This window comes from Dipteris shenzhenensis, chromosome 6, assembly GCF_047967505.1.
Source record: "Dipteris shenzhenensis isolate YYH24624 ecotype China chromosome 6, Dip_SZ_1.0, whole genome shotgun sequence".
Lineage (NCBI taxonomy): Eukaryota > Viridiplantae > Streptophyta > Polypodiopsida > Gleicheniales > Dipteridaceae > Dipteris > Dipteris shenzhenensis.
Genome location: NC_141601.1, coordinates 55,405,187 through 55,477,275, shown reverse-complemented (window position 1 = coordinate 55,477,275; position 72,089 = coordinate 55,405,187). Strand labels below are relative to the sequence as shown.

General features: G+C 42.4%; 1 protein-coding gene and 1 pseudogene across 7 annotated transcripts; both read right to left on the bottom strand.

Annotated features, from left to right (window-relative positions):
• Nucleotides 1-15,324: 15,324 nt before the first annotated feature.
• Nucleotides 15,325-48,317, bottom strand: LOC147901373 (TAF RNA polymerase I subunit A). Of its 7 annotated transcripts, none has more exons than XM_087376318.1 (12): nt 47,755-47,883; nt 41,915-42,088; nt 41,579-41,747; nt 41,082-41,237; nt 34,583-34,699; nt 34,336-34,421; nt 30,962-31,395; nt 30,586-30,761; nt 30,372-30,457; nt 29,539-29,672; nt 16,010-16,327; nt 15,325-15,854 (listed from the first exon to the last, which is right to left on the bottom strand). In XM_087376318.1, exons 5-12 carry the CDS (start codon nt 34,691-34,693, stop codon nt 15,652-15,654), a joined length of 1,548 nt encoding a protein of 515 aa, XP_087232444.1. In that variant the 5' UTR covers nt 34,694-34,699; nt 41,082-41,237; nt 41,579-41,747; nt 41,915-42,088; nt 47,755-47,883; the 3' UTR covers nt 15,325-15,651. The 7 variants fall into 7 exon arrangements, with proteins under 7 accessions (XP_087232444.1, XP_087232445.1, XP_087232442.1 ...); XM_087376319.1 differs by having other exon boundaries at nt 41,600-41,747; XM_087376316.1 differs by lacking the exon at nt 41,082-41,237 and having other exon boundaries at nt 41,600-41,747; nt 41,884-42,088.
• Nucleotides 42,930-45,488, bottom strand: LOC147901374 (uncharacterized; annotated as a pseudogene).
• Nucleotides 48,318-72,089: the final 23,772 nt, after the last annotated feature.

The window sequence follows — 72,089 nt, the reverse complement described above, 5'->3', positions numbered from 1 at the left end:
CACCCATAAAATGTCTACAGGTCACACTCCTTTTGAGTTGGTGTATGGTATTGAGGTAGTTTTACCACTAGAGATAGAGATTCCGGCCTTGAGATTAGCACGAGAACAGAGGATGACAGAAGATGAACATGTAGAGGCCAAGGTCGTACAACTTGAGAAGCTAGATGAAACCCGATGCCTTGCACTCCATCAAACAGAGATCCAAAGGTACCGACAAAAGTCCCACATGGATGCTAAGATTCGCAAGGGATGGGAAAGACACTTTGCTGATGAGGATGTTGTGCTATGCTTTGATAATAGATTGGACCACCAGATGGATAAAAAGTTTCTTCCACTGTGGACCGGTCCATACACAGTCATCAAGGAACGTAGCAATGGGTCTGTACAAGTTCAGGACGTGCATGAGCCATATGGCAAGAAGGTGATCAACAAGCGTTATCTGAAGCCCTTCTTTGTGTGTGATGGTCCCAGGCATGGAAATGCTGTGCATTCCCTACCTTGGGGGGGGAACTGTTATGGATAAATTTGACCAAAGTAAAAGGCATAAATATGTGTGTGTGCTTGTATGTGTGGCAATAGTATAATAAAATATGGTGTGCATAGGGCCCAGGGTTGAGGTGGCAGGGCATGACCATAAGCCACCCTTCCACGTAAGAGGACCCATAAGGTGTGTTGTACATAATCCATGGTAGTTATATTATAAAATGTTAAGGTGGCATGGTTTCTCCATGTGCCACCCCTCCACCTAGGCGGTCCCACGCCTGCATTTAGTGAGATATCGCCCAAGGACCATGGGAGAAGTAATATAAAATAGGTCGAGATGGATATTATATTGGATTATTCCCTCCATGTAGGATAGGCCCATGTGGGGGGGTATAGAAAGTCCAAGAATGCAAGTTAAATAATGGGAAAGTAGGATGAGGTGGCAAGATTCCTTGTGCCAACCCTCCACTTGTTCTCCTAGATGTTTGAACGTATTATAAAATTGGGAAGAGACCAAGGGAGTATCTTAGACTTGGGATATGGGGGTTGATTTATGTGGAAAAATGAGGCAAAGGGTTGTCGCATACAATTGAGAGTGTGTAACCGCCTAGCCCACATGGGAGACTCTTCCACACACACCATGCATGTGGGAAAATGCATTTATTGGGAGAGACCTCCTCTCTTGGATAAAAGGAGGGGGCTATTCCTTGATGGAACACGCTCATTCTTGTAAAGCCACCTAGCTAGTACTTTGATTTCCCCCCCCCCCCCCCGCATCCTTCCTTTCAAATAAAGCATGACTCTCTTTCCTTGATGTCTCCATCTCTACATTCCACCTCCCATCATGTACATGCTCCTCTTCCCCCTCTCCCTTCCCCCTTGTGGCATAGTCCCTCTCTTCATTCCCACCCCTCTTAATTCTTTTTCCCCACCTATGTTAATGCTTCTTCCCTCATGTTCCCTTTTCCTCTATGGCCCTCGAGCATCGCCATGCCTCGCGTCTAGCATCATGCCTCAAATTCTTTTTTAGTTAATAGTACTCAAGGACATTAAAATCAAAACCTTTGGTCTCACATATCGGGTCTGCCTTGTTGTAATGGATTTTCAAAACAACCCTGGATATGAGGCTATTCTAGGGAGACCTTTCTTGTGTATGGCAGGATTGATCCATGATTGGTGCTCTAACAACATTAATCTAAGGATAGATCAGCATGTCGTGAGGGTTGATCTCCAAACATGGAAGGCTCACACTATGTCCAAAAATCTATTTGCAGCTGAATCAGATACCACTTATAGGTATGTGCCGGTAAAGCTGGTTTAAAAATATGAGAAAGAAGCTAGTGAGAAGAGTCTTGATGAACCTTGGTGTGCTCCTTTACCAGAACTAGAAGACTCACTTGATTGGATGCATACACTGGCCACAATAGATCTGCCAAGTATGAAAGGAACTCATTGTATGCACCTTGGCAATGATAAACCTACCACCTTTTTACACCCTAAGAGTGGTACTATCTAATCAAATTGAATTAGGAATTGACAGTTCCCTTGATCCTAACGAGATAGAGATGATTCCATCTAAACTTTTTACACCTTTTTACACCATAAGAGCGGTACTACCTAATCAGATTGAATTACGAATTGACAATTCCCTTGATCCTAACGAGATAGATATGACTCCATCTCAACTTTGGGTAGAGCTGACATCAACAGGTGCAACATGCCAAATACAAGCCATGGTAGATGGGCGAGCAGGCCACGACCTCATCTCCTAGGAGACATTAAAGCATCCGGGCCAGGTACGCCTTCAAGTATGTGATTCTAAAATTCAATCCATAGAGGGTACCTATATTAAGGTTATTGTTTCTTTTATATTGAAAGTTTCCTTGGACAATTACATTGTGCCTTGCAAGTTTTTTGTAGCTCCTATAGGTACCTTAACGAAAGCCACCATCCTTGGTAAAAGCTGGATCCAAGACACTTACAAAGGGTTATTTGGTGATGAATCATCCCATCAAGATGCACCAATTGCTAGCAAATAATACATCAGCAACTACTTCCACCTCCCCACCTCGACAAGGACGCCACCAAGGAAGAAGACAAAGACAAAAGGCAACCAAGCAAATTTGGGTCCGAAAGGATCTACTGAAGGCTCAAGGATACTTTGAGGGTGAATCATATTTTTGGATTCCAAAGAAACCTCAACATATAAAGCCACCTCCTCCTCTAAACATCAAGCCTCGCCCTCGCCAGTCACCCCCTCATGTAAACAACAAACCTCAAAATTAAAGAAGAAGAAGATGAGATCCAACAGGGAAGGTTCATTACCAATGGCTTCCCACAAGACTACTTGAGGCCCAAGGATATTACCTTGGCAACTCTTATATATGGGTACCCAAGCCTCGCCAGAGCAATCAACAACCCATCCATGCTTTCCCTAAGCCTAAATGTACACCATCTCCATCGCAAAAGTAGGAACAAGGCCCCAAATCTATCAATACAAAAGCATCAACTAGTGCAGAAGCACCAATAGTAGTCACACAAGAACCTACTCTGCAACCATGTCAAGAACAACGAGAACCTACTTGCAAGGACAAGGGAAAAGCACCATGGAAGTCCCATAAAAACCTTTTAATGTGAACAATGAATTATCTTCATCCCTAACAACATTCTCAGCTGAAACTTGGGCTCAACAAAAGAAAAAGATCTTTGAGACATTGCAATCCTACTCACATTTGATACATAGAACATATATCACTTTATTACGATGAGTATCTTAGAAGTGGTACATGTGGGAGATTGCAATGTGCAATGGTGCAACACCGACAACAAGAAACATGCCAATAGTAGATCCACAAGAACCTTCTCCTAAAAATGGAGTAGCTCCACAAGAACCTAGTGCTGCAATCAAGGATCTCAAAGAACTTCAAGCAACGTTGCTGCCAAACAGGATGACAACTACTCGCCAACAAAGATCTCCAGTGATGTCTTAGTGACTCTCCTTGGAAGTGATTATCAGACTTACATGAGGTCCTGAATAGCTTTACAATTCATATTCCTCTGATGGTCTTCAAAAAGATGTTCTTGCTAGGTTTGGATCACAATTGGTCAATATATCACTACAGTCACCTTCTGATATACTCATAGATTCTAAGGCCATTTAGGTGAATAGGAACTCAGTTCCAAGTGCTAGGTCTAGGTGTGTCCATAAGAAGCAATAAAGTTATAACATGTGGAAGTCTGACCTCTCTTCTCACATGTGGAAGTCCTATGTGAAAATAGGTGGACGTTCCTCTTCAGGTCCTCAACATGGCACTCTCAAAAAATCACAACTACATCATCCCAAGGGCTCCTTGGTCGGTAATATAAGCTGCAAACACTATGGAAAGTCAATACACCAACCAGCATTAACAACACATCCCTTCAGCAAAGCCAAAACAGAATAGGGCACTGACTTATGCCTATGTCATCAGGGTCTTGAATTTGAGTTCACACATGGAATGACAAGTGGTTCTACACAAGCAGCTCTCGAGGATGCATTCAACTCCAAGGTGAAGGTGATACACCAATATGGGTTTGGATGAGTTTCTTGTGACCCTCAAAGCTTTTTTCACATTTCTTCACTAGCATCACCATCAACTAACTTCTACTCATCCTCTTTTCTTTATTTTTCTTTTCTTTAGTTGTAGCTTAGCAGCCTTTCCTAGAATCCCCCTTCTATAAACCTCTTCATCCATAGTCCTCATTTTAGGAGTTTGTATGGTGTATTATCAGACTCCTCTCAATTTGATGACTCAAACAAATAAATCTCCAGATGGTGCCACAACCTTATTAGCTCAAATACTTCCAAGCAAAGCCCTCAATGAAATGTAATTTATAAAATGGACTTTAAAGGAACTTCAATGCAGAGAAGCAAGAAAAAATGTCATGCACAACTCTGAACATTCAAACATGGCATGACAAAGACATAGTCTAATGAGAATGCATTAGAAGTCCCACCCAAACCAAATATGGGACCTAAGAGGAGCATGAGAATGCACTTTACTTACTCTGCTAACACTAACACCACTAGGATCTTACATCAATCCCTACTAACACTTTGTTCCTAATAACTTACCAATTAGATTTTTCTTTTTCTTTTTCCTATTCCTTCTTTGAATGGTCACAAGTCCTCAACTCGTCTCACTCAAACCCTGAAGTGCTAGTTCCAGATGAATCACTCATTCATACTTCCAGGAAGCATTCCATAACAAGGAGCTACTACATCCCTATGCTGCAATGGACCAAAAGACGATTCAGCCTAGTGCACACGAAAGACTACTTTGCATTATCTTCATTGACAACACTCCAACAACCACGAACGTTGCACGATCCAGAGGACTGGACTGAGATCAAGGAAGGGGGACATGTTAACAGATTGGTTAACAATATGCCACCGCTAGTTAAGTTATGTGATTTGATGGACAATGGCAAGTCCATAGAGCTAGGATTGTGTCTTGGAGCTAGATGGGCCCAAGAGGATGGTAAAAGAATGAGAAGAGAGAGTGATATAAAGAGATTAGGGTTGGCCCTCCCTTCAAAAGGTGACTTGTATAAAAGGCCAAATGGTTGACTTTGGTCTTCATTGTTGTTTGCACAAGTTTGAATACAAGCTCCCTCTTCTCTTTCAAGAGTGTTTTGGGTGTTCCCTTGTTTCCATTGAAGTGCCCTTGTGTTTGCCACTCCATCCCCCTTCACTCTCCTCTTCCCTTCTCCTTCTCCCTTCCTTCTTCCCTCTCCCCTCTCTCCTCTTTCTCTCGTGGAAACACATTGCAATAATCCGAAGGCCGCTTGAGTGACACATGCGGATGGCTCGTGCCTTGCATTGCTCTCACAAGAAGTAGCTTTGAGTGGAGGCTCCATCAGCATCTCTTCAACATCCCCACGACACGTGAGTCACCATCGAGACCACACAGGAGACAACCCTGCCCCCGCCAAGGGCGTAAACATGGAAGAGTTAGCTCTAACTTGCTAAATCATCTATGCCAACAACTCAAAGGAGGATTGGCAAAATAATGCCCTAGCAATCCTCACCTATTTCCAAGGAATGACAATCTATGGTGTGGCATATGCACAAGGAATCATCCCATCAATGAGTGCGCTCACCCTAAGGCTAGAATAGCACTCTAGTGTGCCCACTGTGCATGATGAGAAAGAAATGATACCTTGCAATGCTGCTATCCTAAGGTCATTCCCCATTTGATGTACCAACTAGTAAAATTTTAGTGCATGCTATATATCAAATCTTTTTGCACCATCTAGTAAAATTTTATGCACCAAAATATGCATTTGTAATCAATTTGTTGCACTGGTTGGATTAGTGGGATGTAAGAGTGAATTATTGAGGAGGGATCCAAAGATCATTCCCCATTTGATGTGCCAGCTATTAAAATTTTATTACCAGATCGTTAGTAAAATCATGCTATATATTTTACTAGATGTACTAAATCATGCCTTGTCCTTTGATTTGATATATTTGGACTTGTAAATCAAAAGATAAAGGGATGTGAAAATGGGCCAAAACAAGGAGTACATTAGCATGCTCCTTGTTTTGGCCCAAAAGGTGACATCTTCACATCACTTTATCGTTGCAAGTTGCCAAAATTTGGTTGTTTTGGCCCAACAGATGGGTTTTTGACATCCCTGCATCTTTTGATTGTCAAATCCAAATGGCATAATGTTACATATCAAATCAAATGACAAGGCATGATTTAGATGAATATCATGCCTTTTTGCACCATCTAAAACAATTGTGTGCATCATTATATGAATTTTATGAATTTTTTGTCGATTTGTTGCACCAAATTTAAAGCAAGGTTTCCCATAATAGGGAGCGAGAAAACACTGTCTATTTTGGCAAAAAAATTAGCCAAATTTTAACATCCCCTACCTTTTAATTACATCAGAGGGTCACTCTTTATAAGCCCATAAAGCATGTGCAAGCAAACATGTGTTTAAAAATACTCCTATTCTTGCATTTTTACATTTTCTCATGTAATTGGTTAAACCCTTGTACGTGTTTACATTTTCAATCTTAAAACTGTGACACCCCTTCATAAATCTACATATATGAATTACATTAAGTTGCGAGTTTATAAATTCCCTCATGCACAAAAATGGCATGTAAGTCCCCTCATTAAAAAAATACCCCTCAATGCACTAAACTACTATGTTGCATGTTTAGAGTGGCCCCGCCCCGGGTCAATTGCCAAGCTCAAATGGGGTCACATTAAAATAGTCCTTAACTTTGGACTACTTACTTTTGAGAAATGTGACACACTCATGACACATAACCCCCCTTTTGAATACTTTCTACTTCAAGCAATTATTTTATGGGACACTTAGATTATTTCTTTTCTTGCTTGATTTTCCTACCGCTTCAACAAATTCTCACTCACTTTTTTGGGCTCACTCGCTTTTCCCCGCTCACTGTATTAATTGTCTCCCTGTAAGCCTTTCTATCTACTTCATCCTCTTCTAGTCATACTCTCTCAGTTGAGACCTAGCTAGTCAACTACTTGAAGAAGGAAGGAAGGTAGCACTGGAGGAGAGCTGAGTAATAGAAAACCTCCAATCCCCAAAGGTAAGGGTGAATACCCAAACCCAATTATTGAGAAATAACGCGCTCTCCAAGGCACAACAAGTGGTGCATGATTATGAAGAAAGAAAGAGTGAAAGAAAGTTTATTAAAGTCTTTGGAAGACCGTTGTTGGGTCTATGAGTCTATGAGAAACCTAATACAAGCAAGTTGAAAGGGTGCGCTACTAATCAATCATCAACAACCATGCAAAGGGGTGAATACCTAGACCCAGTTATTGAGAATACCCAAACCTAGTTATTGAGAAAGAACAATCTCTCCAAGGCACAACAAGTGGTGCATGATTACCAAGAAAAAAAGAAAGAAAGAAAGAAAGTTTATTTAAGTCTTCGGAAGACCCATATGTCTATGAGACTATGAGAAACTTGATACAAGCAAGTTGGAAGGGTAGCACTACTAATCAAGTATCAACAACCATGCAAAAGCAAAAAGATAAATGTTACATAGTCATATCAAAATAATCATCTACATCATCAATATCATCCTCATCACTAGATCATCTGTCATCTGAATATAAAGTGAAATATGCTTTAGTGTCACAACTATGGTCCCATCTATCTCCCCTTGTCAAGGGTGAGGAAGTGCAAACATGAAATTAGAGATAGAATGGTACTACGCCAGTGGTTGCCTGTGGGTGTAGTCCTACATTGTCTCTTGGTCATGGCTCTACGTTTAACAAGGGTGACAGTGACCTTCTCAGTCACCTTCCAAGTCTAAACAAGGAGGGAATGTCCCCAAGTGTAATATGTGTGCCAACCCTCTGCCTGAACTGTTGCGTCACTGGCTCTCGGTCCCGATCGTGTCAAGGCCTCTAGGATGGGAGTCTGTACGGTCCAGTTGGAAAAACTCAATAATCATGCTCTAAAAAGAGTCTACAAGTGTACGTTGCTCCTGTATCTATGATCGAAGTAGCTGCTCACGATGTTTGACTACCTAATGAATGAACCTGCCAAGCATCACTGATTTAGAAAAGAGAGGAAGTGGGCTAACAACCCAAAGCTATCTCTGAATAGGCAATAGAAGCACCCATGTATCTCATATTACATTGGACATCTAAAAATGAAATGCTCCTCAGACTCAACCTCTTGTAGGTCACATAATTGCATAGTGTCTCTCCTTGGGTAAACCCTCTACTTGGCTACTCTCACTATGGAGTCTATGTGAAGAGACCCAAAACTGCCCAATAGAGATCCTCAATGAATGGGGTGGATAAATCCCATATATATCCTGGTTGGTCAATAAAACCGTCATCTAAAATGTGTAGGCAATGATCTCTATGGAAACTGAGCTTCACTAGCTCATTCAATTCCAACTAGATCTAGAATGTGTGTAGCTATAAAATATCCTCACTTATGACCTGGTTGACCTCATGATATCAGAGTGGGGAGAATGGCACGTCAATGTTGTACTAGAAGGGAGGGAGTCTATCGATGTGGAGCCCCACTCTCTCCAACTAGCTCTATGTGTACAAACCAACATCTCTGGTCCCCTGCAGCTGATAGTGCCATAGAAGAGGACAATGCTAGCCACTGTAATCTATTGTGTCTACAAGTGCAATCCTTGTATCCCCTGACTTGATATAGGTACGTGATGACCTTAAATGCTACATCAAGGTGCAATGGAGATGACTCAAGCTCAGCCTAGATGATCTAGTGAGGAATTTATGGGTTACAATGAATCATTCGTGATAACATGAGGACCTATAGGTGCTCCACATGAGCCCACTCTGTATTTGGCAAATGCGGCCCCTAGCAAGGGATGTCATATATACTCGCTGGGCAGACCAAGGAGTCAAAAAGTAAGCGCTTGTTCCAAGGTTCCTGAAATTGTGAGAGGGAGCACTATCTCTCTAGTCTAGCCAATGAGGCGTACCCTCTACTTAAGTGAGCCTACATCGCCGGTCTTATAGTGAAAATAGTGAAAATAGGTCTAGAAAAGAGAACTCCCAAGTATGTGTATGATGAGACAACCTCGATCGGTGACCCATCAAAAGTGAACTACTCCCGATGCATAGCAACCCAAGATGTATTGAAGATCATAACCTTGGTTTTACCAAGGTAGACCTTCAAATCATGTGACTCATTGAAAGACTATAGTGAATCTAACTACCTCTAGAGGCTCTCTACCGAGGAAGATAGGAGTACCACATCATTTTCATATAGCAAGAGCTGAAACAGAGTACTAGCAAGAGAGAAAGCAGCCCCTCCAACCTCTTCATAACTGTCTCAAGCTCATTGATCTAGAGGCCAAACAGGGTTGATGATAGAGGACACCCTTGTTTGACCCCAATAGTACTCAAAATCTCATATGTCCATCTAGACCCCATCCGAACTCTACTTGAGACTCTCTCATAAAGTGCCATCATAGCCCAAATGATCTCCTAATCACAATCCAAATCGTGCAAGCATCTCATAAGGTGGGCTCTCAAAACTGTATCAAAGGCTTTGTGAAAATCCACAAAGTAACAATAAACCCTCAGCATGGTGGTCTCTCCTAGCCAACCTTAAATTTTCATGACCTCCACGGGTACGCTTTCCAACAAAACGTGGCAAAGGTGCGGCAAAAGGTTGCGCGATGATAGGTTGTGAGGCCAAAGACTGCACTACACGAAGCAGTGCAAAGATGCACGATGTAGTGTAGCATTATTGTGTGTCGAGCTCTACGATGTTCAAAATAAATAGATTACATCTCATTATTACATCAATGCAGCATCATGACGTCGGGAAAATTTTCGACAAGAGCGCGGGTTCGTGCAAAATTTAAAATCTCACCAACACGTTGTGTCATCCTGGCCTCAAAACTAGTTTTGCAATTGGCTACACCCAAGCAAACATTGACCTATTTGCACTCTCATTGAGAGTGGAGAGGGCCATGGGGCTTTTTAATAGCTCCTCAATCCGAGCTAAGCAAAAGTTATGAGCCCTTCTTTGTAGAATCTCCAAAGATATTCCACCGGCAGAATAGGATTGAGGCAAGCTCTTCAAACCATATTCCTATCGAATAATACACTTAGAGGGCCTATTGAAAAGGTATTATATATTTTTCTTAGTTCATCCTGAGAAACTTTAAAGAGAATATTTGCTCAAAATTTCATTATCCAACCAATGGTGAAAGGAAAAGAAAGGATATTTGAAAGTCATAAAATAAGTCACCACTTGAAAATTATATATGTATATTATATAAAGGTATATTTATATATCTCTCTATTCATCAATATTTTAAAATAGTGATAATGATAGAATTAAGTTACAAAAGAAATGCAGCAACCAGCCCACTGACTTCATGTCGCCATTTAATATGAACCATTGTGATTCCACAACTCGACTTCATCATGAATACTTAGCAATCATTAGAAAACTACATCTCTGAATGCATCAACCCTTGGACCATCAACCAGAAACAACGGCCTTTGATCATCTTCCACCGCAACTAACGCTGACCCGCATCAATTGTGCCTTGTAACCATTGCAAATCCGCAGTGTTTTATCGTAGATCACTAGCAATATACAGCCTCGCCCACTACGTATCAAGGTCAAAAAATAGCACCAACCATAACATACCTTATTCTCCGAGCATCCCGCACAGTAGTTTCCTTGTCGTGTAGATCTCCACCAACAACGTGTGGCAACAACATCCCTTCACAAGAAGAGTCCGCTCTACACGAGTGTGCGTGTTTCATTTGCATCTTGGTCTTCATCTGTTGTTGCTCCCATCGATGGCCACATCTACACTATTCTGAACCATGTCCTTCTTCACGAAAGTTGCGAAAGTGCAACAACACCTCAAAGCACGAAGGCTATTGTGCTGCAGCAATCTTGACACCAAAAAACTCTTATCCGCATCACAAACATGAAGGCTACGTCCCAAGATGATGCCACCCTCTTGTTGCACAACTGCAGTATCACCGTCTAATCATTTTGATCATAGGCAGGAGAGACGTTTCAACAAAACACATCACAGCTCTCTTCGTCCCTGCCATGAATTCCTGCTTACATTTGCTAACGTCTTTGTGAAACGGCCGTCCACGGTTTGCTAGATCTTCTACATGTTGCCCACTGCAAAAGCATTGTCCAATGCCTTTACAATGCCCCACACAAGCTGCTCTTCCCGCATGACTCGTTGGAAGCCGGTTACAGGTGCACGTGCTATCTGCAATGGACTCAAACCCGCCTGCATTCAATGCCTTCCGCAATAACACCACAATTCAATCGCAATCCGCCAACCTGCTCGCTCTACAAAAACTCTGCATCCATTTCTTGATGCATGTCGTCCGCAGCAAGACCCTGCAACTCTTTGTCTACGCATCAATTTTGTGATCAAGTCCATAGCCGCACAACATCCGCATCTACAACCTCGTAATGCCGCAACACCATATCGCAACGCACTCCACAACAACTTCCACATAGACATCGCTAGTCCTGGTCAATTGTTGTAGTTTGCATGGGTTGTGGCCATCTCTCCAACAATTTGATGAGCAATGTCTTCCGCCTACTGATCCTAGGTTCATCCCCCGTCATCCATGCAATTGCCAACCTCTTGAAGATGTAGATGGCCTCTCAAAGACTCTAGGATGAAGGATCTCTAGATAGAGAGTTGTTGTTGACCGTCGTTGGGTGCTGCTTCCGCTACCATTGCTAAAAATCTTTGTGCACGTTAGGCCACAAATTGTCAGCTCTCCTTCCTTTGTGTGATCTAGGCCTTGAACGCTACGCACGTAACATGGAAGAAAGCTTTCATGGAATCTGCACTTTTGCACACGACGAATGCGCAAACACTCGTCTCCTCTGCACCATGAGTTCACCAGAGGCACAACACTCGTCTCGAGTCGTGATCGCCATGTGTTGGGGCCAAAGGCCCCAACGGGGAAAAAACACAGAAGACTCTCAAAGGTGCAATCAAGAGCAACAAGAAGAAAAAGATGAATATAATCGATTGCTTGTTTTCATTGCATAAATCACATGTATATCAAGACACATACCCCTTTGTGAGAGGCTCATACCCTTTGGCATCACATGCATACACACCCTTTGGCACCACCACTTAAGGCTAAACCCATGTGTTTATGCCTTAACATGTGCACTTGCGTGCGTGCATGCGTGCGTGCATAGACATGTACACACGCGCATGTGTGTGCACGAGCACATGTGGGTGTGTGCGCGCACACGTGTGTGTGTGTACTATCATTCAATATTTAGGATAGTTGCCAATTAGACAAGGGGCATTAGGAGAGACTTAGGATCTTGTTATGGCAAAGCTCAAATATGTTGAACAATCTGAAATGTGACATAAAGGCCCAACAAGCATGTACAAGGTTTAAGACTTTACACAAGATTCGTAGCCATTGTTATCCTTAGTTTCTAGCTACACAAAGAGTCTTAAGATAGCTTTAGGGTCTTATTAACAAAGTTCAAACTGAAAGGAAAGCATGGAGTGAACACAAACTGAGAATTCTTGCTTATGGAATGAAGAAAGGTGAGGTCCTTAAGTAGGCACCTCTTACATGATCACTGACATCACTGATGACCTCTGAGCTCCACAATCATCTCCTCAATCTGCTCCTAGATTCTCTCAATCATCCTATGTGGCTTCTACCACCACCTAACAGTGCTTATGGACACCTAACTGTGCCTCTAGCACACACACATAGAAACCAAGGTGTGCCTGGGGCATACACCTTGAGATATCCCATCATACCCCCCCTCAAGGGAATGCCTCAAGCTATGTCAAGGATACATCTAGTCTCATAGTTTCTCATGCCATCTCATGGTGGTCAAGGATAAATTTATGGCTAGGTTCTCATGCTAGCAAGGGGTTCCCAAGGGAGTGAAGTAAACAAAAGGGATACAAAAGACCTTCCAATGGTTATCTCCCCTGCATGTACATGCACACAATGTCTGCAGGAGGTACCATGGAGCAAAAACACATACACATGGCCTATATCATATGGTGACCAGAGGTGTTTACAAAACACACAATAGTTTATTTCATTCATTTTGAAGGACTATCCAGGCTGAGTATCTTGACTCAACAAAAAGAGAGATCTGGAGCATACATGGAGATATTCAAAAAGCATAATCTTCATAGGATGCCTCATCTTGTACAGGCACATCAACTGAAAGTAGATTGGCAGTTTCTGACTTTGAAGTTGCTTCCTTTTTTGCTCTACAAAACTTTTCATGATTGTTTTTGCCACAGTGTTTGCATGGATTGATCTTGAAGCAGTCTCTTGAGAGGTGATTAGTCTTCCCACAATGATTGCAAGGTGAAAACTTGCCCTTCTGGATTTTTATGACATAGGTTGTGTCATTGCCTTTCCGAAGTTTCATGTGCCTTTCTTCTTCTTGAAGAGCAGAGATAAGACCTTCAAGATTAGGATTAGGGAGATTTTTCAAAGTGGTAACAATATGATCATAATCTTCATGCATACTCTTGAGCAACACTGCCATTGCATCATCTGTAGTGATGAGAGAGTTGATAGAAGCAAGTTGAGTCATGAGACTCCTCATGTAATTGACATGGGTAGCCAAAGGAGTGCCACTAACCATCTTCAATTCAAAGAAGCAATCTTAAGTGACAATTTTGAGATGTGAGAGCTAGCACAAAAAATAATGTCAAGCTTCTGCCAAGCTTCTGAAAGAGACTCTAAGTCAGAGATGTGATGAATATAGTCATCTCCTAAGGCAAGAGCAATGATGCCATATGCTTTCTCCTCTCTAGCAGGATCTCTTGTCGGGTGTGTCGGAGCTGAGGATTCTCCAGCATTGGAAGCTGTTGAAGAAGTTGAAGCCGATTTGACAAGCCCCCAGAGGTTTTCCCTCATCCATGCAAATTTGACCTTCCTCTGCCATGTGTGAAAGCCCTTACCATTGAACTTATCCATATTCAAGATGATAGCCATGAGAGGGTCTAACCCAAGAATTGGACAGTGTCTTCTCTCTTATAAGGCTAGAAAAACAACTGAAAAGCTTCAAAGTATAAGCATTTAATGTAGCAAAGACTTGTGACCAAATTTCATACTACAAATCAATGATGCTTTCACTTACATGCTTCACAGAGGTGGCTAAATGAAAGCTTTCCAAGCAAATCCAGGTATAGCAACTTAAAAGAAAGTTGTAGCCACAGTTGTACTGATGCTTTTCAAAACTTTAAAACCTCAAAAATGCTAAAGTAGCATCTAATGTAGCATCACACTCACAACCTTGTCAAAACTGTCCAAAACAGAGGCCTGAACTTGGAGGGCTTGTATCTCATTCTTCAAAGCAAAGAAAAGAGGGCTTTCTGAAGCAAAAGAAAGCTCATATACCAAGAAGATCCAGCACAGAGGTTGGGCGAAATGGCGCGCTGTTTTGCCCGAGGGAGTTGCTGCAGGCTGAACCTGTGTTTTGATGTTTTCTCCTTCGTTATTGAACCAAATGGGCTGCAAAGTGACTCAAAATGTTCGTCTTGAGGTCGCCCATCTACTCCTAAGAGGGCTCGAGCAATGGTGCAACAGGCAGGGAGTATTTTGCAACACAAGAATGACGAAAAAATGTGCTGTTTGAAGAATGGCAGCCAGCAGAGACGTTTTTTTTTCAATTGCTTGCAAGTGGAAGTTCGCCCAAACGAGGGATATCTCCAGCAGAAAGGACTTGGAGAATGACGGAGAACTGAGGGAGAACAAGCTTTAGCAAGATTTGGGAAGAAAGGGAAGAAATGGTGAAGATAAAGAAGAAGAAGATGGAGAAGAAGAAGATGATGTGGCACAAATGGGCTCAAGGAGGATCAAAGGGCTCTGATACCATGTTGGTAAACTGAAAGGAAAGCATGGAGTGAACACAAACTGAGAATTCTTGCTTTTGGAATGAAGAAAGGTGAGGTCCTTAAGTAGGCACCTCTTACATGATGACTGACATCACTGATGACCTCTGAGCTCCACAATCATCTCCTCAATCTACTCCTAGATTCTCTCAATCATCCTATGTGGCTTCTACCACCACCTAACGGTGCTTATGGGCACCTAACTGTGCCTCTAGCACACACACATAGAAACTAAGGTGTGCCTGGGGCATACACCTTGAGATATCCCATCACAAATTTGTTGAACAATGTTAAATGTCACATAAAAAGGCCCAGCAAGCATGTGCAAGGTCTAAGACTTTGCCAGAAGCGCATAAGACAAGTTTTTCATTAACCTCCAAAAGGGCAAGCACCTATATTGAAGTGTGCCTACCTACATCATTATGTGGGATTAACCCACTGGCAATGCAGACCTGTGTGATGTGTCCTTACAGCCCCACTCCAGAACCGTATCCGGCACATTTTGGGCTTACTTGGATATGTTTCATGATACATTTAGGTTCTTATGGCCCTATCTTCAAGGCCTCTCAAGGGTAATGTAATTATTTCAATAAAGACACCCACCTCTTTCAAAAGGACAACATAAACAAAACTCATCTTAGGTGAGGTTTCTAGCATCGTTCAGTCAGTTCAGGAAAGCGCGTGGTGAAAGATCATGAATTCCTTGGATAATTATTTGCATTCACCAAATGTTTGAGTCATCCTTCATGTGTCAGATCCATACAGCTCCTTAGACGAGTGAGTAAATTAAAGGAATTTGCTGTATGCTTATGCAGCTTTGCTAGGTACTGGTATCCACCCAATGCTTTCAGATATTTTTGCACTTCTAAAACATAAAATATAGAAGGACTAAATATATGTGCAGCACAAGCTGCTTTGTACACAATTTGCTTACACCCACCTGCCAAATATACAAGATACATCACGTTTTAATGCAGCTTATAGGACCCTTAGACAGTCAACACATGCAACAGAAAACAAGTAAATACCAAACAATGGAACGTGGAAGAATGGGACAGAAGATGAAAGCAGATGTGATGATAGCATCAAACAGACCTTTTAGCTGGAGTTCTTGATGAATGCTTTCACTACTGAAATGTTTCAAAGGCCACCATTTCGCACGACTGTCCCATGCTCTCTGTGCATGATCTGCTAGAAGAAACTCGAGTGGTTTATAGAGGGCATCCTTCAGATTGGTCTCTTCCGTGATATCTCCATGAACATGGTCTTGGACTTTGACTTTGCTGCACTCCTCTTCAGCTTCCTTTAGTTCCTCAAAACAAGATACCATCTTCCTCCAAGCAACAAAGGAGCCAGACGATCCATCCAAATAGCAAGCAATATATTCAAACAAAGCTGCTGTCCTGTACGCACCTGAGAATGAACAAAAGAGAAATGTGTTAGAACAATCTACCCTATAAATAAAAGCATGACAAATTATCCAAATAAAAACATGACAAATTATCCAAGTCTATTCCTTAAAATAATTATTGTTGCATTATAAGTTTCTTAATCTATTCAATTTTTCTCCCTCTTTCACCTTACTAGGACTTTGACTACTTCCAATTTTCCAATTGAGGAAATAAGGTGAATCAGGATGCCATATATTTTTCCAATTGAGGAAACAACACTTTTCCACTAACAATCTGGTGAATCATGATGCCATAGATTTTTCAGTTTAATATGCCTGAATATTCTGGGAGGACATCAGTCCTCACCATTTCAAGGTTACCTGTGCGAGAAGGAAACGAAACTTTCAGTAACCTATGTTAGGCCATGGATGCTGTCAAGACCTCTACAAGCAAAAGTATTTCATTAAACCATCAGACTCATATAAGCCCACAATTGGCACTTGTCAAGCAGAAAAAGAAAGGAATCTCCCTCAAACAAACCTGAATTCAAGTCAAACCCAAATTGTAAATGTACTTCACAGTCTCTGAGTTTGAAATAAACAGTCTTCTTCCCACACTATACTAGTTACATGCATAGCGCTTAAGGCTAGCTGTAAAATCTAGATATATATAACATCAGAAATTAATCAGAGTTCCCTTTCTGTAATATATGTCCTTTTTATACATACAAGTAAATTTTCCCCGCTGACCAAGCAAAGTTTGAAGGTTATCTTGTTCTGTATAATGACCCATGGGTGCTGGAGATCAATGCTACACCCACAAAGAGGAGGAAGCCAGGACACAATTGTGGAAAAGGAGGTTTTGGCGAGGTTTATCCTTCAACCAGGGTTCACAATTCGAAACATGGTTGGAACCGTCCGAAGGGTAAACAAGGAGCACCTACAGGGCCAGCCAAGGGTCACCTAGGGCTTACAAGTCGACGTCCACCAGGCAAACCATTTTGGTTGTTCAGCTACCAATCAAGGAGCCACTCAAATTTAAATTAGCAGCTGCCAGAGGCAGTCAGCCACTTGGGCAAGCCACACAAGTCAGATCAACCCCCAATACTCCTGCCTCAAAGAAGGGCACTAAGATCAGGGATTAATCTATAATTTTTGTATTCACAAATGTGGTAGGCTGCCTTCTATAGACCAATTTTGAATTTCATAAATCTATTGCTTGCTATTTGGATGGTTGTGTTGCTTGGACGAAAATGGTGTCTTCTTTCGAGGAACTAAAGTAAGCTAAAGAAGATGTAGCAAAGTCCAAGACCATATCCATGGAGATGTCAAAAAAGAGACCACGCTAAAGGATGCCCTTAATAAACCACTTAATTTCCTTCTAGGAGATACATAACTTCCACCTCCCAACTTTTTGTCCACATTTTGACATAATGTGGCTAATCTTACGGAGGTCAGATTAACCTCAGGTCATGTACCCCCACCTTGGGACAGTTCGGGCATGACGTACCTTCGATGCAATTAGGATATTGTTCGGGTTGAGACACCTAGAAAACCCTATGCCTATATAAGTGTGAGTCTCAGCTCATTTGGGGCCTTCCTGAGACTACCTTCTAGGATGGAGCCCATCTAGGGCCTATATCTCCTCATTCCGCACTTGCAAAGAATACATAGCTACGATGCTTTCCCCCACACAGCGACCAGACTCCACACAGCTCAGCTGGCTCTAATACCAAATGAAACATCCCCAAACCAGGTCTAGTAAATATCACACCCTCGTAGGGTACAACTTCAAGCTAGAGTCCAAACAAACCACAGGCAGGACACACCCATAAACAACTCCAAAGGGTTTGAGCTAGCACCTCACCTCCCAGCCATAGGCTCAGTACGTTGAGCCATCCCTTAGTCTAGGGTCTAGACCACCAAAGAGAGCCATCCATTCTCAAAGTCCATACATACGTTCCATAGCACATGCCCTTTCCACTAGCTGCCGCTCCCAGGCCAGCAAGTCTGCATCCTAAGGAGCGCACTCCTCAGATCCCTCATAATGACCCCTTGATCTATACTTATAGGCCAAGCCCCGGCTACCTTTAGCTATGAGCCTTAACTTAGCATGCATGCCCACATGACTTTAATTTGTGGCCACGCTTTGCCAAGTCTAGCTCATCGCTGCCACGCCTTTAGCAAGCCAACTCTATTCTATAGGATCTAAAACTCATCCATGCTAGCTTTGGTCACAAGCCTAGGTTATTCCTAACCTCGAGTTAGACCGTGCTCTAAGCTTATATCTAATCCTAGATCCCAGGTTAGCCTGGCCTTGGCTTTGGTGAAGCCTAGGCCCTCGTTAGTCCTAACAATTTATATATTAATAATAAATTATATTATATACAATAATTTACATGTTTGGAGACAAAATCCCAAGCAAAATCTCAAAATGTTTTGAAACCTGTGAAACACGTTTCTAGAAACATTTCTAGTAACACTGTGTGGATGTGGACCACGATACTCTGAAGTATTTTTGTAAACAGCCCAACTTGAGTGGCCACCAAGCTAGATGGATAGAGCTCATGCAAGAGTTTAATATGAAGATTCACTACCAACGAGGGAAGGAAAATAAGGTCGCTGATGTGTTGTCACGCATTATGCATAACATGAGTTTCACGGTATTAGAAAGTGCTCTACTAACAGAGATAAAGGAGACTCAGTTAGTGGACTAGTTTATCTAAAGGCTTTGGCCTAAGGATATTGAGATTAAACCCAAGGTAATGGATGACCTCACATCTAGAAAAGGCCAAACTTATGCAAGATATACCATAGATGATGGTATGCTAAAATATAATGGCAAGGTAGTTGTACCTAGTCATATTCATATCAGGTAAGGGTGTTCATTCGACAATGCCACGATAGCCCATGTGCAGGATATCCAAGTGTCAAGAAGACATATGATCTCATGAAACGGGATTTCATTTAGCCAAAGATGAAAATGCAATTACATCCGAGTCTTTTCTGATGACATGGGGTGCTGCCCTTTGGGAGAGAGGATTTGGAGCCTTTGCTCTCTTTGAGTCAGAGCCAGGAGACCACGGTTTCTTCATGCAGCGTCGCCAGAGACAGGGTCCCACAGATGTCAGCATCATGGAGCCGCAGGATTTACTTTTGGTACCTATACCTGCTCAGGATTTCATGCCTACTTCACCTGCAGGGTCAGCCTGGGACGTGATTTCCAGCATTACTCTATGGCGGATATCGTGTTCGCGATGTTCTTTTGTCCTTGGAGGCCATTTATGACACTCTCGCTTCCATTTGGGCGGAGATTATCTTCACTCTCAGGAGTCAGTGGGAGCGGTGTACAGGCACCTCTTTGGCAGCTCGTGGGAGACTTCTATCCTTCATGAGGACATGAGACTACTGATTATTTTTTCATTTGACCCCTTTTGGGATGTCGTGGCATTTTAGACCACCACCATGGCTTTTTTGCCACATTCTTGAGGCTCGGGATAGAGTACTTTCTCTCCCACCTGTTGTATGATTCGTTTTGAATGGAATATATCACTTTTCTCTTTAAAAGATGAAAATGCATATTCCATGGACTTTACAGTTCTACCTACGGCACAAGGTGGACATGATTCTATCCTGGCAGTAGTTGACAGTCTTACCAAGATGGCTCACTTCATTCCAACAAAGGAGTCTGCTAGTGCCTGCAAGTAGCGGATTTGTTTATTAATCATATATTTCATTTGCACAAAGTACCCAGATCCATGATGTCAAAGAGGGATACTAGATTTAGTAGTCATTTTTGGACTGCAGTAGTTTGATGTGCTAAGGATTGAGTTGGAAATGAGTAGTTGGGATCATCCAGAGATGATGACGAGAGTCAACCACACTTTAGCGTGTATGTATCATTGAGACATCATACTTGGAACAAGTGATTACCATTATTGGAGTTTGCCTACAATGATAGAAAACATTCCTCTATAAAATTGATTCTGTTCGAGTTGGAAGTATGGTTATAGACCAACAAATCCAACTATGGTTGGAATACCTTAGAGAGTGCCTAGTATCGTGACCTATATAGAATGTGCTAGCACTTGCAAGAGCTAATAACCACCAAGCTATGGAAAGGGCTACCAAATACGCAAATGAAAACCAATCTATGAAAGAGTTTAAGGAGGGAGTGAGTTTTTCTCAAATTTCCTTCGAAGTCTTTGATTGTAGGAGTGTGCGCTAACTTATCAGGTCGTGGTTAATTCTAAAAAGAATAGGCGAGTTAGCCTATAGATTGGAATTATCACAGAGTTGTAAGGGTCATCCAATGTTTCATGTTTCTCGTTTAAAATAGTTCTTGCACCCAAGTGACTCATTAATCGAGGATATTGTTTTGTTTCGCGAGAGAGAGAGAGAATAATGCAAGGCGCAAACCAACAAGAGTCCTAGAGTGAGGAACAATGCAAGTACGCAATCGAAAGATACCCATGGTGCTAGTTGCATGGCATGGCTTACCTTTATCAAAATCGACATGTGAATCCATGTTCCAATGGCAAAGAGCCTTCCAGACTTCATCCTCGAGGACACTAATGCCTGAAGAGAGAAGAAATGGTATCCTCCAGTCGCGATAGCATGACCTCGTATGGGTCATCCGGCATTATCCTTTGGAGGACCGATATTTGTGTTGCCCTTTATGTATATGGTCAAAAGGCTTTAATGCCAAGGTTGTCGATGATGGTGATTGGCACTCACTAGATAGATCTAGATCTAAGGCGCCTTGGTGCACCATATTGTGAAAATGAGCCTAGGGACAAGTGTACTAAAGAGTATCCCACAAGAAGGGGTAAAAGGGGCATCAAAGGATAACCTTTTAAAAGTGACATGTATTAACTACCTTCTCTGATTTCCTACTGCAGATCACGGGAGTAGCACCGATAATGTTCCACCCAGCCTTTCTTGCTTTAACGTGAGAGCTAACAGAGAATTCGAATTCCAAGCATACGTGAAAGCTCATTCTCACCTCTCACTAGCTTCAACAAGCCCCATCTCCCTAGATGGATCTAGATGCCACATGTCATCATTATAGGGCCTTACTAATGCAACATTTCACCCCTCTCTTGGGATGCTTTAGTTTCCTTTGCCCCTAGGCACATTTCTTACATTAGACCCTTAGCCTTAGATCCACCTAGTCTGGTGCTATCAACCCTCACCTAGGACCTTGACATTAATTCCCTCCCGATCATTTACATGAAGCGCATACAAATATATTACAAATATAGATCCTTTAAGGAAAATGTCGACTGATTCTTCCGAGGTCATGCTACCTCGGCTAGAGCGTAACATTCCTTCCCTCTTCAGACATCAGCGTCCTCCATGATAAAGTCTGGGAACACTCTCCACAACTGGTATACGGATTCCTAGGTAGCTTCGGATAGAGGCTGACCATGCCATGCAACCAACACCATGGGTATCTTTCGATTTCGTATTTGCATTGTTCCTCGGTCCACGATTCTTGTTGGTTTGCGCCTAGCATTATCCTCTATCTCCTCAAACAAAACCACACCTTCGATTAGTGAGTCACCTGTATGTAAAAATTTCTTTAAGCACGAAACATGAAAAACCGGGTGCACCTTATATCCCTGTGGCAATTCTAATTTATAGGCTACCTTGCCTATTCTCTTTAGAATTAACCACGGCCCACAGTATCGAGGTGATAACTTAGCACACTCTCCTGAAGTTAACGACTTCAAGTGCGAAGGAACTCTGAGAAAAACTTTTTCTCCTTCCTTAAATACTCTTATAGACCGGTTTTCATCCGCATACACCTTGGCTCTATCCATAGCCTGGCAGATATTAGCTCTCGCAAGCGCTAGCATCTCCCGCATCTGAACCACAAAGTTTGCGGCACTAGGCACTTTCTGAGATACTCCAACTATAGTTGGATTTGCCGGTCTATAACCATAGTTCAGCTCAAACGGACTGAACCCCGTAGAGGAATGTTTTCTATCATTGTAGGCAAACTCTAACAATGGCAACCATTTGTCCTGTGTATGTTGCCTCAATGACACATATGCCCTCAGCATATCCTCTAAAGTCTGGTTGACTCTCTCCGTCTGACCATCCGTCTCAGGATGATCCTTACTACTCATTCCCAACTCAGTCCTTAGTGTCTCAAATACCGCGGTCCAAAAATGACCGGTAAATCTGACATCTCTGTCTAACACTATGAATCTAGGCAATCCATGCAGACGAAATATATGTCTAATAAACAAATCCGCTACATGCGGGGCACTAACAGACTCTCTAGTCGGAATGAAGTGAGCCATCTTGGTTAGACGATCAACCACCACAAGGATAGAATCATACCCTCCTTGTGTCGTAGGCAGCCCTACAATGAAGTCCATGGAAATGCTCTCCCACTTACCTAATGGTACTTCCAAGGGCTGTAAAAGTCCGAGTGGCTTCACCCGCTCGGCCTTACTTACCTGACACAAAAAACACCGTGTCACATATTCATGAATATGCTTTTTCATCTTTGGCCAAAAGAAATCTCGCTTTACGAGATCATATGTCTTCTCGACTCCTGGGTGTCCCGCACATGGGTTATCATGGCACTGTCGAATGACTCTCTGCCTGAGATCATTCTAACTAGGTACTACAACCTTGCCATTTCTTTTCAGCATACCATCTCTTATGGTATATCTTGCATATGTTTGGCCTTTTCTGGATGCCAGGTCATCCTTTTCGTTTGCCCCGGGTTTTAACACATGAGCCTTAGGCCATAGACTCTGGACAAACTCGTCCACCTTTTGAGTTTCTCTAATCTCGGTCATTAGAGCACTCTCTAATACCGTGAAACTCATATTGTGCATAATGCGAGACAACGCATCAGCAACTTTATTATCTTTTCCTTTTCGGTACCGAATCGTCAAATTAAACTCCTACATGAGCTCTGCCCACCTAGCTTGGCGGCCCCTCAAGTCAGGTTGTTTACAAAAATGTTTCAGAGTATCATGATCCACATCCACATAAAACTCTGAACCATATAAATAATGCCTCCATGTTTTCAAAGCATGGATAACAGCATACAACTCTAATTCATGAGTTGGCCAATTCCTTTGAGAGAGAGAAAGCTTCTTGCTTTCAAAGGCTATTGGCCTTCCCTCTTGAAGGAGAACTGCTCCTACCGCAATGCCACTTGCATCGGTTTCAAGGAACAACGGTTTCTGGGAATCAACTATTTTTAACACCGGTCCTGTGACCACAACTTGTTTTATGGTGTTAAAACTTTCTTATTGATTCTGTCCCCATATAAAAGGTACTTTATCTGAGGTGAGATCAGTCAATGGCAATACTATTTCGGAATATCCTTTAATATGCCTTCTATAAAACTGAACAAATCCCAAGAATGATCGCAACGCGGTCAGACTCTGAGGGATTGGCCAAGTCAATATCGCAGCCACTTTCTGTGGATCCATTTCTATCCCCTCTGGAGTAATTATGAATCCTAAATATTCAAGTCTAACCATACACAGTATAGTTTTCTTTTTATTTACAGACAGACTGGCTTTCCTCAAAGTACTGAACACTATTCTTAAGTGTTCACGATGCTCAGTAATACTTTTACTGAACACTAAAATATCGTCAATAAAATGTACTACAAACTTTCCGATATACGAACGTAGTAAATCGTTCATAAGCATGACAAATGTAGCCGGGCATTGGTAAGTCCAAAGGGCATCACCAAAAACTCATAATGACCAAACCTGCTTCTGAAAGCGGTTTTATGCACATCCTCGGCTCTAATCCGGATCTGATGGTAGCCACACTTAAGATCTATCTTGCTGAAAATCACAGCTCCATGTAATGCATCTAGCAAATCATCAATCCGAGCCATCGGATACCTGTGCTTAACAGTGATATTATTCAATGCTCTGTAATCTATACAGAGGCGAAACGTATCATCCTTTTTCTTCTTTAATATCACTGGCGAAGCAAAAGGTGAGAAACTTGGTTGAATCTGTCCCAACTTGAGATATTCTTCCAGTTGTCTACGCACCTCCGCCTCTTCAGTAAAACTCATTCTATAGGGAGGTCTATTTACAGGTTCTGCCCCCGGGATCAGTTCAATCTTATGCTAAACATTCCGCTCTGAAGGTAAACCATAAGGTAGTTCATCCCTAAAACATTCAGAGAACTCCTCTATTATAAGATTAGCCAGCTTGGCCATCTCACCACTTTGCGCAACATCAGTGCTAGCCGAAGAATCATCAACCGGCTCTACCGATGCCGTACAAAGGAATAAAAACTCTTCTTGAGCTTTTCGGATTTCCATCACGGAAACCAATGGTCCCTGAGGTACATCTTTTTCACCTCGCAAGACATAAAGCACATCATTCATCTTGAATTGATATACGTGCTTTTTCCAATCAATGGCTGGATTCTTCCTAGAATGCCACGCCATACCCAGGGCTATATCTGCATGAGCAAGCTTAGTTATTTCAAAATCAAGCTTCTCAGCATAGTCCTGAATACGAAGCTCCAACTGGGTAACCCTTTGGTCCCATACTTCAGTTGGACTTCCATCTGCCATCCTGACTGTATACGCATATCCAGATGGGTTAGTCTTTAATTTCAGCCTCTTCACGAGCTTGGAGTTAATCACATTGTGCGTTGACGCCGAGTCAAACAACACAATGACATCATCATTGGCCACTTGCCCTTTCATTTTAATTAACTCCGTATCATTAAAGGCTGTATACCCCGTTGCTACGGGCTTAGATAGGATGTTATCAGGTGCACTCGTTACTAGCTTAGCAACAGACACACATAACAAACAAGGTACTGACCTCTGAGAAGATCCCACTAGCTGAATCTGCATCTCTTCCACTCTCGGACTTCCCTCCATTTCCACGTCGCATTCTGAGACTACCATCTCAACCATCCGACGATCCTTATTACGTGGACAATCCTTCCACTGATGAGGCTGAAGGCAATCAAAACATAAGCCTTCTCTCCTCGCTTTTTCTCTTTGTTCTGGGTTTAAGGGAGACTTAGACTAAGCCCGGGCTGCCATTGGGGTTACTTTCCTTTTCACTCCAATGGTGGTACTTGATTTAGGAGTTTCAGCTGGTTTCGCCTGCTTGGCTTGACCACTAGGCTGAGAACCACTCCCTTTACTAATCCATTTCTTCTTAAACCCAGATTTCTTTTGGTACCCATACTGGGTTCCGACCTGTGCAAACCCACTTGGCCTGCTGCCCTTAGCATCCTCATAGTTCAGGGCTATGGCTATTGCATCATCTAACGTGTTCGTGTACTTAGCCCGAACTTCCATTTTTATCCGATCATTCAATCCAAATATGAAATCTTTCACTTGGATTGATTGAGGTAGGGGTTCACCGACCTTCATTACGCTCTCTCGAAACTTATCAGTGTATTCTGCCACTGACAAATTTCTCTTACGAAGGTTCCTATATTGATCCCAAGCTTGGGATGCTTCGTCAGGAGGTAAGAAGTGTTTCCTGAATTCCCTTTTAAACCCCTCCCAGGTAGTGGATGCTATACTATCTTTTTGTTGCTTAATCCACCACCGATCCGCTGCCTCACTAAACATGTGGGTGGCCTCGCGGATCTTCTTGATGTGTAACCAGGTCTCAATGACATCAGACCCTCTCTTGGGATGCTTTAGTTTCCTTTGCCCCTAGGCACATTTCTTGCATTAGACCCTTAGCCTTAGATCCACCTAGTCTGGTGCTATCAACCCTCACCTAGGACCTTGACATTAATTCCCTCCCAATCATTTACATGAAGTGCAAACAAATATATTACAAATATAGATCCTTTAAGGGAAATGTCGACTGATTCTTCCGTGGTCATGCTACCTCGGCTAGAGCGTAACATGTGGCATCTAGATCTCTCTGGGGAAAGGGGGCTATAGCCTAAAAGAGAAAGAGATCGATAACGTACACGATTGAGCTTTGGTTGTAGAGAGTGGCTAGGAGGTCAATCAACGTGCCATCACCCGGTATTTTGTTTGATGGATTTCATAGGATTCGTTGGAACGTTTCAAGAGGTCAGGCAAACCCCGGACCAATTATCTTCAAGGTAAGACTACATGTCCCATACTACACAGCCCCCTCTATGCAATGACATCATTAAGGAATCATAGGCCAGGACAGTCTCCATCCTAGCTGGGTATTCTCAAGAGACCTGTAAGGACACTGGCAAGAGAAGAGAACCACTAACCACCATATAGGTACTCCACGCTAATCTCAGCCACCACACATTAATCTAGGTGGTCTATCCATATATAGCTAACCTCCTGTGCATCCGCGTGTGTGGTACCATGTGACCTAAAGCATATACGAGCAAGCCTAACTACCATGGTGACTCTGCGGACCCCCAACTACTAATGGACACACCTTCACTACCAAAGGCTCTACGTTTGAAGATCCCATGTCCATTATCGGTCTTGCTCTCACTGCATTCTCAGAATTATCGTTGTTGTAACAAGGCCCCACTCCCAAGAATGCCCCTAATCAGCTGAGGCTCACACTTTATATAGGCATAGGGTGTCGTAGCTATCTCAAGAGTCAACCTAAGGCTAACTAACTGCACCAAGGGTATTCATATCCTGATTGTCCCAAAGTTACGTTATATGACCCTAGGTTAACCTCACTCCATAATACTTGGACATAACAATAGGTGCCTTCATAAAACATTCACAAATACTATTAGTCAAGTAGCTCATATCCAACATTCTCCATCCAGCTTGCTGCTCCTGAGAATCCATACTATTGTCCAATGATTTCCATTCCACTGTTACCATCACCAAACCAGAACGTTCAAGTTGTAAACAAGAGCTTCACATTCTCTCTTTCTGACTGACTTCACAGTGACAAGGTGCATCAGAACATCGCACAAATTGTTTGGAAAGAATAACCAAATAAAGGCTTATTTTTACAAATAAAATCAGTTTAAATATGTTGAAATTACAGTAGAATACCAAGTGGCAAGTGTTGGAAAAGAGCAAGCTGAGCAAAATGGAGACAAGAAGATGGACACAAATGAAGAACTGTCTCGTAGAATGAAGAGAAATGAGGGCCATATGTAGGCTACCTCTACATCCACACTGACATCATAGATGACCTCATACCAAAGGCCACCAAGCTCCTAGAATCTCTCCCCTATCCTCTAGAAGCATCTAGCTCCACCTAACACACCTAACTGCCCCTCTAGCACAAACATAGGATCACAAGTGTGCCTATGGAGAGGCAGGACATTGACAAACCCCAACAAAACCCCCCTCAAGGGACTACCTCAAGCTATGTCAAGGATACAGCTAGCACAAGGTGTCACATGCCATCTCATGGTGGTCATGGATCTATCAATGGCTAGGATCTCAAGCTAGCAAGGGTTCCCATGGGTGTAAGGTATACAGAGTGGGGAACACAACCCCCCCCAATGGTTATCTCCCTTGCATGTACAAACAAAATGTCTGCAAGACGTACCATGAGGGCAAAACCCCCCCTAATGGTTATCTTCCCTACATGTACAAACACAAGTCTGCAGGAGGTACCAAGAGGACAACACATACTCACATGGTCTACATCATAGGTGACTAGAGGTGAGGACAAAGAACTCACAGTTTATTACAATCATTTTGGAGGACTATCCACGCAGAGTACCTTGACAACTAGGGGAGATACAAGTGGAGCTCAAAAAACATACTTATCATCTCTTGGATGATGTGGGCTCGACAAGAAGCCTCTTCTTGTAGCAAAGCAAAATATCCATGTCAAGGCAAGGTCTTACCACATGGGCAGTGTCTAGTGCCTTATAAGATGGTACCATGATAAAAGAAGTAAAACAAGTGGATCTGAAAATCATATCCTTCGAGAGAACAATTATCTTGTCATCTCCATAGTTGTGTAGAGAAGCATATCTTAGGTATCTGACCTTCATCTTTTTCTTGTACTTGGAGTCAAATGAAGGTGCCATGAGAGGGTAGATCTCTATCAAACTAATCTGATACAGTCTAGCAATAATAAATGCAGCTTTGACAATCAAATCTTTGAAGAAATGCTGACCTTTGACCACAATTTTTTTATGCATATGCTTGTAAAACTGTCAAACTGCAGGAAGGTGCTCCAAAGATGCAACTCACATGTGCTCTAGATCACATCCAATGATCAAACATCCTAAAGAAAAAAGATAACTGATATAATTCCAGAACTTTCTATCATGAAACCTCTGGAAATAGTTGCAAGCGGAAAGAGAGATCACAGTTATCCCCAAATCGAGCAGTTCGAGGCTGGAGGCCGAAATTGGAGCAATAGAGTGAAGCACTCAAGGGGCTTTCTGGAGCAAAAGAAAGCTCTCACTAAGGAGAAGATCCAGCACAGAGGTTGGGCGAAATGGTGCACTGTTTTGCCCAGGGGAGCTGCTGCAGGCTGAGTCTGTATTTTGACGTTTTCTCCCTCGTTACTGAACCAAATGGGCTGCAAAGTGACTCAAAATGATCGTCTTGAGGTCGCCCATCTTCTCCTAAGAGGGCTCGAGCAATGGTGCAACAGGCAAGGAGTATTCTGCAACAGAGAGATGGCGAAAAACTGCGCTATTCGGGCTGCATTGGGACAATGTCGAGAAATCCTCTGGGGGGTATGGTCGCCTATGTCTGGGGGTTCTCCAACTCCAAGGGCTCGGGCAATAGTCGACTGTAGGTGTAGAATTCGAAGCTCCAAGAGCTGGGCTGAAAGGGGGAAGAATGGTGAAGAGGGTGGAGGTGGAGAAGAAGATGATGAGGTGGCGGGATCAGGCTCAAGGAGGCTGGTACTGCTCTGATACCATGTTGGAAAAGAGCAAGCTGAGCAAAATGGAGACAAGAAGATGGACACAAATGAAGAACTGTCTCGTAGAATGAAGAGAAATGAGGGCCATATGTAGGCTACCTCTACATCCACACTGACATCATAGATGACCTCATACCAAAGGCCACCAAGCTCCTAGAATCTCTCCCCTATCCTCTAGAAGCATCTAGCTCCACCTAGCACACCTAACTGCCCCTCTAGCACACACATAGGATCACAAGTGTGCCTATGGAGAGGCAGGACATTGACAAACCCCAACAGCAAGTTCTAGCAAAATTAAGCTTGTTGGGATCTTATAAACACCATCTTCAAGGCTCATGCATGCTCCAGACCTCAAGAAGGTTAAACAGAATCTCAAAAAATGTAAGACTTATTACCATTTTCATGCAGACCAATGAGCGCTTTGATTGACTGCTCTGATGTAGGATCTCTCTGCAAAATGTCTTCATAGCACTGTGTAAGCATCTCTGTATTTTTTGGTGTTAATGACTCCAGCAGCATGCTTTTTATCCTACAAGAGTACACATTAACATCAATAGCAGTCCTGTACAAAGAATGCTAACTCATCAAGCAAGAAATAAAAAACTTCTCTATCGCTACAATCATAGCCACAGCTACTTGAACAATATTTCAAAAATCTCCTGTGCTCGCTAGGGTCCTATGTGAACACTTTAAAATGCCAAGGATAGTGAAAAACTAATTACATGTTAAAAAATGCAGAGGCGTAATGTCCCCGGGTTAGCCTCCAGTAAGCCAGGACCTAACTGTAATCATGATAATTCAATATACTTATGCTCTTAACCCAACAAGTTACATGTGAACATCAGAACCTAACGTTTTGGGACAAGAAATACCAATGGGTCGCTTGTGGATACACCAGATCCTAGAATACTCTAGTTGTTCACGTAACATAGGCCTCCTTCGCTTGTTTAGATTGCTTGCTGACTTTAAGGGTGGACCCAATGTGACTACAGCTAACAACTTGAAGCTATCCTTAGCTTATTACTATTTTCTTGACAAGCTTACCTTTTTTATCTTTATCAATGTTGAACTTGAAATGTAGTTGAAGCATGAGAGATTCCATTTTGACAGGTGTGACCTGGGACTCCCTTCTTTTGTTTAAGGGACAGCAACAGTTTCAATAAATTGATACACAACTATACACATGAAAAACTGTTTGATAAATGTGCCTCTGAAACGATCAACGAACCTGAAGGGAATGCACTGATCTGATCCCTGGCAACACTTCTCAATCTCCTCATAGGCACCTCCTATATCAGCTCCGCCAAGCATTAGCTGTAAAGAAAGCGATATAAAAAGGTTAAAAAGGTTCCATTTACCAAACAATTAAAGAAGGCGTCACAGCCTTGGGGCGGGGATGCAGGGTTGGGGGCAAAGGGGTAGGGGATGGGTTTGACAGTCACCTGAACAAGAGGAAGTAAGGCCATAGTCAGGCGTTTATCTAGAGAGAGTGTCTTCCGTAGATGCTTGATTGCATTGCTATGCAACCCCTTCACTTTTGTTGTCACCATAGGGACAGCATAATGTGCTCCCTGATGCATTCTTGGCAAGATAAAGGGAAAAAGCTTTATATTCATGTCTGCATGTGACAGAAATCCATACCCATTCAGAAAATTACTATCAAAATCCTTGGAAATATGGTGACCTCAGTAGAATCATTTCAATTTTTAAATTCTAGTTGATTTGAGGTACCCCCTCGAAACAGTTGTCTTCCACAGCTTATTACACTCAAGGAATAACAGAAAGATAACTTTCTTGAAACGAATTGAGTAAGCATACCAGACGTGCAGATAATTGCTGATTTCTTTATCCAACTTGTTTCCCTTTCTTCATCGGAGTCATCATAGAAACTTTGTATAGTTCCTTTTCTTTCATCAAGTAAGGTGCTTTCATGAAGTCTTCTCCTCGAAGATGTAAGGACATTTTCTTCACTAAGTGGCACAGAGGCTTCTGAAGTTAGATCATCATCTGGCCTAGGCACAAACTTTTGTGTGGTGGGGACTGATTCATGCGCACAATTATGGCCAATTACTTCCTCATTCTCCCCAACCCCTTCTGAAAGCTCCATCTTCTCACTCTTAAAAGGTAGATTCCCCCTTCTTTCAGAACCTTGCAGTTCTTGCATGACCGAATCATGCCACTGATGATACAATATCAGACCATGTATCATATTTGCCACAGCATGATCTCGATATGGAGGAGTATCCATTAAGCTGTAAGTAACAAGGGCCAATTTCAGGATGATAGCAAAGTTTTTTCATGGGACCAGATGCTGACAAAGTCAAATGTAAAATGTCTAGCTGAATCCAACCTTCTGCAAAACAATGAGCTTGGAAAGACATGCTTTTTCTATGAAGGCATAAATACTTGTATAATAGGCAGTCAAATGCACTCATATTTCCTGAAAAGGTGCCATCAAAATTGTGGGAATACTAGGCATTGGTTTTCATTAGTACTAGCAAGGAGCTAAATCAAAAGCAATAATTCAATATTCAGTAGTCCTCTATAAGACTAGAATACATCCACTCTTACAAAAAATTTATAAAACAAGCGAATGTGTTGGAATTTGTGAGGTGGTGTTGAAAATTTGTGAGCTATAGAAGATACCATCAAAATCACCCCATTATTGAAATTTTTTTCTAATGATAAAATGGAGGATCTTGTTATGAAAATATATATTGTGATACAATCTCTTAGGATACTAAAGGTGTCCTCAAAATCCCTCTTCTGTGGTTGTTTTTTTTTTCATTGTTAAATTGGTTATTTTTCTGTTATGGCTGAAATTCTTAAAGACTAAATGACCCTATCAAACCAGCTCTCTTTTTATGCAATGGTTCATCTAGTATTATTTATGTGATAAGACTGATATATTACTCTTGTATTTCAAGATACAACATTCAAAAGTACACTAGTTCTTGTTATCTTTTAAATAGGTAATTCAATCAAATCTTTAGCAACCTCATAATTTCCATACATGAAGAGCTATATGCATGTATTATGGTAACTTTAATAGTACATACATTGAAACTACCTTCATATTTACCCTTGTAATCAACCATTGAACTTACACAGATTTGTGGTAGGTCTAGGATCTGCAATAACAACCCAAAGAACCACATGAAACTATATGTAAACTTAATAGCTTATGTGGCTCTGCATCAAGATATCTTTGTCAAATTTCAAGTGCTGAAGTATGCAGTGGATAACAAAGACAACTCTCTCCATTTCACAACAGCAAATCTGAACCCACAAACTGTAAATGAAAATAGAGACATAGAGCAGCAAAAGGTACTTCCAAATACTCAGTTTAGGTCACCATAAGAGTGGCTGAACTGCTTTAGGATGAAGCCACAAGCATCCAGCAAAGTGCCGGGCAAAATACAGTCAAGGAAGAATGAAGAAAACTGCCTTCTTCTTTCGACAGTCTCTGGCAAAGTGCCCTAGGTTCTCACAGTAGAAGCATTTCTTCTGTCTTTGAATCGCCTAACCTATCTTCTTTGGAGTCTCCATCAGACTGTGGCTTACCCTTGATGGGCTTACCCTTGGCTTTTCCTTCATGAGAAAATCTTTGTTGTTGGATCCATCGAACTTCCTCTCCTGAGCTCCATGCTGCACGAGAATGGGCACTAGTTCTTCAAAAGTAACTAGTGTCGACAGTTGTCATGCAATCATGGTCGTCACAAAACCCTTGTAGCTCTTGAGGAGCAGCCAAGAAAAAGTCTAACAATCCGAGCAGAATCCAGTTGTTGACCAACTGCAGAGAGTCGATCCCTCACCACCTTCATCTTGGTGATGTAATTATGTACTAAATCACCCCATCCACGTGTATGTTGTAGAGCTCTGCCTCGAGGTCAAGGATTCTTGTAACATTGTTGACCTCGTACATGTCCTTTAGGATGGTCCATGATTGAAATGCTGTGTCCGCAAGCTGAATATGCAAGCAGATGCAATCTCTGCAATCGTGCCAATGAACTGTTGTGTTCGCAAGCAGAACATGCGGGAGGATGGAATCTGTAGTCGTGCCTCTGCATCACGCAGTACACAATCTCTAATTGCATCAGGATTTGCTAGTGTCACCACTGCCCCGGCAGAATTCTTGATGTCCTCGGACCTTAGCTCCTCTCACCTCATGGCTCCAGATCTTCATCTTCTAGAAAGGACAAACTTGTTCCATCAAGCTTTCTCAAGTCCCCAAAGCATGTGATGGGAAGTCTACTAGCCATGACGAGGATGTGAAAGGCTTAGGAGGGAGAGTGTGACTTTTCTGAAACTGAAAACTGAGATCTGCTCCTGAAAACAGGGCCGTCTCTTTTCTCATGAAGAGCTACTTCCTTCAGGGTTCAGGGGGTATCACGAGTTGCTGACGAGGCTCTGATACCATGTCAGAATTTCAAGTGCTGAAGTATATGCCTGTGCACAACAAATAATGAAGAAACCTTTCTCTAATACACAGCAACAAATCTGAATTGACAAACTCTAAATGAAACAGAAAATAGAGCAGCAAAGGAAATTTTAAAACATACTCTGTTTAGGTCACCACAAGAGTGGCTGAATTGCTTCAGGATGAAGCCGCAAGCATCCAGCAAAGTGCTGGACAAAATACTGTCAAGGAAGACTGAACAAAACTAAGGTATAGATGCGGAGGGAAGGCTCTTACATGCCTTTAAAAGGGCTTCAGTGGGATGCACATTGCAGGCAATGGGGCAAGGCCCTCAATTATATAGGGCTGAAATACCCTAGAACTGGCCAACGGAACCCAGCAACTGCGTCTATCTAACCACCCAAAACTGCAGACCACACCATGTCGACCAAGTCTGGTGCTTGACCCAACCTACAGGTCGATTGACTGCCATGTCTCCAACAAAGAGTCCCCAAAACCTGCCCATTTGGCAGTCCTTCTTGGCACCTACAAGGCAACCTATTTTTTGCCCTGATCTTCTATTGATAGAAGTTGCAGATAGCAACCCTAACACCTGAGAACTGTTCTGATGCAACTCATCCTACCCTTCCCAAGCCTATAGATTAATTATCCTGATGTCCTCATATGGGGGCTCACAAGTGGGTCTGATCTTTTCTAACAATCCCTACATCAAAAGCTAAACATACTCCTGCTTTCATCATGTCATGTATCCAAGGGGGAAACAAAGACGTACGGTCTGGAAGCTAACTGAGCATCCTCATACTGTTTTTGGCCCATAAGGTATAGTGCTTGCTCCAATCGTACAGCTCCAGCCTGTACCTGTGATGCACAAACACTATACACCTATATTAAAAAACACTTTGCCTAGTCATCCAAGTCAAATGAAACTTTTCATAAAAAGTGTCAGGCAAGACAATGAAACCAGAGACCTCCAATAAGTTAGATTGAGAAACGAACTGCAGAAGGCAGAGCAAACAAACCCTATCACGCTGGTGCAGATACTTTGGTTTCTTGTTGTACAAAATCTGGTACATTTTTCTGAACTCACTATCATTTCCTTGAAGACCCTCCAGCTGCCTTGTTACTTCCATGGCTGCCTACAAAAATGTCAACCCCTAAGCACAAAGTTAGTATGGCTTTGAGTTTGTCAAATCATTTGTCTATTTTAGAATTGCTTCTTTTCAGAGACAAAAATACCTTCCACAGATAAACAGAAAAGTTGTCATGATTGTGATTCTTGCTTAAAACGAATTGAAATAATAGTATCTAGAACTTCTTTTATTCATTACAAGCATTCCACAAACAACAGGATTTCGCTCTTCAAAGTTCATCTATGCAACGTAGAACCTCTTCGAAAGACATGCCTATTCATAGGTTCTCCTTGGTTACAGGCTGTGCGCCAATCAAGAACACTGACACTTGGCATCTCGGAACACCAATCAATAACATTACAACTCTTGGCATCTCAGCCATCTAGCAGTTGAATACATGATACATCACATCTTCCAATTCATGACTTCCGGAAACCAAGGTAGTTCGTCATTACTGCTATGAAGGTAAAGGCAGATCTCACACGTCCTGTAATGTAGGACAGTAATGGATAATAGCCTTGGCATATGAAGAATACCCTCCTTTCTACAAGATGAAGAGCAAGGGATATCATATGCATGGGTATTTCCCCCATTGCATGACAAGCTTTCCTGACCATATCGTAGTTGATAAAGAGGTTAGACCTACCTGTACTATGGCCCAGCTCCAAAACAGTGACAGGACGGCTTGCACACTCCCCTTGTCGTCGGATTGCTCAAGGAGGCGGCCACCTCTGCCCCTCCCCATCGCTGATTATACCGAGAGGCAACCGACATGTTCCCACCTGATGAAAGTGGTGAAGCAATGAACAGGATGAAGAAATGGCTGTTGAAGAACGTTACGATGCGGAATTGGAATCAATAGGAATGCAGATCTGAAGTTGGCATGGTAAAGGTCAAGACTTTCTAGTGACCTTGGCTGTCGCCATTCCTACCCAACCCATGTCAAGATCATGCCAAATTTGCTCCCCCTCTTCCAAATGGATGCACAATGGCCTACCAAGACACCCCTCCAATTTGTGTAGCCTCCCCTTGTGGCCGCCTCTTCCAAAAAGGGTGCATAGTATACAATTCGATGACCACTAAATCTTGAACCGCTTCTTCCAAATGGAGCGCACGTTGGGCACTACCCCTTCCCATGCCTTCCCCATTCCTTGGGGCAGCACAGCCACCACCCTAAATCACCCTTAGCTCTCTTCTAATAGATGTCTTTGTCAACCGCTTTCTACACCTATCGTGTGCCTTTTCAGACCTTTGTGAGAGTGCCATTTGGTAATTACCATAAGCCCCGCCATGGACCCTTATCTTGAGGCTCTCCAATTACGCTTTCAGGTTCCACTATACACAATATTGGGGGCTCTAGGATCTCCTCTATCTCTATGTTAATCTACAAGCCATAGTACAAACACAGGGACACATATGGTGTAGGCTAGTGTGTCACAACCCAACTGTAGATCCCTCAAGATCACCCAGGAGCTGAGGCAAGGCAACCTCCGATCATAGTCCATCCCAAGTAAGACTATGCATCCCATACCACGCAACGCTCAGACACAGTCCTGGATGGGCTCTCGGCCTAGCAGGCTCCCAAGAATGACCCGAGTGAGTAATGGCTCTCATATAGATGCCATGTACATCTATAGAAGCCTATGGCCACCCTTAGGTATCTCAAGCTTAAGGGTGTTCTTTTTGTGCCTCAATCCTAAGACCACCGTTAGTGTACCAAAGATACTAAGTGCCTTAATTGTCCCAAGGTTAGAACACAAGACCATACATAGACCTGACCTTCATAACACTAGCCACATTATGTCCATACGTGAACATAACATTCTCCTCCGCTTATTTAGAGAAGGACTGCGACATAAATTCAGGAATTTGCGTCGAAAAGAATCAACATTTTCCCAAGTGCAATCCTCTTCTAAGCGATCTTTTGACTTAACCTTCAGCTCTGGAATAACCTCCTATAACCCAAAAGGCATTCTGGTTCATGGGACACATCAGTGGTTGAATCCTCCAATTGTAAGAGTTCACCCTCAGGTTATCTCAAATATCCAATATCTCTTTCAACCTACTGACGTCAAAGATTGGATGTACCCATACTATATCAAGTAATTATAGCTTGTGAGCCACATCATTGATCTTTTTAAGATCAAGAACAGACCACAATAGCAATGAGATATCTTGTAGACCTTGCCAATGCGCTTTACCTAAGAATCTTTTGGGATTCTCAAAAAATCGATGACATCTAAGAAACCTTGAGGTGAAATTGTGCTCTATCCAGAGCACTTTTTATGCTTTTTTTTAAAAAAATAAAAGTGATATATTCCATTCAAAACGAATCATACAACAGATGGGAGAGAAAGTACTCTATTCCTAGCCTCAACAATGTGGCAAAAAAGCCATGGTGGTGGTCTAAAATGCCACGACATCCCAAAAGGGGTCAAATGAAAAAATAATGAGCAGTCCCATGTCCTCATGAAGGATAAAAGTCTCCCACAAGCTGCCAAAGAGGTGCCTGTACACCGCTCCCACTAACTCCTGAGAGTGAAGATAATCTCCGCCCAAATGGAAGCAAGAATGTCAGCCTCCGTGCATAAATGACCCCCAAGGACAAAAGAACATCGCGAACACCATATCCGCCATAGGGTAATGCTAGAAATCACCTCCCAGGCTGAACCTGCAGGTGAAGTAGGCCTGGAATCCTGAGCTGGTACTGATACCAAAAGTAAGTCCTGCAGCTCCATGATGCTAACATCTGTGGGACCCCATATCACGAGTGGAGATCGATATCTCAACACTCCCCCTCGAGCTCAATCTCAATTCCTGCACACCAAGCAGGTCTCTGAACTTGTGCAGCTTCTCTGCACCCAATGCCTTCATGAATATGTTAGCTACCTGATCCTCTGTGTTGACATAAATTAGATTAATGAAACCTACTAGAACCTTCTCCTGCACATAGTGATAATGCACCTCAATGTTCTTTGTTCTAGCATGATAAAATGGGTTATTTGCCAAGTGTATATTGCTCATGTTGTCACAATAAATGACAACTGGCCCATCTGTAGACTGATGCATATCATAAAGTAGCTTATGCAACCAAGCTACCTCACATGCAGCCATTGCTGCACCCCTCTACTCAGCCTCTGTTCTCGACAAGGCAACTGTAGGCTGTTTCTTGCAGCTCCAAGTGACTGCAGCACTCCCAAAAGAGAACATATATCCACTTGTAGATCGCCTATCAGAAATACTACTAGCCCAATCAGCATCCAGTGTATCCATGCAACTATATCTGAACCCCAGTCTCATAAAATAGTCCATACTACAATGTGAACTTCACATACCTCAGTATGCGTCTAGCCGCATCCAAATGTGATTTCCTTGGAGCCTACATAAACCGACTTACCAACCCAACATCATAGCTCAAATCTGGCCTGGTACTAAACATATAAATCAAACTTCCTACTATGCGTCTGTACATAGTAGGGTCTTCCAGAAGCTCACCTGCATCTGCACCCAACTTCACATTCTGCTCCAAAGGAACTGAAATAGGTTTACAGCTTGTCATCTCATATTTGGACAGCATGTCCAATCCATACTGCCTCTGCAAGAGCCATATTCCACTTGTGGATCTAATCACCTCAATGCCTAAGAAGTAACACAGCTCTCCCAAATCCTTCATCTCAAACTTCTGCTTCAATAGCATTTTCACATGAAGGATATCTTCATCACTATCACCTGTGATGATCAAATCATCAACATAAATGACAAGCAGCATAATGCCTTTCTCTGTTTTTCTCACATAAAGTGAGAAATCTGCCTTGGAAATCTGAAAGCCAATAGTGACAAGATACTGTCCTATCTTGTCAGACCATGCTCTGGGTGCTTGCTTCAAGCCATACAAGGCTTTCTTCAACCTGCAAACAAACAGCATGAACATAACCTGGTGGCTGCTCCATATAGACCTCTTCTTGCAAACCACCATGCAAAAAAGCCTTTACATCCATCTGATGTAAAGACCATCCCTTTAATGCAGCCATAGCAATGACTACTCTTATGGTTGCCATCCTTGCAACCAGACTGAATGTTTCTTCATGATCAATGCCATATGTCTGTGCATACCCCTTGACAACTAATCTTGCCTTGTATCTATTCACAAAACCATCTGCATTGTGCTTCACCTTATAAACCCACTTGCAGCCAATTGCATTCTTGTCTTTAGGCAAAGGCACCAATTCCCATGTAGCATTTGCTTCCAAGGCATCCATTTCTTCATCCATGACTTTCTCCCATTTTTCTTTTCCCATCATTGTACACAAACTCAAGCAATGGAAGGTAATCTTCTAAATCAACTTAGCATGTCTTCCAAAGTATGATTGACCCGCTCAATCTATCCATCCGACGATGATCAGCTGAATTCATGCTGATCTGGGTGTCTGATTACTCAAACACAGCCGGTAATTCCTGAGAATGCAAAGAAGTTGCAGAAATGCCCAGTAAACTTATCATCTTGGCAACTAACTATTTCAGCCGGTAAGCCATACAAGCTAAACAAACAAATGAGCAAGTTGTCATTGTAACAGTCTCTCTTGTGGATATGAACCGAGCTAATTTGGTGAGTTGGTCAAAGATTACCCAATTTGCATCATGCCTATGAGAGGTCCATGGTAAGCCTATCACGATATCCATGGAAATTATTTGCCATGTATTTTCGAGTATTTCCAAAGGACGCAACAATCCACCTCATCTCAAGTGCTCAGATTTATTGACTTGGCATTGTTGACGGTTAGTTCGACAAGGTTTTTCACTAGATCCAAAGTTCTTTGTAACCCTGGATATCCAACACTGGTACAATCATGACATTCAAACAAGATATACCCCGGGTACACAAACCTTACCCTATTGAAAAATAGGCCATTCTCAATGGAGTACTCTCATAGCTTACTACAAAGAGGGGCATTCCCAGCTTGTACTTTATCCCAGATACCTTTGAAGTATTCAAGGCCCGTGAAAGAGTCGTATAAGTCTGAATGGATCTTTGTGAATAAAATCTCACTCACACTACCAATTCTACTCTAGGCGTCAATTACTTTGTTGGTAGATCTTTCCATAACAAATCTCAAACTCAAACTCCTGCACCACCGGGCTTTCTTGCCCCTTAGATCCGTGGAGTTGCAGAAAGTAGAGCCATACAAATAATGTCTCATACAAATCCTTTTCATGTATTGGCCACTGATACTGTGAATCACTGAGCTTTTTACTCTTATAAGCTACTAGTCTACCATCTTGGAACAAGGATGCTCCAATAGCATAGTCACTGGCATCCATTTAAACCACAAATGGTTAAGAAGATCCACTATCAGTAACATAGGAGCTAATGTAACACATGTTTTAATTGCCGAAAACCCGCATCAAGCTCCTCTATGCATACTATGGGTCGGTACTTATTATACTTAACCTTCACCACCCCTTTCGACAAATGTGACAGACGTAAGGATAGCACTGCTTATTATACTTAACCTTCTCCACCCCTTTCGACAAATCTGACAGACGTAAGGCTAGCTTAGCATAATTGTGAGTCGGAAAGAAGTCACAAATCCTAGAAAGAATTTGACCTTGGTAATCATTCACAAAAATTGGTCACTCACATACCTTTTGACTTTCTCATAGACAATACGGACACCATTTATAGAAAAGATATGTCTGAGGTGTGTCAGTTTCTGTTACAAACCTCACATTTGCTTGCATACAACTGCTCTTTTCTAAGTATGGACAGCACTATCTGCAGATGGTTTCCATGCTCAAAGAGATAGGTTGGGCATATGTGTGGTTCCGATCATAGTCACATGAAAACCCTTTTCATCCTGTTGAAACCTCAAAACGACGAAACAAATGAAACATTTCGAAAACAGGACGAAACGCTCTTAATGAAAGCCCAAATCAAAATACATGTTTATGCCCCATTTTTCCTAGAATCTATATGTTTTTAAGTTTTGACTCCATGAATATTAAATGGCCTAAAGTTGAAACTTAAGAAAGGAATTTAATAAATTTAAAGAATGTGTTTGTGTTTTGAATGTCCTTTTTAGGTGCCTTGACGTATAAGCTTGAATTTAAATAAATTTGAAGAACGCGTTTGTGCTTTGAATTTCCTTTTTTAGGTGTCTTGAGTTGTACATCTCTTTGTTCACTCTAAACTTGAATACAACATATCTTATTTGCCCTTGTATATATTAAGTAGCAATTCGAAACTTATCTGTTTTGCCCGAAAACACAAACAAAACAAAACAAAACATGTCGAAACGACAAAATAGACAAAACACTTCTTGTAACTATGGTTTCGAATCAAGAAATCTTCCTACTGGATGTTATCGAAATCACAGGGGCACGTGAGAACCTAAAGTTTTCCGGACCCTATCGAAGTTACAAGCACATGTTCAGATTGAAATCCAAGAAGCAGCGTTCTCCATTTCTATTGCATGCCCCTCTCTTGCCGACCCTTGCTGCCTGTGTAGACCGTTTGTGAAGGTCAGGCATCCAATTGCTTCCTTTCCTGAACTATGCCAAAAATGTTGCATGTGCTCACGGTGAGAGTCTTACTAAAGATTAAGATGTCATCCAAAAGAGCACAACAAACTTTCCTAGAGATGGACAAAATAAATCGTTCATCATCTCCTAGAAAGTTGCCAGTGCATAATGAGCCCAAACGGTAACATTGAGACATCTTTCTAAAATATCATCATCTGACGCTGACATATTTCTAAAATATCATTATTTGGCGATAGCCCGTTCTAAATCAATCTTCTTCAAGTACTTGGCTCTACAGAGCAAAGATGAGATCGTCCATCCAAGATAATGGATATTTGTTCCTGATCGTCAAGCGATCACTCTTACCGTCTACGCTTAGACGCATACCATAGTCTTTCTTCTTAACCAGAAGCACTAGTGCGTCCCAAGGTGACTTGCAAGGCTGTACTTAACCCAACCAAGGTATTCCTGAAGTTGCCACGCAATTTCATCCTCTTCTTTCGAACTTGTCCTTTATACACTTCCTGAACATAAGCTGCACACCAGGTACCGTTCGATTCTATGATTAATATTTCTCATAGGAGGTAGACCCATGGAAAGTTCCTTTGAAAACATGTCTGAATACTCAAACATAATGTCTTTGACTAGTTAAGCCTCAGGTAAATCCTCACTCCAAGAGCTCCAACTAATCACGTCAGCTACCTCAGTAGCTATGGCATAAGATTCAGCAGACTGAGTTACATCACAGATATACCGAGCAGCGGGTAGTCCATCCACACACTGTCCACCCAACATTGACTCATAAATGTAGGCAGCCAAATCCATGGCTGAAGTATTTGTATATGCAAAACCGTTGGTATCTCCTCAGCGCGTTTGCTGTTTTTCATGACAGCAAACAGACTATCATTATTGTTACAAGAGAGATGCTTCGTAGGTTTGTTTTTCAGAAAAAGAAATCAAATTATTATCAAAATACATTTCAAGCTTTTCAACACACCAAAAAGCATCACACTCTCAGGATGGCATTTAATGATAGGTTTCCAAATCAGAACAAAAATATTTATTATTGTAAACACGTGCATTGAAATCAACTAGAGATGCCATATGAACCATTGGTCCTCGAAGATCTTCATGAAGCATGAGCTGCTTTTCATTAAATTACAATTGAATTACATGGTTTTGATTATCAATATTTACAGATGGCTCACCACTCCATCCCAAGCAGAATATCTACCCTATCCAATCTCATCACATGAAAAGACAGCTCCTCCAAGTAGTCTTGAATCTCCACTCGAAGATTCGGAACCATCTCCTCCCAAGACTCTATGGCTCCATGTGCGAGATAGACCACATAATGGTGGCTACTAGGAAGCATTGGGCATAGTTGCCAGGAGTTTCTGAAACGGGAGGTTTCAAACGGGTTTCATACGTTTGAAACGGGTTTCGAAAAATGAATGAAACGGGTTTCATTCGGAATGTGAAAATATGTGCATTCATACCTAGGGTATGCATCATGCCATATACAAAAATGTGCAAATAAAGATTGTAAGTGACTCCATAGTGCAGACATGATACAAAAAACATACATATCAAGTATAAGCACCATACATACTGAATCCTGATCATACAAAAAGCTAGTCAGCAATGATCATACATTATACATATTAGAGTACTCAATGATCATCTTCACACATACATACTGAATGATCATACATATTGATAATTGAATCTTGATCATACTGATCACACATACTGAATACTGATAATAATAAAAACTAGAGTCATCAATGAACCTCCCAAGACCTCCATGGTGATGGACCATGAAGGTAAAAAGGTCAAACTACAACTGGAATTCAAAGTACTGTCTATCAATAATAAGTGACAAAGTCACAAATCAAAAGTCAAGCCTCATCATCAATGTCAGCATCTTCCTCCTCAACCAAATCCATGTCCTCATCAGCCGCCTCCTCACTGCTACTGGAACTCCCAGAAGACTCATAAAAAGCATCCTCATGAGATGCAGGTGCAATTGAAGTACTGGCACCAGCTGCCTGGGAGGATCGGGTGTGGTGAGATGAAGCCGTGATCTCCTCGTACAACATGGCGTTGTGATGTCGATTTTGTAGGGATTCACCTGCCGAGGCTCAATGGGGTAGTTCGTTTGCTCGAGCAATCGTAGATTGCAGTGGCAAAAGACCAACCTCTCCAATTGCACAGTGGACAATCTGTTCCTCTTCTTGGTATGGAGTAAGGCCCATGTACTCCAGTTTCTCTCACAAGGTCCAGAGCTACAGTCTTGTGAGAGAACTCGCATCGCTATGCGTCTTTGAAACAAAACAAGAGACATTCTCAGACTTTACAGGTTAAGTGGCAGCTTCCAATTGCTGAGCTATACCCACATGTTTTCAAGTAATAAGAAAGTATTGCCTCTAGGGTTAAGTATTACCAAGTGGGGTGCCTCAATGCCATATTTTTCCCACCAAGAAACTGCTGCTAGCTGAGTCTCCTCTCTCTGTGCATTGCGTGATCCAAAAACACCGCTTCGGTTGCGGAAAAGAAGACACTCATCCTCCAGCTTCAAAAGCAGATCATCATCATCTCCCACGATCTTGCTCGTATAAGCTGACCACCCATCCTCTAATTCTCTATCGAGATATTGCTGCTCATTCCTCCATAGAGGATGAAGGATATGAGCAACAATATGGATTGGCCTATTAAACCAATCCCAACGCGTGTTCCAGATCTCCTTAAGGTCTTCAATCCTTCATAAGAAATTATGAATCAAAGGCAAAACCAATAATGTTAAGAAAAAATGAAAACATAGATTAAAAGGAATTCTAAGCATGCCACTTTGCTACTTCGAAAAATGCTAAACTTCAAAGGATGACTCATGAGTACAGGATACCTGTCTGCAGATAGGTGAGTATACGCATCAAGGGCTTCCCCCACTTTGTCCATGAACTTAGCCCAATGGTGCTCCCCTCCATATCTCTCAATCAAAGAACGTTGTACATGGGGTTCATCGTCTTCACTAGAGCTGCAACCTCCTCCCACCATGCATCTCTCATGACCATGTGGCTGAAACCAATTGCTTTGGGCTCATTCCTATCCCCCCATTGCTGCCAATCACGGGAAACAACTGTACGCAGCAAGCCATGCCGCACTTGAACAACCCTCTCCAACATTATGAACATATAAGCAAACCGTGTCTTTGAGGGCTTTAAAAGGTCGAGGTCACTATTTTCCCTGAACATGCTCAAGACCTTGGGTCTTTTGGTTACAAAATTTACCATGCTCAAAGCTTTAGAAAATATATGAGAAACCCAAGGCAACTTTGCCATTTCCTCAATGGCAAGATCCAAACTATGAGAAGCACATGGTGTCCAAACAATAGTGGGAAACTCATCCTCAAGCATCCTTCCCATGGACACACAATTGGAGCCATTATCTGTGATCACCTGCACCACATTTGCTACACCAATCTCAAGAATAGCTGTGCGCAAATGAGACCATATATATGCACCTGTCACCACTGTCCCTGAAGCTGATGCATCTATAGCACGAAGGAACATAGTTCCTTTGCAAGAGGAAACTAGAATGTTGTAGACATTTCTTTTCCTCACATCTGACCAGCCATCACATAGCAAGGTGCAACCATACTTCTGCCATGTTCCCTTCAGAGGTTCTAGCTCTCTCATCAATGCTTCTTTCTCATGGCGAAGCTCTTTTGTACGCAATGTCTCATAGCTCGGACCCTCCCACTCACACCCAATACGCAAGATAGCTCGCATAGTAGACTTCCAACGAGCGATTCGAGTAATATTGAAAGACAATGCACATTGCACAAACAACTTTGTTACCTCTCTGCCTTCATATCTCCTCGCTTAAACAAGGGAAGGGCACTTCTTTTAGCTGTGGGCGTGGAGCCTGAAGACTGCGACATCTGCAAAATGTCATTCTCCTCCCTCATTGATGCTGGAATAGCTGAGATATTTAATTCAAGCTCATCCCATGCATTGACTCTGTCAATTGGAATCCCTAGCATTTTAGCTTTCCAGGCCTTCAAGCCATCATACACCTCCTTTGGCACACGAGAACAAGGGCCAATACCAAAGCCCTTTGTTCGAGAAAAGTGAGCCTGCAATCTCTGAAATGTCCCATGATGCGGCTCAGCACAAAAGTTGCAGGTCCACTTGCCTGTGCCACTCTTATCATAGTGTGCACCAAAGGAATTGAAGGTGACATTGCTCCACAACGCACTACCTTTTCGAGGCATCTTCTTACTTGCAAAAAGCGATGTAGAACAGCAAAAGTAATTGCAGCTTTCCAGCCTACATCATGCATGCAAGATGAGCAGATGAATCAAGAGAGGAGCGTTAGATTTCAGAAACATCAGAAAGAGCAGATTTCAGCCTGCATGAAAGGATGCAGCGCCAAATTCAAGAAGAAGGCTAGACTGTAGAAAGGACGATTGAATGCACATTGGGGATGATTGGGGGCACAAACCTCGAGAATGAGCAAGAAGGAGCATACAAGCTGCACGGACGGAGCGTACGGGAGTACGGAGTGCACGGGTACGGCGAAATGCGTGAAATCGCGATTTTGCCCCCTTTTGAACCCTACCCAAAAATTGGGGCTGTATGAAACGCGTATGAAACGTTTACACGTTTCATGCGGGTTTCATACAAGTATGAAACGCGTTTCATATGCAACTATGGCATTGGGATGCACAAGTTCTACACAAGAGAAGCATCAATGAAATTGTGAGTACTACCATCATCAAATAAAACATGAACTAGATGCCCATTACCATGCGGATTAAGTCATGGGATCCAACTTTTTGAAATGACATTTCTCACAATTCATGTTAGAAGAAAAGACATGCAAAAATCGCAAGCAAGCAAGTTTGCAGTAGGTTCTTCTTCAATTTATGGTTGTGTTGCATCTAAAAAAGCCACATATATGGACCAGCTTCCACAAGTAAAACAAGTCTCAGGAGACCCAATGTCTTGTAAGCGGACCCCCTCTCAGGACCTGCTTTCAGCACATGTGCCTTCACCCCATGCTCTACTCCTCTCGATCTCATCCAGCAGTTAATGGTGATGATGCATAGATCACACTAATCTCGTCACAGATTCCCTCTGGCAGGAGTTTTGTGATGACCTAAAGAAGCGGTTCACTTGGAGGACAAAATTCAATGATATGCAGCAAGGGAAGAACCAGACAATCTCTTACTATTCCAACAGATTAATGCAAGTGGCCGCCATGATTTGCTGGTCAGCCTGCTTATTCACATGTTGGTCAGCTTTGGAAATGGTTGACTAGTCCACTGTTATCTGAACATTCCTAGTGAGCCAGTTTAATCCATGACAAGCAGCATCCACCCGCTTGGAATGCCTTCTGCTGCAGGCCCTTATGCATCAGCTCAAAATTTTGAAGCAACATGAATGCCCGATCATACAAATCTGGTTCACCAGCCACAAACATACCACTGGAAGGCCAGATGAAGGCTATGAAGGAAATAGATCAACTTGGTATCATCATGCTTCTGTAACCGAGTAGCTACAGCTCTTCTTGCCAGGCTATATACTCAAGTAACCAGGAAGTCACAAAACATCAGAGCAACAGCCAGGGTCAGCAGTAAAACCAGGCCTAATTTTGAAGCCCAACCACCTGCCAAATAATATAGCCATACTCATGCAAACAACAGCGAAACCTCAACAGTGCAGGCTATTCTCCGAAATTTTACACAATGAGCTCCAGCAGACACCTGGAGATTGTGTACTAGAATAGATTGGAGCACACATGCAATCGAATGCCAAAAATGGCATGTGCCAAGAGGCTGGGAGTTTGAGGCAGATCTGGTGGGCAACACGGCTACTACGATTGTGCTCCAACATCGATTTTTTGATGATCTGTCTATAAAAGTTTGCCATGAAGGCGTTAAAATATTTTGAAAGTTGGCTTAGATTGGAACCAATGCATACTACATTTACGCCTTAGTTGACCGACACTTGAGATGTAGGCTTGGGACCAAACCAGATAAGGGTGGCTTGCACAAAGTACGTCCTAAAAACTGAATCCAGCACCAGCTAACCTAGTGGACCCTGGCCTAGAAGATACCTAAAATAACCAAGATCAGGTTCGGATTGAAGAAACCATCTCCAAAAGAGCTAAGTACCAGAAACCCTAGGGACCCTTGAAGCGCAGATGAGCAGCCCATAGGGGGAGGAGAAACTCAAGGAGAGCGCAGATGCACTATCCTCAAAGGTCAAAGGTCAAGAAACAAGGCTGAAATCAGTAGATGTTCTAACTTTTATGTATCCAGAAGCTTTGTTTATTTCACAGCTTTATTTAGAGTTTGTAAACTTGAGCTATCCCACATTTTACACTACTTTTGCCCTTGTAGAATCGGTGGATCTTCTGCAATAAAAGACATTTCTCTTATTTCATTTTCGTCTGCAAGGCTTTCAAATTATAGTGGTTTGCATGCATAGGACTGGTGTTGAGTCCTAGGGACGGTTAGGCGGGAGGTTCAGTACCCAAAACTGACGGGAATTTCGAGGCTGCCATCCTTCCTCCGTCGGTATGGCTCTAAGGAGCACGCTCAGTACGCCAGCAGCCTCTTTCCATCGATGCGCCAGGAGGAGGTCATTAAGAAGCCGGTCCAGTCTGCCCTTATGATAACTAATCAAACCGTCACTGCCACCAAGGGGTGTATCCCTCCCATACTGTTTCCGAAGAGCAGTGCGGTTATAAGGGCCTTGATCATCTGGGAAGGCAAGCTGTTTAGCTTTCCGGATGAGGTCCGGGCGATCGTGACACGAAATATGACGGGTGAGTGGAGACTGCTGTAGCTGGACAAGCTCATCCGTGCTACCTCGCATACGCTTCTTCCTCGGCCCTGGAGCTGCTGTTGCAACATCCTCCATTTGCGACATCCTCCATCCTTCAAACAAAGACTAGGTAAGGCCCTGCCTTTTGGAATGTCGTTATAAGTGTAAGTGGACACTTATAAAGTAACTTGATAAAACAAGCGATTACAAGTACTCGTCAGCAGTTAGTGCCTTAACTACTCGCGAGGAAGGGGAAGGGGGAGAGAGGGAAGAGAGAGAGAGCTCACAAAAATAGAAAGAATCCATGTGGCAAAAGGTTGTGTGGGACACTTTTTTTTAGAAAATGTAAGTAGCGCATTGCTGCTTGGAAGGCAATGCTAACAATAAAGTGCAAGTACTCGTTAGCACTACCTTAAGTTCTTCCAAATGTAAACGAAGATGAATGGACGATGCAACCACTTGCAAAAAGAGATTTGCAAAGTGTGTGTGTGTGTGTGTGTGTGTGAGAGTTCTCTTAAAAAAAGAAAGAGAGAGAGAGAGAGAGAGAGAGAGAGTGTGTGTGTGTGTGTGTGTGTGTGTGTGAGAGAGAGAGAACCAAAATAGAAGGGAGCCACTTGGTAACAAAGTGTGTATGAGACTTCTTAACAAAACTGTAAGTAGAGCGATGCCTGGAAGACAGTGCTAAAAAGGGAAATGTGGTGCCATAGACACTACTACACTGATGTGAGAAGAGTAGTATGGAGAGAAATTATCTGATTGGGAGAAATAGGTGCCCGTAACATTCGAAAAGTGGCTATTTGAATTAATCGACGGAACTCATTTAACATAAGCTTGTGGAAGGAATTGATCACAATGACCGAATTAAGCTAAGGATAATTGAAGTTCCTGGATATGACTGCCTCTACGCTCTTCTATCTACCCTGCACACATTCCCCCTCTCTCTCGCTCTGCGCTCTTATATCTACCCTGCACCTCTCTCTCTCTCTCTCTCTCTGTCTCTCTCTGTCTCTCTCTCTCTCTTGCGTGCATCATCTGCCGCCTCTCACCTACTGTCATCTGTCGCCTCTCAACGGATTATAAATTAAGCTGAATCACCTAAATAAATGTCTCTCACCTTCTTATCAGGCAACGTCCCACCCCAACCTCTCCACCCAAACACACAGCTGGGAATTTAATTCATAAGTTATGATTTTTTGAAATTAGAGGAGCCATTAGGAACAGTGGTTTTTGCAATCTACTCTCTGATTTTTCTAAATCATAGGGTATTGCAATGACATGTGTAGTGGGAAAAGATGATGTTGATCTTCTACTTGACTATTTAAGAAAGCACCCTCTTATGGAATGGTATCGCTTGTCCTATCTTGTCATGTTGTTTCCTTTAGCCTCCCTAGATTTTTGGCCCTGCAAGGGGCCTATGGAATGGGTGTGGTTTTGCGTAGATGATGGTTTTCCTTTGAGAAAAGTCATGTTGACTTGTTTAGGCTACTATTAAATGTAATTATAGTGGTAATTGTAGTTAGTTGTTGGAACTTTAGGGTTCGATTGTGGTATCCCATGTTATTCCCCCAGCGTAACTTCTCTTTCCTTTTGCAAGGCCTCAGTGTCATTGCCACCTTGTTATCTAAGTAGATGAGTGAAAGAGAGTAGAGAAAAGAGGTGAGGGGTGTGTGTGTGTGTGTGTGTGTGTGTACCAATAAATAAAAGTGTCATATAAGAGACAAAGAGAGCCTCCATCTCTAGAGAGAGATACCCAACAAAAGACAAAAGCATTTAAGATCCCCACAAGAGGACAAAAACTTGACTCTAACACTACATTAGGAGCACATTAGAAAGCCTTAAAGAACCACTAAACCAAAACTTAAAGTGGTAAAATTGACCAAATGAACTAAAAGAAGTGGGATGGCTCTGATTAGCGAAAAACTAATATGTCCATCCCTTACATCCTTGCAGGGCGAAAATTGTAACTTGCGCTACATAATTTGAATCAAGATGATTTCAAGCAATACATTTTTTGGCATGCCAAAGGCATTATGGGAATTGTGCAAGGGCCTTAAAAGAATGCTATGATAGAAGGGTAAAGTGAGGGGCTTTTAAGGGTTGCCACAATCTATGGGTGAGGGGGTTGTCACATCTCATGGCCTTTGGGAGGCCTAGTGAAATTTTCACCTTTTTTTAAATGCAAACAAAATTCACACCCTAAAAAACCACATCAATCCATAACTTCAAACTTCATGTTAATATACATTTAACTAATTAATTAACCCTACTTAACCTATTCCACAATACTAACCCTATCATAACCTAACTTAATCAAAGGTAAACCTAACCGTAGCCGCCATCCACTCCTTTTTTTTGCCATGCCTTTGCCTCTTTCACCTCGCCATGCCTCTAGCTCTTTCGCATGTGCCTCTAACCCCTAGCAAGGCCCACATGCCAAGGCGTGCACGATGTAAGAGGAGCCAATCGGGAGGAGGTAGGAGCGCTGCACAAAAGGAGGCAAGGTGAAGAAACGGTAGCAACTCAGCCACCAGTAGGGGAGAGGAGTGAAGGAGAAGCACCGCCGCCAAGTGAGGAAAAGAGGAGGCAAAATGAAGGGAGGGTAGCACCTCGAGTGAGAGAGAAGGAGGCTGCGGCGCCGGGAGAGAGGAGGAGGGGAGGCAAGAGAGAAGGAGTCAGGGGGCACAACGATAGGAGGAGGAGGAGGAGAGAAGGAGCAGAGAGGCGAGGAGCAAGACGAGGGAGGAGAGGATTAAATCAGGGAGGGGGGAATTAATTGTCCATAGGATACCATTAAACTTAGTGTAACAGAGGGTTAGTTTTTACTTAGGCTAAAAGTTAGTAGAAAGGCCTTTATTGGCTTATAAGTGTTTTCTTCTTTTTTTAGGGGATACCATAAGTTGCCATGTGGCATCCTAGGAGGTAATCCCATAAGCAATACTGCTTTGTACTGCCCTAGGCCATACCTATATAAGGGCTCTAGTTGTACTTGGCAATTCATTCATGACTTGTACTTCATTACTAAAATAGAATACACAGCAAGAGTTCAATACTCAACTAAATTCTAAAAAGGATTGACTTCCTCCTATCCTTGTGCAGCCCCTCACAAGTCCCTATTGAAGATCTAGCCCATGATCTTCCTCTCCTACCCTTTTCCTAAACATAAGGTACTACACTACTTAACTCTCCTACAAATTCTGTTGGGGTAAAGGGCAGTGTGCCCACCCACTGTACAGTGCCCATGTATACTCATATATATATATAAAAGAGGAATAAGCTAGAGTAGCTTTTGCTCCACCACATTTTGGTGTCTCCTTACCCCTTTGTGTCTGCTCTCCTTACCCCTTTGTGTCTGCTCTCCTCTCACACAACTAGTATCAGAGCCTGGTTGAGCTTGGTTAGTGTGGCTAACAAGGAGAGAGTCCGGTGGAGCTTCAAGCAGTGCATCCCAAGAGTAGGAGCCAGGCCTCCACCTCAAAGGGAAGAGCTACAGAGAGAATAGCATGTGGATCGTTGCTGGAGTCTTCCTTTCTAGCACTAGTGGATCTGCTGACTGCGACGACGGGGACAAGTGACAGTTGTCTCATTGAAGAATTTCCACCTTGTTACAGTAGCAACATATCATTTACTTGACACCAAGAGTGAAAGCAAGAAGAGCATGCTCACATCCTTGGAGATACCTGCTTCAAAATCACCAATAGTAGAGTCAATGATAAGCACAATGCAGTTGACATCTCTATTATGGGTTTAGAATGATGTTTTTTGGCACGGCAGAAGACACAACTGTTTCCCAAGAAGACTGCCTGCTGTGTTGAAGATTTGGGTCGTTTTGCACATGAAGGATTGTAGGGAGCGGCTCAGCAAGGCCTGTACTCAGAGTCTTGAATGCGGTCATCATTGTGGTGGGCTGAGAGGTGAACGAGTTTGCTTGCCACGTTTAGAGAAAAATGGTCATCAAAACTCTCTGTTACGTAAGGCATACCGTCCTTCTGCAGATGATTTCTACTCAATTTGCACGGTTGATCCTCCTTGTGCAAAGAACCAAGTGAAGGAAGGTTTTCCTGGTTTGGATACCTAACTGCTCACAGTGCACAAAGCGTATGAAGCATGATATGCGGGAATCATTGGATTTGCTGAACTTGGTAAAGGCAAAAGCAATGAGTTAATGAGTTGCAAGATCTTGCGAGTGGATGAGTTGATGTAAAAGTGTTATCTTGCACAAGTGCTTCTCACTCATCCCTTTTTATTCTGTAATTTCCATTTTATAAGCTCCCACTGGTGTGTGGTTGAGACGTGCTTTTTAGCACTTTTTGTACAGGGAAAGTGAGGTCTTCTTGCAGGAATATCTCCCATACACAATGAATACATTTGGGGCTGATTTGGTTGGGCATTGTACTTGCCATTTTGCTGGTGTTGCAGTTGACATACGGGGTGATCTGCTGGATGTATTTTGACCATTTTTGGGGCTATTTTTTTGCCGGAGCAGATGAGTGCTGTAAAGGGCAGCAAACATACAAGGAAGCTGCTGTTGCTGTTTTTATGACAAAACAGTCATTTTGAAGACTGAATATCTCTTTCTTGGTGCAGAATTGCACTTTGTGCCAAGCTGGAAAGTTGTAGTTCACAGAACATACTACAACTTTGCTTTCACTTTGGCACATTTGGCAAGTGGTGAATGCTTGATTTTGTTGCCAAAGGATTGCACGCTTGAGGTGATGCATTGGTGATGCAGTAAATGCCATTTCGATGCATTATGGATTTGCATTGGTGGATGCCGCACTAATGTTTATGGATAGTTGAGCTGGGCTTCTATTGCCATTGGTTGAGCATGCATTGCTCATTTGGTTCAGTGCATTTCTTACCTGGATTGCCAGGCATTGGCGGGCTGCATATATTCTTGTTTATGCCTCTTTGTGGCTGAGTGCTTTTGAGCATTGGATCAGCCAATTTATTTGGAGACCTGATTGGTCTGGACAACATTATAATTTTTTGTCATTTGGGTTGCCTATTGCACTATACTACTCTTTGGTTGTGACCTATTGTGCCATAGATATGGCATCTACAGCTGGTAGTGCCCTCTTTGATATTGAGAGGTTGGATGGATCAAACTTTCAGTATTGGAAAGAGCAGATTTATGATGTGTTAGTGCAGAAGAGGCAGCATAAGCCCATTCAATGCAAAGGTGTCAAGCCTAATAGCATTAAACAGAGTGATTGGAATGACATGGATGAGCAAGCATGCTTTATCATTCAATCATCACTCTCGAAGTCAGTCTACTTGCAGGTATAGGATGGTGTACAGGGTGTAGACTGCCATGCATATGAGTTTTATACTCGTATATGCCGGATGTATGACCATGATAGTGTTATGTTACAGATGATGGGCTGAAATGTCCTGATGGGCTGAAATACAGCCTTGATATGCACTCCAGAGGTAGATCTATTGGTAGAAACAGGTCATGTTCAAGGGGGAATTCCAGGAGCAAGTCTAGCTCTCGGACTTGTATTAGATGTTTCTATTGTGGAAAGTATGGCCACATGAAAAAGTATTGCTGGAAATGGCTGAGAAAATACAAGAAGAAGAGCAAGGTTAAGAATGACAGAAAGAAGGAGAAGAAGCATGTTGAGCTTCAAGGCGTGGATGCCAGGGTTTCCACTGACAGTAGCAGTGATGAAGGCATTCTTTTGTCTATGTCTGACACCTCCTTCTTGGCCATTAATGTACCCATTCTTGGTGATTGGATGTTAGATCCATGTGCTTCATGTCATATGACCCCTCATAGGTCATGGTTCAGTGCATATCAGGAATGCATTGTGGAGAGTGGTTTGATGGGCATTGATCATTCTATGGATGTCTATGGTTATGGGGATATCCACCTTGTTATGCCTAGTGGCTCTATTCTTGTTCTACAGAGGGTTAGACATATACCAGGACTTGCTACGAGAAAGATCAGTACTGGACAATTGGTTGAGGCAGGTTATCATGTCTCTTTGGGTGATCAGGCATGGAAGATTGCTAGAGGCAATCTAGTTATGGCTAGGGGATCAGGGTTGGATTCTCTTATGCATTGCATGTATCAAGTGTCTAGGATAAGATGCTTATGATTAGTAAGCAGCCATTAGCTAGTTTATGGTATGCCAGACTTGGACATATGTCTACTGCAGGTATGGAAGCCCTTACAACATTGAGATACATTCCTGTTATGGATGTCTCTCAAATTTTATGTCATGATTGTGATGATGGTCAGTAGTCAAGATCCTCCTTTGTGAGGAAGACAGTCAGTGAGAGGTATCTTGAGCCATTGCACTTGGTTCATAGTGTAGTTTGTGGGCCTATGCCTACCGTTTCACTAGGTGGTTCCTCTTACTTTGTGACATTTATTGATGCTGCTACAAAGTACATATGGGTATATCCGATTCGGCAGAAGCATGATGTATATGATACATTTCAGCGCTTCTTGGGTAATGCTGAAAATCAGTCAGGAAAGAAGCTATTGAGCTTGATGACTGATGGTGATGCAGAGTTTACCTCTCCTAGATTTCAGCATCTATGTGATACACTTGGTATCAGGAGGGTGTTGACCACTCATCTTTCTGCTCACGATGCCTTAGCAGAAGGCATAAATCAGATTCTATTGGATAGGATTGGTAGCATGCTAGTATATGCAGGTCTTACTGAATGCTATTGGGCTGAGGCATGTAAGACAGCTGCATACTTGCTTAATAGGTCACCTAGGAGATCTCTAAATGGTAGAGTGCCCTTTGACTTCTTGACGGGTAGGGCACCATGTTATGAGCATTTACGTGTGTTTGGCTGCGAGGCTTATGCTCATGGTTCCCGATCGAGGAGTTGTATCTTCCTTGGATACAATGAGTCTAGTAGGGACTACAGGTTATGGGATTCTTCAACTAGAGAGTTGATACGCAGCCATAATGTCTATTTTAGAGAGGATGCTATGTTTGGACAGCCCAAGACTATGGATAGCAGGAGAGTGGTGTTCCAGGAGGGTGTAAGTGCACTGATACCTCCGAATCCTATGCAGGGACAGCCCATATCCCTTGGAGTGGGAGGTTTTTCCCATGGTGAGCAGGTTATAAAGTTGGGACAGCCACGATTACTTCCTGATTTTGGTCAGAGACAATCAGATGTCTCGAGTATTCCACAGGTTTATACTCCTATGGAGATTGTTAATGCATCTTCTATGAAAAGTTACAATTTACTCCTAGGATGCGGAGTGCCTCTTGCAGATGAGGATGAGGCTATGCATGGTGAGGAGGATACCTTGGCTAATGATGCCCGGTATGATCCATTGGCTGGTTATGCCAGGATAAATGTGGTTTCTGCAATTATTGACTCGGGTCATATTGCGCATGGGTAGGAATCATTGATATGTTTGCTTCGTAAGTGCCTCCATGGCCAGAAGCAATCCCCTTGAGCTTGGCTTCATAGGTTTGATACCGTTATGAGAGCTCAGGATGTGATGCGCAGTGAGACAGGTTATGGTCTCAGTATTCAGGAGGTTGCTATCCTTCTGAGGTTACTTGCCATATGGTTCCTTATGGACAGGGATGCTTTGTAGTGGGAGCTGCATGATCTTGATGATGTTTGTCAGATACTTGGTTGTTTCAGTATGGAGAGGGGGAAGTTACTGAGTACTCCATTGCCTGTATTGGTTCCATACTTGAAACACAGTAGGTTTGATGATCACAAATCAGTTGAGCAGCAAGTTATGGTTGATATGGCAGCCATAGTACTTCATGCATCCATGACTGTGTTGAGACTTGGTTCTCACATGTTTTCCATTGGGGCTACACTTCCAGTTCTTGCTTCCGTTGCAGTGGGAGTTGGTAGCATGATTATGGCAGATTTTGGCAGTAGGGAAGCGGTTGTGGACATCAGGTCCTTATGCTTCCAGGAGCAGCATGCAGGTCATGCAGGTTGGGTAGACCAGCAGAGGTCTATTGTAGGTCATGTGCTTATGGTCACAGGTGGTACAGAGATATTTTCTTTGCACAGTGACAGTTCGGGTGCTATGGACTTAGCACAGGAGCACGTGATGGTGAGAGTTCACTCTCCCAATGAGATCTGGCATGAGATCTTGGTTGACAGGCATCTACAACTTGTCATTTTCTATCCTGCAAACCTAATGTCTGCTAGCAGCTTATCCTCTATGCACTTTGCACATTGTAAAGTGCCAATGGGCATAGGATGACGGTCTGGTCATCTTGTTTTTTAGCCTATGGCTGATTGTATTATATGTGTACTATACTCCCTTGAAGGCACACTGCCTTTAAGTGGGAGGTTGTTGGGGTAAAGGGCAGTGTGCCCACCCACTATACAGTGCCCATGTATACTCATATATATATATGAAAGAGGAATAAGCTGGAGTAGCTTTTGCTCGACCACATTTTGGTGTCTCCTTACCCCTTTGTGTCTGCTCTCCTCTCACACAAATTCTACTAAACTTAGTAGTATTTACTGTTAGTTAGGAGCAGACTTGTTGCATTGGCTTCAGAGCACTTTTCATGGGAATTTGTGGAAAATTCTTTGTCCAATCACTTCAAAATTTGGAGCATCTACTCTTGAGCCTAGGGCCTACCTCTCTGCAAAAATTCAGCGCCAGAGGTGCTCTCTGTTGTGAGCTGCCACATGGCAGGCTCTAAGAAACCCTGATTTTTGAAGTGCTCAGAATTTGGGGCTTCTTGCATCAATGGAAAGCCCTTGCTTCCCTGATCATTTCTATGTGTGAGAATCCTAAAATGGTGGAGGATTTAATCAACATTGAAGTGAATTTTCTTTCTGGTGCAAGAGACTAAAGAAAGCAACAATCTGATGCTTTCCAGCACCAAACTAAGGCGTTCTTGGCTTGATCTGTTCGCACTAATCTCATAAGGCTGCTCCCTAAGTCTGGTGGTGATCCGAGACTATTTGGAGAAGTTATGAGCTATTTCAACTGGCTGGCATGGAGGAACTATTGCGAACTTCAGATACACCGCTCCATTTTGGGTCAGCTTTAGTGCTGATGGTCGCCTAGATCCATAAATACAACTGACAAAGTGTGACAGTGATCTGGTTTTTTATTACTGAGAATTTCAAAAATCAGTTGCAACAGCTAGCGCAGGATTGTCATTTGCCAAAAGTCTAGCAATTTCTCGCCATCCAGGTGTAATGTTACAAATTTCTACTCCTGATTGGCTCTTTGGTTTAGTCTTGGCATAAGGATCGCCTAATCAAGTGGGAAATTTCAAGTTTTCTCTCTAAAAGTTGACCTGCAAAATTAGGGCAAGACTAGCATTTGGGGCTTTTGGTACTGATTCTTGATTCGGGCTTAAGATAGTGCATTTACTCTAGATTGTAGTCATTGAAGATGCCTGTAAAGAGATCTACTAGTCAAGCTAGTAAGCAACCAATGGGTATCCTTGATTCCATCTCAGAAAAGGAACCAATTGATGATCAGGCTATAGTTTTTGAGCCCAATGATCCTCATGTTGGCAATGTTCAAGGGGATTTAGCAGCAACTCCTCAAGTACAAGCATCCCTTAACCAAGAGCAAATCATAAAGAGTTGTATGGCCCTAATGCTATAAATATTCAAGGAGTTAACTAATGAGATTAAGACCAATAATCAGAGGATGGACCAAAGGATGCAGAACATGCCTGCCACTTTTAATAAAAGGTTTGACCAATTCAAGAGAAGCCAAATTTATGATGGGAAGAGACTTGTGGATCCCCAAATTGATGGAGACTTAGGTTCAAATGATGATGATGATCATCCTATACATGTAACTGAACCGGTTGGTTTTATGGCTTCTGCCCGAAGGACCTATCACTCTAGTGGAGTTATAGCTCATATGGATAAGGATTTAGCACATGGTAAGACTCCTAATAATAAAACAGTTCAGCAGTTGAAAAGTTGTGTCAAATTTTCCATTAATATAAGTTGCTACCAGCAGACCTTAGGGCAGCAATGACATTCCAGCAATATATACAAACAGTTAAATCTATTGAACCAAAATGACCTGTTCATCAAGACAAAGATATGAAAGACAAGATTATACTTCCTAAGTTCAAAGGTGATTCTACCTCTCCTGAGGAATTGGAGGAATGACTCAGCAAGATGGATGATTACTTCCTTCTATATCCAAAGGGTGATCAAGGTAAAATCAGATTTTTTGTTCTTCATGTGGAAGATTATGCCCACTCTTGGTGGAGGCATCTACGGCAAGAAGGGTTAACTTTTAATGCTTGGGATGAATTCAAGGCTGAAATGCTTAAAACTTTTATATCTCCTTTTACTAGGGATCAATATATTTGTAAGTGGTATGATCTTACTCAGCAAGGATCAGTGTGTTTGTTCATGGTATTGATGAAAGAGATAGAATGCTCAAGTTCATCCATGGTCTGCACCCTAGTATTGCTTCAGATGTTGCAGCTCAAAAGCCCAATTCTCTTAAAGAGGCCATGCAGTTGGCAGAGCTTTATGAACCCAAATACAATGGGAAGGAGAAGACTTTGGGTATTGGTCACTTTGGAACTAAGCCTATGGTCAAAGGGGTTTCCAATGATGAAAGCAAACTTCCTGCACCTGCTACAACTTCTTCTATTTCTAGGTTCCCCATAGTGTATGGCAGTGGCATGGGACAACCTAAGGCTTACAAGGCTATAGATGTAAAGTCATCCTTTAAACCCACTCTAAAGGATGATCTGAGTGATAAAAGAAACAAGTTGGTTAAGCACTTATCTCAAGCAATTATTGATGATAGGAAGAAGAAGAATTTGTGCTATCTTTGTGGTGAGAAGTGGACCCCTAAACATAGGAATGTGTGCAAAGCAAAAACAGGAGCAAAGTTGAGCTTGATTCTAGAGATTGATGAGGATTTATCTCCTAATACATCTGCAACAGAATCTGAATTTCATGAATATCAGGACTGTGTGAATGAAGGCCTTGATGATGATGAGGATCATAGTTCCTAAAAGGGTACCACCTTTCCCTTTGATCTAGGTGGGCTATCCATGTTTGACACCATGCTTATGGATGATAGTTGACCAAGGTGCTCAAATAGATCTAGACAATGGGACATTGAAGTTGTTGAAGATTATGAGGATGAGATCAGAAATTCTGATGGAAATGATGCTGTTGATGATGATGAAGTATATTGGGATACACAATCAGTTGTGTACAGCATATCCCCTGATGTTTTTATGGGCCGCAAGGGCTCTCAAACCCTTAGGTTAAAAGGAACAATCAATAACAGACGAGTCCACATTTTGGTTGACAGTGGGAGCACTCATAACTTCATTAATGCAAAGACACTTCAAACAGTGAGGTTATGCCCATTCACTTTGGATCATGGGATCAAAGTTGAAGTGGCTAATGGTCAGCGTTCCCACAGTAAGCAATATTGTCAGGCTGCTCAAGTGCAACTTTGTCAAGACTATACTTTTCATGGAGATCTATTTGTCTTGGAAATGGGACCTATTGACATTGTCCTTGGTTGTGAATGGTTGAGAACCTTGGGAGAATTCTCTATGGACCTTAACAGACTGTATAGGAAGTTTATGCATGAAGGTAAGCACATCACTTTGATGGGTCACCAATCTCCTAAATTGTCCTTAATTTCTGCAAGAAGAATGGTTAGAGACATTAAAAGTGTTTGTGGAGTCTATGCTATTCAGTTGACCTTTCTAAATTACATGGACTTCCTCAGGAGATTGTGAGTGATCGTGATGCTAAGTTCATGGAGCATTTTTCACAAGAGCTTTTTAGTTCTATGGGAACACTTCTTACCCCAAGTATACCAGATCACCCTCAAACTTATGGGCAGATAGAGAGGGCTAACTGTTGGTTGGAAGACTATCTAAGGCATTTTTGCTTTGAGACCCAAGCATCGTGGGGCTGAATTTTGCTATAATACCACCAAGCACACTTCAATTGGTATGAGCCCTTTTGAAGCCATGTTTGGTTGTAAAGCTCATGTCCCATCAACCATTATTGATCAAGCATTGACAAGCCAGCAAGCCAAGGATGATTTGGCTCACATGACTGCTCTCTATTACAGCAATGTAAAGATAATATGGTAAGGGCCCAAGCAAGGATGAAGGATTATGCTGATGAGAGCATAGGAGAGATCTTCATTTTGAAGAAGGGAATTATGTATTTCTCAGATTACATAAGTCTAGGCATGCTTCTTTGAAAGGTAATAACAATGTTAAACTTGCTCATAGGTATTATGGACCTTACAAGGTTTTGAGGAAAGTTGGGGAAGTGGCTTATGAGTTAGAGCTCCCACCATCCTCTAGAATACACAAAGTATTCCATGTATCACTGCTCAAGAAGTATTTGGGGCCTAAGGAGCAAGTTATGGAAGAGCTACCTCGTATGGATGAAGAGGGCCAAATTGAGTATATACTTGAGAAGATCCTTGGATTTAGAGATCATGTGTTGACTGACATGCTTAAAGTTCTTGAGCAGAAGGTTAGCCCAGTCCCTATCAGGGTTGGTAATTGCTTTAATTATCCAAGTGGCAGCTAGCTTGTAGGCAGCCAATTGAATATTTATGACACCCAACCCTCCTCCTTTTCTTGGCCTAGTACAAAATTTCCATTTAACTTTAGCAATCCTTCTTCTGGTATCATTCCCACCCCATAGGAAGGATCTATTATCCTTATGAATTTCTCTAATCCTGTTTTGGATGGGCACTAGCAGGAGAGACAGAAAATAGATATTGGGTAGATACAATGGTTTAGGATTACTCTCCTCCCTGCCAAGTTTGCCTGTGGCCCCCTAATATTGTTTAGCTTATTTTTGAATTTCTCAAGGAACCAATTCCATCAATCCGTCATCTTGACATTGAAACCCATAGGGATACCTAGCAGCCTGAATATCTGTCCATGTGGTATCTTTTGCATCCCAACTGATCTAAAAGGTTTAAGTTGTCCCTTGTTAATACAACATACCCTGTTTTGGTGTGATTAATCTTTGAGCTAGATGCTCTACAAAAAATGTCCATGCACTCCATTGCTCTTTGGATGTCCACATCTGTGTTTCTAATTGTGAGGGTAGTGTCATCTGCAAATTGCTAATTGACCAGATGGTTTCTTGAGGGGAGTTCTATGCCATTGATTTCACCTGCATCCACTTGTTCTTTAATAAGCCACCTCAAGACATCAGCAGCAACTGCAAATAAGAGAGGGGCCAGAGGGAACCCTTGTTTGATGGATCCTTTTAACATAAAACTCTAAGACATCTTCCCATTAACACAAACCTTTGCAGAAGCATTGGAAAGGAGCAAGGCTACATAGGAGATGAAGTTCTTCCCCAAACCCAAGCTTTTGAGGGACTGCAAAAGAAAGTCCCGGTTAAGTCTATCATAGGCCTTATCAAAATCTATTTTAATAAGACATATCTCCTGCTTGGTTTCCTCAGCATGTGTGCACCCTTCTCAGAGATTGATTGCCTCCAACAAGTGTCTGTGCTTGATGAAGCCTTTTTGTTCTTCGAGGATCCACTTGTCCATTTTGTGCCTGAGTCTCAAAGCCATTACTTTGGCATATATCTTATAAGAGCAGTTCATCATACTTAGGGTCTCCAGTCTTTAAAAACTGTTCTGTCCCCTTCCTTTGGAATAAGTTTAATGACACCCCCATTTAAATGCTCTGGGAGTAGCCCCATTTGGATACTCTCATTCTAGACAGCCAATAGAGAAGGGCCAACAATGTCCCAAAAGACATTGTAAAATTCAGCTGGAAGCCCATCCTCTCTAGGGGTTTTTCCATAAACCATTGCAAAAACAACCTCTTTGAGCTCTTTAAGGGATAACTCTGCTTCCAATTGATTTCTATCTAAATTAGAAATGGAGGGTTGTCTGGTTGCATGACACTTCAGTCTTGTCTCTAAAACATTATGTTCTATTAAATCCATTGTGCTTAATATGTTTCTGACTAGAGGTACAATAGGTTTCTTCTGCACCTCTGTCTGCTTGATTGATTTGTTTTCTATCTCTGTTTCAATTGACTTCTCCAAGTCCTGATTTCCTTTGATAGTCCACTTTGGTTTGGGAGGAGGAATGGGTTGTTGTTGGGCTGGCTCCTGTACTGGCTTAGGTCCATTTCTCTTTAGTGAGCAGCCTTTAACTGTGTGACTTGAAAGCCCACACAGAAAGCAGAAATTGGGGAGATTTTTGTAGACAAGGGGTTGCTCCATGAATACACTTCCATTCCTATTAACTATAACCAGGGTTTTAGGAAATTCCTCAGCTAGATCCAGTATAACACAGACCTAAGGGTGACCTCTGGGGTTAATAAATTGCTCCTTTTCAACATCTATAACTTGGCCTAAGCTTCTACAAAGGCTAGGAGCTTGGTTGACTAGGGAGAAAGGCAGATTAGGAAGTTCTACCCAAACAGGAACAAAAGTGGATCTTGGTTTGTCAGGGTTAAAATCTTGAGACCAAAACTCAAGATATAGAGGTTGATGTCTTATAGTCCATAAAGCATGGTGTAGGGCCTTCCAAGCCATATCTTCAGTTTAAAAAAGAAAGAAAAAGAAGCCTTTTCTTAAAAATCTGACACTGGTAACTACAAGGCCTTTTCTAATCCAATTATTTTTGAGCCAACCTTCTAAGAAAGCAGTAGGGGGCCTAGGGCCCAGGCAAGTACCCAATCAACTAGTCAATTGATTTCTCAAGCTTGTCTTCATCTAGGAAGTACCTAAGGAAGCAGCAGGGGGCCTAGGGCCAGCAGGCATGAGATTCTAACCAGTCAATTGATTGCTCAAGCCTATCTTCATCTAGGAAAGCTGCCACCTTACCTTTAAAAGGTGAGCTATCCTCAGCTTCAGACTATTGATCTTGATGTTGAGGTTGTCGTGAGTCTGCTGATGGATGGCCTTCAACTTCTCTTCTACTATCTTTCTGGATGGTTCCTCCCTTTGTACCTATGGATTTGGAGGTGGGTCTTGGGCCATTTGTTGGTTGAGTACTGAGGCATTCTCCCTCTGATTTTCCTGCTGTGTTTGCATCAACCTGGAGGTGGGGAGCGAGGTTCTGGCTGGGCGATGGAAGACTCTCTTCTTTCTGGCTCTAAAAGAGCCCATTAGGCGAGATGTCAGTATTAGGAGTGCTTGAGATGAGGCTTTTAGTAAGTTCAAAGAATGGCATGTAATGGTCGAGAAAGAAACGGGGAGGAAGGTGAAGAAGTTGAGATCAGACAGAGGTGGAGAGTTCACATCAAGTGAATTCGAAAGTTACTACAAAAGTCACAGGATCAAGAGGCAAAAACCCCCGCCACATACATCACAGCAAAATGGAGTAGCAGAGCACAAGAAGATGCACGTCATCTGTGAAATGGGCAGGAGTATGATGAAAGGGAAAGATTTGGCAAAGAATTTTTGGGCTAAAGCATGTAACACGGCAGTTTACATTCTGAATCGTAGCTACACGAAGGCTGTGAACGGGATGACTCCACTGCAAGCCTTTTCTGGTAAGAAACCTTCAGCTGCACATTTCAGAGTTTTTGGATGTGACTGTTTTATGCATGTCCCTGATGCTAATAGGACCAAATGGGAATCGAAGAGCCGGAAGTGTATTTTCTTGGGCTACAGTGAAGAGGCGAAGGGTTACTGTCTCTATAATCCTGCTATAAAGAAGGTAATAGTAAGTCGCAATGTGGTCTTCTCAGAACAGCCGCATCAATTGGAGGATGATGCTTCCTTCCCAGACAACCAGGACCAGTAGGATATCCATCTATAGTACAACCACCAACAGTAGACCGAACTCCCCCAATGGTGCTTGGGAGGATTCAAGATAAAGAAGAGGAAGAAGAGCTTGTAGAACCATAACGGCAATGGCCATTCCCGAAGTGGGTAAAGCAGCTTTTGGATGGCAAAGAACCTCCATCCATTGAGGAGGAACCATCCGAACACTGCCGGTCCAAGAGATTAGAGGAGCAAAGAAGGGCACAGGAACACTTGGTCAACTATGCTTTGATGATAGAGGTGATCCATGCTGAAGAACCCAAGAGGCACAGGGTAATGATAGGTGGATGGAGACTATGCAGTCGGAGTATGGCTCTATAATGAAGAACAACACTTGGGACCTTGTGGATCAACCACCAAAACGCAAGGTAATCGGCACCAGGTAGGTGTACAAGACCAAGTACAAGTCCGACGGCACGTTGGATAAGTACAAGGCTTGGCTCGTGGTAAAAGGATTCGCACAGGTACATGGTTTTGATTATCAGGATACTTTTGCTCCCACAGCTCCACTAACCACAATTCACAGTGTTTTGGCTTTAGTAGCACAATAAAGTTGACCCGTGTTTCAGATGGATGTAAAATCCGCCTTTTTGAATGGAGATCTCAAGGAGGAGGTATACATGGAACAATCACCAGGTCTTGTGATCCCCGGTTCAGAAGGTAAAGTCTGTATACTGAAGAAGGCACTTTACAGGCTGAAACAGGCCCCATGAGTGTGGTACTAGTGGATTGATGCCTACGTTTTGCAAAATGACTTCAGGAGGAGCCCAACTGATGCAAATTTATATATCTACAGAGAAGGAGGCAGGTGTATGATCGTGGTCCTTTATGTGGACGACCTTGTCATAACAGGGAACCATGAAGAAAAGATCTCTCAGACAAAGTAGTTGCTAGGAAGAGAGTTTGAAATGACAAACCTTAGATTGATGCATTTTTGTTTGGGGATTGAAGTTTGGCAAGAGCCAAAACAGATCTTCATCTCATAGCTGAAGTATGCTGGAGAGATACTGAAGGCATTTGGCATGGCTGAGTGCAAGACAGCAGTTGGCACCCCTATGGAGGTTGACGTGAAGCTCTCAAACGAGGATTCATTACCACTAGTGGATGAAGCAAAGTACAGAAGGCTTGTGGGCAGTTTGATTTACTTGTGCAACACGTGATTGGACATCAGCTTTGCGACTGGTGTACTAAGCAAGTTTTCCAATAAGCCTCGGGAGAACCATTGGATGGCAGGGATGCAGGTGCTGAAATACATCAAAGGCACACTTGATTATGGCATCACCTATACCAAGGCAACATATCTTGACCGGATTCTGTGACTCGGATTGGGCAGGAGACGTGGACAGTAGGAGATCAGTGATAGGTTACTGCTTCTCACTAGGATCTGGAGTTGTGTCATGGGTCAGCAAGAAGCAACCCATAGTTGCTCTTTCTTCTACCGAGGCTGAGTACAAATCAACATGTTTTGCTTCTTGTGAGGCAGTGTGGTTGAGGAGGATTTTAGGGGACATGGGTGCAGTGCAGAACAAGCCTACGCAGTTATCATGTGACAATCAGAGTTGCATGGCAATTGCCAAGAACCCTGTGTACCACACTCGCACAAAACACATTGAGATTCAATATCACTTTGTATGCGAGCTCATCATGGATGGAGAGGTCGACTTGGTGTACTGTCTGACTACAGAGAATGCTGTAGACTTCTTCATGAAGGCTCTTGGAAGAGACTTGCTTGAGAGGCATCTTCATCGACTTGGCATTGGGCTGAAAAAGTAAGTTCACTTGTGGGTGGATATTGAGGGGGGGTGTTAAATATCAATGCTCCACTCTCGTGTAACTACGCGGGAACCAGCTAACTCTACTTGTAAGCCCCCCATATGAAGAGAAGGCATTTGAGTAGCTCGGTTATCCGGTAGGTCCTAGTTTGGACACCAAATGGGGGCCATGTGTGGCCTGATGGCTGGATAGCTTCAGATAGAGTTCGCACACTGCCAACTAGGCTACATGCAAGTGCGGGAAGGCATCCCATGATTGACCGCACTGAGGATAGATGGAGCATTTCCTGGGGCAGCCCACTCTCAAGTTGCAGGGCTCGTTCGGAGCCCCAGATGATCCCGGATGGTGGCTCTAGGCCGAATGGTAACCGTAGGTTAGTTGCTCTATTCTGCGCCACAGTTCTAACGTGTGGTCGGTGGCCTATTTCAGGACCGAGTCGGCCATTTTGGGCTGACTAGGTCGGTCTCCTAATTGGGTCTAACCGACTATGACTGGTGGCTATATAAGAGCAAGCCCATGAAGCCCATAATCATCACTGGCTACAACAACCTTGATTCCTTAGCATCCAGCCTCCGTCCTCTACTATTTCCAGCATGCCATCGAAGCTTCTCACACAGGAGCGCACGACTGGGAGGCAGTGCCATCTATTGTGTCAGTTTTACAGTAATCAAATTTTTGATTCTCCATACTATCTGCTTTTCTCTCTTGCATACAAGATCTTGTTATCTATTGAGCACATGCGTTGTATTATTTTCTTACACCAACATGGGGGCCCTCCAACATGGCTATAGATTAATTTGAGCTTGAGATTTGCCTAAAACATTTCCTCCTACTACAAACAATTCAAGTCTTCAAGCTTTTTGGTCACTCATCCAAGTCTTGCCTCCATCCTAGTTGCTTCATGTGCCAAGTTGTACCCATCTCTCTTCTACACTGCAATGCTAGTGGACATGCTACTGCTCATCAGGGATCATCATTGTCTTGCTTTGCGTGCCTCTAGTCTCTCTTTCTGTTTATTTTTCTCTATTTTATCATGAGCATTGTACATTGACTTTCTCCTCTATATGCATGCATCGAGTTTCCAAATACAATGTGATCGTGTTGTTGCCTTAGGCCCGGTTCAGACCATCCGGGTGCCCATGGAAAGATCAATGAATGGCTATCGGTGGTGATGTTCACACCACTCGGTGGCCAATATTTGTATTATAAGCTGAGCTAGCATGTCATCAACATGCGATTGGCTTGGTGGTTGAGAGGAAGAGTCTAGATCTGATAGGCGTGGGTTCGACACCTAATATTTGTTGTTCGCACGGGTTTTTGTCAGGCGGACATGCTCGTGGGTGGCCTCACCATGCCGAACAAAAGTTTCTTTCGAGGGAGTCCGGGCCCTTTCCTCCCATTGGTCCATTTGGGACTGTAGCCCTACACTTTGCCTTTCGGACGATGTCCACAGGGTAGTCTGAACCCACACTTACTTGTTGTGTGTCATATTCTTTCGAGAGCATCGTTGCCTTGCTTGTTGTGCATGTCGTATTATTTCAAGAGCATATCCACCTATATTAAAAAAATTCTTGTACACTCCTTTCTTGTCTTCGCTTTGTAACAATCTCCTCCTCTTCTTTCCACTCCCCACAATTGCTACAAGCTTCAGCCTTGATGGGCTTCTATTGATAGGCTAATTCCTTTATCATCTCCTCTATTTCATATACTTCCTCCTCAATGGGTGTTTCCTAAACACTTCCTCCTCATCAATGTGTGTTCTTGGAGATCTTGTTCTAAAAGTCTACATCCTACTGCTTGCGCTTTGCCTGCCTACTTTTCTGCGATGTTGGCATGGCTCTACATCAATTACGCATTGCCACGATGACTTCCACCTAGCCCACCCTACCTACCCATCATCAGGCATTTGCATCGCACCTCCTCATGAATTGTTTCCCAGGATCATGCAAAACTATGAATCCATTATGTTTCCCACCTGGGAAGTGCACCCACTATTGTAATTTGAGATTACAGCTGCAATCCAAAGCATAGCAAAGTATACAGTCCAAGTCTTGGAGTACTCAATGGAAGAGGCGCTCGGCGCCCGCTATGGCAATATAGCCTAAGAATGGGGCATCTTTTCATCTGCTTTGAGGTATTCCCAGAAGGGTTTGCTCAAATGGCACATCGGTTTCATGTGTTGGGGTATATGTACGGTTAAATGCACTTTTAAGTAATGGTAGCAAACTTTTTCAACTGACATGTGAGGCTCGCAAGTGGTGGTGTGCTTGGTTTACTTCTAGTGATTTTTTTGAAACTCTCTTTCCATGCTGAAGTCTCCTTGAATAACGTGTAAGAAGATGCATGTGCCTTCCATCTACTTTGGGGTATCCCTACAAGGCTTTGCTCAAATGGCACATGGGATTTGTAGGTGTTGGCCAATGAATGTGTCTATTCTCTTCCCAATAGTTCTCTTCTTTCAAATCATCCATTAAAGAATGTGTGTTAGTTCCATCTTCTTTGGGCTATTCCCGGAAGGGTTTACTCAAATGGCACATGGGATTCATGTATTAGTAAATATGTACGGTTAAATATACTTTCAAGTACTTGTAGAGGTTGTGGCATGTGGCACTCAAAAGTGGTGATGTGCTTGGTTTTCTTCCATTGGTATTTGGAAGCTTTGTTTATGTAATGATGTGTCCTTAAATGACATGTAAGAAGATGCTGCATCTTCCATTTGATTTAGGGTATTCTTGCAAAGGTTTGCTCAACTAGCACATGGGATTTGTAGGTATTGGTCAACGTGTTCTCTTCCCAATAGTTCTTTTCTTTCAAATGGTTCATTAAAGAATACATGTTAGTTCCATCTACTTTGGGGTATTCCCAAAAGGGTTTGCTCAAATGGCAAATGGGATTCATCTATTAGGGTAGATGTAAGGCTAAATGTACTTCTAAGGACTGGTAGGAATTCATCTGATTTTTTAAAAGTGCTCTATGTTAGAGGTTGGCCAATAAATGAACCTACAATCTTTTAAGTAATTTTCCTTTTGCAAAACAAAAGGATGGTGGGGAACACCGTTGACTGCGTATCACTTCTATCTGTTGTGGACCATTCCCAAAAGGGTTTTCCTAGATGGCACATGGAATTCAAGTATTATGGTATATGCATAGTGACTGTGCGTCCTTTGTTAGTAGTGTGTGGAATTTGTCATGATTAATGGTCAATTGCTTGTAAGAGATTACTAGAACGACTCATGGGGTTTGCCGTCTACTATCCTGGTTAGCATGTTTATTTACTAGGATGATGGATAATGTACGATGCAATGTGAGTTTGAGACTTTGATTTGTATTTACTCTACTCCATAGGGTAAATAAAAAAATACCACGAAGTCTCATTCAGAGATCCATGGGTGCACAATGCCAGAGTACGGCTATTGTGATGGCCCTTTATATAATCGAAGACTTGCCCTACTTACGATACTTACCTAGAAAGGAGATACTGTCATTCCACGGTGATGAAGTCCCATGGGGCATAGAGGCATTGCCATATTAAAATGTAATACTACTATTTGCAATTTAGGGATCGTTGCATGGGTTGATGTACATTATTCATATATGAGCTGGTATGCTCCTTACATTGCACATTGTCAAAACCTTTTTTGCAATATTGTATCAAAAGAGAAATTGAGGTTTTTAAATGGCAGTAGATGTGTGCCAATCCTAGGTTTCCATATGGATAGGGCAATGCAACTGGAGAGTTCCTTGAATGAAGCTCTACATCATGATGAGCCCAGTGCAAAGAAATTGAAATTCTCTTCAAATAATGCACTAACCTAGGATGATTTGAAAGGCTCCACACGTGACTCGTCTCAATGCTCTCTTGGGGCAATCAGCATCTGCTGGTCCTTGCAAGCTTTTGAAGGGGTGTCCCATAATATTACAAAGCATTTTGGTTCATGACTATCCTCACATGTTGTATGATGATTGTGTGATGAGAGGATCTTGTTTAAGTGTGACAACATTAAGTGGAACATCCTATGACAAAGAAACATGTAGACATAATGGTGGCTATATGCCATTTAGGTGTTGTTAAGACTATAGATGTCAGTGATCAGTACGTGGCTTGGGGAGCGCCAAATTATGCCAATGCTCAGAACACGCTTGTGCCACATCTACCTAAGGAAAAACTTAGGTGTTACCACAAAGGGAAATATGAAAAAGTGATAGGATTCCAACATTAATGTATAGCTTTCATATCTCCTTTTTAAAGCAAAATACAATGCCCTTTTAGCTTGAATGGTATTTCCAATGTTTTTCTAGGGTTACATCCCCTAGCTTTGATTTTGTATGGCAAAATTATGTTTCCTTCTCCTTGTCCCTTTATCTTTGTTTGTGATTCACATGCTATTTATGTCTCCTTCTTCTTATCCCTTTATCTTTGTTTGTGATTCATGTTGTTATTTATGGATATTGATTTTAGAAGTTCTATAATTTGGTTTATGTAAACGTCGGTCTATTTGGGAGGAGTGTGAAATTCTATCTATAATTGTTTTTAAAAGTAGTGAATGAGTGAGGGAACGTCTTAAAATGCCGAGGGTATAAGGGAGCTGGCTTTTTGCTTTGTTTTGAAGCGTTGATCAATGTATTTTTAAGGTATTCGCTTCATGATGCAATTTATGTGTAAGTATGGGGAATGGGAATGAAACTAGAGAATGAAAAAATTATGTAGCTACATACAATGGGAAGTGATCTCAGTCATGAAAAAATGGATGCAAGCATGATTCAAAAGATCGTTCTTGATGACAAATTATTAGATGCCTTCAAGCAAGTCATTGTGGAAAAAATTAATGATCGAGAGGATATGTTGCCGATCCACGCTCAACTAGGAAAGATAGTGCATGATGTGTGGTCATCATAGATAGATAGATGAATCACAACAATGATAAGAAACATCAAGCGCCACACAAAATTTTCTAACGACATTACAATTTCAAGCGAAAAGCTAGAACTTTGGGAGGAGGCATGGGTAAAGCAAAAAGCACAAATAACTCAAACCAAGCTAATTGCATGGACCAAGTGGAAAAATGACCCAAGGGAAGCAAGTATAGAGCCGGATGTGTCGATGGGTACAGGTGCCAATTTGAATGCACTTCTATCAATACAAGGTTATCAACAAGCAACTATGTCTTTTGGTTTCCGCAAGACAAGTCTAAGGTGCTTACTGATAAAAAGACTAGTTTTGGAACTGAAGGTGACATTTTCTTGGCTAGGATACAAGGAGTCATAGGTCTAGATTAAGACAAATATTTTGAAGCCAAATCTTTTAAGGGCATTGTAGAAATGAAGTTGATAAAATCTTTGAAGGAAGCATCTATGCAGCTAAAACACATTGTGTTAGTACGAGCAATTACCCTAACAATGGGTCCTCCGCATTGGATATTTAAGCCTTATTTTAATGGAGGACGTTATAAGATTTATTTTACATGGTGCATAGAGGCTCAGCTCTAAAGCAATTACAGTGTGATAGGCTTCAACGAACTGTGACCTTCGCACGAGTGCTTGCCTATGCTCTTTGTCTAGGGTTGCAAACTTTGCATGGGCAAGGTTGGATTCATAATGATTTGCATAATGGGAGTGTTGGGTTGGATTATACAACTGAGGGACAGGTGCGGGTTGGCACATGCGACTTGTAGGGGAATATTTAAAGGAAACCTATTACCTAGGTAGCCAAAAGAAACAGATTCTGAGTACAACAAAAGAATGTAGGCTGATAGAAAAAAGTTTACTGGTAAACACTGGTTGGCACCTGAAGTACTCGATGGCGAAACCAAAAGACCTTGGACAGTTGCTATCAGGGATTTTTAAATGTATTTACTATGTAGAAGAAAATATGTCACAATTTAAGGATACTATCAGGGCTTTGTAAATGTAGTTACTATGTAGAAGAAAAAATGCCATAGATTAAGGTTTTGTCATGCCACAATCACTAGGTTGCCAATATTAGGCTAATTAAACACGTCTCAAACAGGCAAGCCTAATGAGGATCCTAGTAGGTGAATGTTTGGGATGTTGCTTATCGCTTGTTTTCCTCTCGAGGCATCGATCCTAGTGGTTGTATGTGGCCAATTGGGGAAGTGGATTGCAATGTAGCCTTGCTTTAATTTTTATGTATGATGCTTTGCCATAGCTACCTTGTTCTATTTTATTGGGCACACTCAACAAATGAGAGGGTCCTCACCAGAGATTTGTTCCTAGTAGTTGTATGCAGCCAATGAAAAAAGTACATTGCAATGTAGCCCTACATAGAAATTTTATGTTACTAGTGTTAGCTTGGTCTATTCTATTGGACACATTCAAAAAATGGGAGGATGAGAGAAAGGCTTAACTAAGCATTTTGCATATATGTTGTTGCAACTCTTTGGTTGCTCATTGTGTAGTATGATAACATTGCTTTGTTGCCTTTGTAACCTTGTTGTGAGAGTCATTGCGAGTGCAGCACGTGCGTGTGCACATGTGCACACACACACACACACACATCA

Coding starts and splice junctions, on each gene's coding strand:
- LOC147901373 (XM_087376314.1), bottom strand. CDS start 48,153: ATGTCGCAAATGGAGGATGTTGCAACAGCAGCTCCAGGGCCGAGGAAG. Junction 29,673..30,371: donor GATCAGTGCATTCCCTTCAG/GTTCGTTGATCG, acceptor GTACTCTTGTAG/GATAAAAAGCATGCTGCTGG. Junction 16,328..29,538: donor CATTGGTCTGCATGAAAATG/GTAATAAGTCTT, acceptor GTTCATTCTCAG/GTGCGTACAGGACAGCAGCT.